This window comes from Dermochelys coriacea, chromosome 1, assembly GCF_009764565.3.
Source record: "Dermochelys coriacea isolate rDerCor1 chromosome 1, rDerCor1.pri.v4, whole genome shotgun sequence".
Taxonomy (NCBI): domain Eukaryota; kingdom Metazoa; phylum Chordata; order Testudines; family Dermochelyidae; genus Dermochelys; species Dermochelys coriacea.
The window spans coordinates 74,500,837-74,572,925 of NC_050068.2; positions in this window are offsets into that span (position 1 = coordinate 74,500,837).

The window sequence follows — 72,089 nt, forward strand, 5'->3', positions numbered from 1 at the left end:
GCCCACTTGGAGTATTTCACAACACTGCAAAGATCAGAATTGTAGTCTTTTTTTTCCTTCTCTGTTTGTACAGCACCTTGCACAATGTGGTTTTCATACATGACTAAGACTTCTACGTGATATGGTAATATAAATAATATTTAAAAAGGCCCTGCCTTATTCAGAACACAGTTTAAATGGCGCACAGTAAATGAAGCAGGGGTCCATAGTTAAAATGCTAAGGAAAAATAATGTAATGTGTAAAACATTACTACATTATTTTTATCCTTAGCAGTCAGACTATGAATATATATTTACAGATAATTGAATAAGATATATTTAAAAATAAGTATAACTGAATGTCTGTAGAAAAGCTAATTTATTAATTGTTGGTTGATAGCAATTCATCTTCAATGCCATTTTTATGTACTAATGATAAGTACAAAACAAGGACATTATGAAATGTTGATTTTTATCTTACAGTAATAACCACCATTTAGAAACTGTTATAGTAAGGTATATAGAGTCAAGAGCTAGTGTCATAAATATAAAGGGAAGTGTAAACACCTTTAAATCCCTCCTGGCCAGAGGAAAAATCCTTTCACCTGTAAAGGGTTAAGAAGCTAAAATAACCTTGCTGCCACCTGACCAATGAGGAAACAAGATACTTTCAAAGCCTGGAGGAGGGGGGGGAAACAAAGGGTTCTCTCAGTTGGTATGATGCTTTTGCCAGGACCAGAGCAAGAATGCAGGTCAGAACTCCTGTAAAGAGTTAGTAAGCAATCTAGTTAGATATGCGTTAGATTCTGTTTTGTTTAAATGGCTGATAAAATAAGTTGTGCAGAATGGAATGTATATTCCTGTTTTTGTGTCTTTATGTAATTTAAGGTTTTGCCTAGAGGGGTTCTCTATGTTTTGAATCTGATTACCCTGTAAGGTATTTACCATCCTGATTTTACAGAGGTGATTCTTTTATTTTTTCTTTAATTAAAATCCTTCTTTTAAGAACCTGATTGCTTTTTCATTGTTCTTAAGATCCAAGGGTTTGGGTCTGTGTTCACCTATGCAAATTGGTGAGGATTTTTATCAAGCCTTCCCCAGGAAAGGGGATGTAGTGCTTGGGGGGATTTTTTTGGGGGGGAGATGTTTCCAAGTGGGCACTTCCCCTGTTCTTTGTGTACCACTTTGGTGGCAGCTTTTAACCTAAGCTGGTAAGAATAAGCTTAGGTAGTCTTTCATACAGGTCCCCACATCTGTACCCTAAAGTTCAGAGTGGGGAAGGAACCTTGACATGGTGGCAGAGGAGTTGGATTAATTTGAAATCATTTTGAGGGGTTTTTTTGAACCAGAAACACAGAAGGATTTTAAAAGATTTTAAAGTGTTTTGTAAAAGGGGACAAAGCAACAAGAAAAACAAAAGGGAGCTTGCTTTTATGAGCTGAGTTTTCTCTACCTAAAGGCAGGGTAGTTAACCTCCTGCAGGGAAATTCACAAATTCTTCACAGACCTGAAGAGGTCGGCTTTTTTTAGCTAAGAGTAACTAGAGGCTTTTTCTGTCTATTTGCCTGGAGACAAAGGTGTTAGGTTTTTTTTGTTTTTTAAAGGATTTTTCTGTAGGCTGGCAATCACTATCAGAGAACATCGGTATCAGGTTACAGCACAAACTATTTTTTTTGACAAGCCAAGTTTTTTTGTTTGTTTTATTTCTAACTCGCGGGTGTAAAGTTAATTAAAAACAGAGAGGCAAACATGACAGAGCCCAAGGCAGAAACAGCCAAAGAGGCTGCCCATAGGAGAGCTATGGAGGCAAGGGAAAAAGAAATGGAGGAGAAGGAAAAAGAGAGGAAGCATGCTGAGGCGGAGAAGGAAAAAGAGAGGAAGCATGAACTGAGTTGGAGAAGGTAAGGGCTGAGTGGAATCTACTGGATAACCCTAACCATCCTTCCCCAACAATCCACAAATGGGATTGACTATGTCCACAGTATGATGAATCCAGTGATACTGCTGAATATTTTCTCACCTTTGAGAGACTGAACACTCCCCATAAAATTCCTGAAGCTCACAAGATGACCACATTGGTCACAAAATTGACTGGAAGAGTTCTGGACATATTCAATAAGATGCCTATTGATGAGGCTTCTGACTATAAGTTGAAGGATTTGGTTTTAAAGCAATTTCAAATTACGTCTGAAACGTACAAAGTAAAATTTTGAACCCTTAAGAGAGGGCCTGGACTAAGTAATGTGGCTTATCTAAACCAGAAGAAGGATCTGTTAGATAAATGGGTCCAAGGAAGGGGTGTCACTAGCTTTGACAGAATGTGTGATTTGATAGCGCAGGAGCAATTCCTGAATATGTCCAAGGAGGAAATAAAACAGTGTTTATGGGATAAGGAAATGGCTTCAGCAGAAAGTCTTGCTTCTTATGCTGATCAATACGAGCAGTCCCAGACCGCCGGAGAGGAGGGGCAAGCCGGAACAAAACAGGTGGAGGGAGGAGAGAGGAACAATCCTAGTCACAGTTGGAGCGGATATCAGAAAGGACACCCTCAGACCACACCCTACTACAGGGGGCAGCCCAAGGCCCCAACAACACACCAAGGAATACTCCAGACAACTTATCGTCCTGCCACACAGTTCTCCAGAAACCCACCTTGCCCCAGTGACCCGTCAGCTGGACAATGGTTTAAATGTAATGAGCCGGGGCATGTGAAGGCCAGCTGCCCCAAGAACCCCAACAGATTGCACCGGAATCACATCAGAGATCCTCAGGCCCAGATACTTCCCAGATACTTTCGGAGTGGAGGGAAACTGTGAGTGTGGGCGGGAAGAAGGTCACCATGTGGAGGGACACCAAAGCACAAGTGTTGGCTATCCATGCTTCCTTAGTGGACCCCAATTTAATCGACCCAGAGAACCAAGTGACAATTCAGCCCTTCAAGTCTAACTCTTTCAATTTGCCTACAGCCAAGTTGCCTGTCCAGTACAAGGGCTGGTCAGAAACATGGACTTTTGCAGTCTGATGATTATCCCATCCCCATGCTGCTGGGGGAAGACTTGGCCAATCATGTGACGCTAGCCAAGAAGGTGGGAATGGTCACCAGCAGCCAGGCTAAGCAAGCTGTCACACCTAGTTCTGTTCCGGAAACTTCTACCAGGACCCGGTCAGAGGTGATGGAACCAGACCCCATGCCAACATCAGCAACAGCAGTAGAGAATCCAGTCTCAGAGACCCAGACAGAGCCAGCCCCAGAACCGGAACCAGTGGAACAACCAGCACCATTGCCAGAACTGAATCCAGTACTTGCAATCCCAACACCAGAGAGCCCCACCGAACCTGAACTGGCAGTAGCCGATAACCCTACACCAGAGGCTCAGCTGGAGCCTGAACCTCAACATAGTGCACCAGCGGAGAGGGGTTCACAATCAGTGGAAACAGCCCCATTGCCTGCATCACTTCCAGAGGGACCAAGCCTAGGTCCACAATCCAATGAGGAACTGATGTCTCCATCATCAAAGGAATAGTTCCAGACTGAACAGGAAGCAGATGGAAAGCCTCCATAGAGCTTGGACGGTGGCACGGAGCAACCCACCGCCTCTCAGCCCTTCTAATCAATCCAGAGAATTAAAGATTTGTCAGTTTATAGCCCAGGGAGGAGATGATGCTGAGTGGCCAGAAGGTGTCTACTACGAAGGGAAAAGTGATGATGGCATGGAAGAGGTGAACCTCTCCATGAACCTTGGGCATAGGCAGCAACAGCAGATCAAGGAGCTGTGCACTAGCTACGCTCCGACGTTCTCAGCCACCCCAGGACTGACTAAATGGGCACACCACTCCATTGACACTGGTAATGCTCACCCAATTAAAGTCCAACTTTACCGGGTGTCTCTTCAAGCTGAAACTGCTATAGAACGGGAGATCCAGGATATGCTACAGATGGGGGTAATCTGCCCCTCTGGCAGTGCATGGGCATCTCCAGTGGTTGTAGTTTCCAAACCAGATGGGGAGATACGATTTTGTGTGGACTACCATAAGCTAAATGCTGTAACTCACCCAGACAACTATCCAATGCCATGCACAGATGAACTATTAGAGAAACTGTGACGGGCCCAGTTCATCTCTACCTTGAACTTAACCAAGGGGTACTGGCAGGTGACGCTTGATGAATCCACCAAGAAAAGGTCAGCCTTCACCACCCACGTTGGGCTGTATGAATTTAATGTACTCCCTTTTGGGCTGCGGAATGCACCTGCCACCTTCCAAAGACTTGTAGATGGTCTCCTAGCAGGACTAGGAGAATATGCAGTCGCCTACCTTGACGATGTGGCCATATTTTCGGATTCCTGGGCAGAACACCTGGATCATCTACAAAAAGTCTTTAAGTGCATAAGGGAGGCAGGATTAACTGTTAAGGCTAAGAAGTGTCAAATAGGCCTAAACAGAGTGCCTTATCTTGGACACCAGGTGGGTCAAGGAACTATCAACCTCCTACAGGCCAAACTGGATGCTATCCAAAAGTGGCCTGTCCCAAAGTCAAAGAAACAGGTCCAATCCTTCTTAGGCTTGGCCAGATATTACAGGTGATTTGTACCGCAATACAGCCAGATCACCGCCCCACTGACAGACCTAACCAAAAAGAAACCGCCAAATGCCGTTCAGTAGACCGAAGAGTGTCAGAAGGCCTTTAACCAGCTTAAAGCAACCCTCATGTCTGACCCTGTGCTAAAGGCCCCAGACTTTGAGAAACCATTCCGAGTAATCACAGATGCATCCGAGTGTGGTGTGGAAGCAGTTTTAATGAAGGAAGGACCAGATCAAGAATTCCATCCTGTAGTGTTTCTAACCAGAAGCTGCCTGAGAGGGAAAGCAACTGGTCAGTCAGTGAAAAAGAATGTTATGCCATTGTCTACGGTCTGGAAAAGCTACGCCCATATATTTGGTGACAGCGTTTCCACCTGCAAACAGACCATGCTGAGCTACAGTGGCTTCATACCGCCATGGGAAATAACAACAAACTTATTCTGTGGAGTTTACCTCTACAAGATTTTGATTTCAACATCCAACACATCTCAGGAGCTTCTAACAAAGTGGCTGAAGCTCTCTCCCTTGGAAGTTTCCCAGAATCAACTGGTTAAAATCGTCCTTGAGATGTGGAAAATATTGTTGGTCTTTATGTACTTGGTAGTATATTTAGAGGTGCATGTGTCTTATTAACTCTGTTTTCTCCTAGAGCTCCAGGAAGAAATCACAGTCAGTGTTTCACCCTATCTGTGATTTGCGGGGCATCATAAATATAAAGGGAAGGGTAAACACCTTTAAATCCCTCCTGGCCAGAGGAAAAACCCTTTCACCTGTAAAGGGTTAAGAAGCTAGGCCAACTTTGCTGGCACCTGACCAAAATGACCAATGAGGAGACAAGATACTTTCAAAGCTGGAGGGGGGGGGGAACAAAGGGCTCTCTCTGTCTGTGTGATGCTTTTGCCGGGACCAGAACAAGAATGCAGGTCAGAACTCCTGTAAAGAGTTAGTAAGCAATCTAGTTAGATATGCGTTAGATTCTGTTTTATTTAAATGGCTGATAAAATGGAATGGAATGTATATTCCCGTTTTTGTGTCTTTTGTAATTTAAGATTTTGCCTAGAGGGATTCTCTATGTTTTGAATCTGATTACCCTGTAAGGTATTTACCATCCTGATTTTACAGAGGTGATTCTTTTACTTTTTCTTTAATTAAAATCCTTCTTTTAAGAACCTGATTGCTTTTTCATTGTTCTTAAGATTCAAGGGTTTGGGTCTGTGTTCACCTATGCATATTGGTGAGGATTTTTATCAAGCCTTCCCCAGAAAAGAGGGTGTAGTCCTTGGGGTTGGGGGATATTTTTGGGGGGAGATGTTTCCAAGTGGGCACTTCCCTGTTCTTTGTGAAACACTTTGGTGGTGGCAGCTTTTAACCTAAGCTGGTAAGAATAAGCTTAGGGGGTCTTTCATGCAGGTCCCCATATCTGTGCCCTAGAGTTCAGAGTGGGGAAGGAACCTTGACAGCTATATATTTAGTCACTGAACAGTTAATGGATAACTGACCAGAGAAACTATAATGGGAAGGAGACAATCTGTTACACACATTGTTCATGTCCTCAAAAAATGAATTCCCCTCTTCATGCAAGGGATAATCCACAAATATACAATGGTAGTACTGAGAAGAACACCTGTGTTCGTCACCAACAAGACGTAGAGAGAAGGTAGGACCACCATTGAGGGGACCGCATGCTTCTTTCTGGTTAGCTGGAGACCTCCACTCTTTGAGTGCTAGGAAGTTCAGCTGGCAGACGGGATGTGGTAGTGGCATTGCAGGTGTGAGGTCTAGTTGGGTTGGGGAACAGAAGGCAAAAAGGCTCACTACTAACTCCAGGATGCCCTAGACAGACCCAAGACCAACATCCTGCCTGACTAGATACTGACACTGGCTTCCTTCCTCCCATGGAGACCCTGAACTCCTGCCTCCTACCAGCTCCCAAACCAAAACTCTGCCCCGAAGACCTAGCAGGAGCTGTTTAATTTATCAACTCTACTGACACTTCAATCTGGGACAGTTCCTTGGATTTGTCACCTAAAAAGAAAGGTTCAGGTGTGGGAATCTTTCTCACATCCTCTGCAGGGAAGACTCATGCAAAGAATTCATTTAGCTTCTTCGCAATGACCTTATCTTTCTTGACTGCTCCTTTAGCATCTTGATCGTCCAGTGACCCCACTAATTGTTTAAGATTTTTTATGCTGTTAGTTCTTGAATTTTTTGCTAGTTGCTCTTCATATTCTTTTGAGGCCTGCCTAATTATACTTTTGCACTTGACTTGCTAGAGTTTATGCTCCTTTTTATTATCCTCAGTGGGATTTAGCTTTATTCTCTCTTATAGACCACTAACATATCCCCCCTCAGTCTCTCTTATGGTGTTTTTTTTTAAAAAGTTTCCATGCAGCCTGCAGCAATTTCATTGTTGAGAGTATACCTTTTAATTTCCATTTAACTAGCTTCCTCATTTTTGTGTAGTTCCCCTTTCTGAAGTTAAATGGTACTGTGGTGGGCTTCTATGGTATTCTCCCTCCCCTCCCAGATAATAAATATAATTATATTGCTGTCACTGTTATTAAGTGGTTCAGCTATATTCAACTCTTGGACCAGATTTTGAGCTCCACTTAAGACTAAATCAAGAATTGCCTCTCCCCTTGTGGGTTCCACAAGGAGTAGCTGCTCCAAGAAGCTGTCATTTATGGTGTCTAGAAATTTTATCTCTGAATCTTATCCCGAGGTGACATATACCCAGTCAATATGGTGACAGCAGAAGCCCCCCATTATTATTGTGTTTTCTATTCTTATAGCCTTTCTAATCTCCCGAACCATTTCACCATCCCAGTCAGGTGGTCAGTAGTATATTCCTACTGCTATCTTCTTCTTATGCAAGATTATATGGTACAGTTTGATTAATTTAAGATTTTGACTATATTTGACTTTATGCTTTCTTTCACATATAGTATCTCTCCCGCACCAGCATGACCTACTCTGTCATTCCTATGTATTTTTAACACTGCTGGTAATGTTATGCTCCGTTGATTATCATTGTTCCCTCAAGCTTCTGTGATGCCTATTATATCAATATCCTCATTGAATACCAGCCACTCAACTTCCCCCATCTTAGTATTTAGACTTCTAGCATTTTTATACAAGCACTTATAAAATTTGTCACTATTTAGCTGTATACCATTATCTGATGTATATTTTTTTCATTTAACTTTGTTTCTCTTCAGTTCCTAACTATATTTTATCAACTTCTATCCTATCCTCTTTACTAGATACAGAAAATGCATGATAATAGATCCTCCCCTAATGGATGTCTCTGGTCAACTGTATGATTCTCTGAACCCTGTCAGCTTTTCTCTAAGCCTTCATTTAAAAGCTCATTTTAAACCTTTTTAAATTTACATGCCAGCATCTGGTTCCATTTTGTTCTAGATGGAGCCCATCCTTCCTCTAGAGTCTCCTCCTTTCCCAAAAAGTTCCCCAGATCCTAATAAACCTTAACCCCTTCTCCCTGCACCATCATCTCATCCACACATTGAGATCCTGCAGTTCTGCATGTCTAAGTGATCCTGTATGTGGAACTGAAAGTGTTTCAGAAAATGCTACCATGAAACATTTATTTAATTTAGTTTTCCATCAGTAATTTGTTTACATGTGGATATACACCCTTCTCATATGGGAGCAAACAAAAAGCACTTGCTTAACTTTAGACATATGAGTAGTCTCATTGACACTGACAGAACTACTCATAAAAAGAAAAGGAATACTTGTGGCACCTTAGAGACTAACAAATTTATTAGAGCATAAGCTTTCGTGAGCTACAGCTCACTTCATCGGATGCAATAAATGCATCCAATGAAGTGAGCTGTAGCTCACGAAAACTTATGCTCTAATAAATTTGTTAGTCTCTAAGGTGCCACAAGTATTCCTTTTCTTTTTGTGAATACAGACTAACACGGCTGCTACTCTGAGAACTACTCATGTTTCTGAAATAAGGAGTGTCATTTCAGAAAAATTCCAAAGTGGGCATCTGGGGAAAGATGTGTCAGACTAAAGAATATTATATGTTGTCATATACTGAAAAGTCTTTGGGAGGCAGAAAGTGGAAGTCATAATGGAGCATATAGACCTATGAAAAGCCTTGGAGGTGGAGCAGGGGGAGAGGCAACTGCCTCATAGCAAATGACAATCATGCTTTAAGTGAATCACATACTTAAATACTCTCCTGGATCAGAGCCAAGTAAGTCAATTGTGATACAAACTGGTGTGAGTGAGAAAGGAATAAGGATCTCTCCACCTTATTTCAAAGGCACCTAAGTGTTAGAAGGATCCTCTAATAAGGGCATACTAACTCTCTAAATTCAAATTCCCAGCCATTTGCTGAAACCAAATGAATAATACCAGACTAACAATTAAAAATGAAGGTTTCCTTTTGCCCCAGACTGACAGTCCTGTATTTTTCTGTGTGTGAATTTCTTTTTTCAAAGTTTTTTTCCCAATTATTTCATTACCAAGGCAATAACTTGCACATGACTTGTTGCACAGATCAGCAGTACCAGCAACAAGCACAACAGACCTTCATTCTTGATTATATCTTCATGATAAAAGTCCTGATTCAGCAACAGACTTAAGTTTGTGCCTAACTTTAAGCAATCCTGTCAAACTTAATGTGACTACTTGGGTACTTCAAATTATGCATGTGCTTAAGTACCTTGCTGAATTGGTGCCATTTTTTTTTCACATGTGTGAGAGAGATTCTTCAAGCATTTTCAGTGACTGGGTCCATGTTGGTTGTATCATAACAGATGACACTCCAAGAAACTCAGGACCACTTCTGATTCAGTAGCAAATGAAAGTGTCCTTTGAATTTCAACCCCAATTTTGCAGAAAAGAACATAGAATCATAGAATATCAGGGTTGGAAGGGACCTCAGGAGAATCCAGTGTCATGTTCTATCTCATTTTTTTCCCCTCTCTATGAAATTTCATCTGACTTGGTCACCATCAGGTGGATAATCTGTCAACAGGAATAATTTAGCTAAATAATATTTGGTCAATATGTATTAAGGCCAGACTCACTAGGTTCTACCCTGCAAGGTGCTGAAAGTACTAAGCTCACTTTGATAACGGTTGAAGAAGAGGGTGCTCAGCATTGAGAAGAAGGGCCTCATTACTTTACAGGACCCGGCACATCAAAGTCAATGGGAGTCAAGGACACCCAATACCTTGCAAGGTCAATTCCAATGCTTGTAGTAAAATGGAGATGTTAAGCAACAAGCCACATGGTGTGAAACACTGTGATGGTAATCAGTTCTCCTTTTCAATAACTTATGCATATCCTTTGAGATGCTGAGTGCCCGCACCTCCCATTAATTTCAGTGAGAGTTGAGACGATTCAGCAAACTCCAAGGCTGGGTCTTGGTTGTTTGGAATTCAGTGGAAAGTATTTTAGTATCTTTTCAATATCATCTTCAGCTTTATTCCCCTCTGGGAGTCCAAGAAGATGCATATTAAGTCTAGGAAAACTTGTCATGATAAATTAGAGAAGTATGACAAAGTCTATCACTGTGACCTTTTTTGTAAAGCAGAATTCCAATTTACTAAATGTTATCCTCACTTTTCTCTATTACTCTAGTATGACCAGATATTTTACTTCAATTCTACTTTAAGGCAGTCTAGCTGGATAGTAATTTTACTCCTCTGACTTTTAAAAATATTTTCTTCTTTAATTGCTTTCAAGGGATAGACTTATTGTGACTATTTTCTCCCAACTTTTAGTTTGTTCAATCTCAGAATTTTCCACCATGCTTGGCTGGAGCATAAATGACAGTAACTCTACCTGACTCTGCTTTTTGTTCACTGTGGACCAGGCAGTTAGCCAGTTTCCGTTCTCTTTTAGAAGGCCCTGTTTCTCTGTTCTTCACTGCAGAAATTTATTTGGTACAGATAGAAAATGGAATAGAGATCACGACTGCCTTCCCTCTATTTTACAGCTGTTTATTCCAATACCGATTAAAGAGTTGGAGAAAGGTGGGGAAAATGTCAGGGTTTTCTTCTCTGTGATGATATTTGCCCTGAAGCTCATTACAGAGAGATGGAATTTCTATTGCTGCCTTCATAATAGTGAAATTTCATTTGTTGCCAAATTCACAAATTCTTGAATAAATGGATTGGACAAATCTGAAGATTATTAGTATTATGGGTAACTGTTTCTATGGTGGCATGTGCTGGTGTCACCTTAAAAATGAATTTTAAGAAAAAGACAAGTCAGTATCTCAAGGAGTTTCTATGTAACCCAAGGGCCTCATCCTGTTCTTATTGGAGATGATGGCAAACCTCTCCCCCTCCTCCCAATGACTTCAGTGGAATCAGAATCCAGCCCTACATGAGGCGAGCATAGGACTGTAAACACAGAGATAAAGCAATAAAGACAAGGGTTACAGAAAGCTCTCTGGATGCTTCTTTATATAAACATCTAGTTGGTTTCTTTATAAAATGAACAATACTTTGTACTTGTTGTTGTTAATGTTATTTACATATAATGACCAAGGGAGCAAAGTCAGGCACGGCCAGGGAAATGGAGTTGAGCACATAAGGCTAATTGAAATGATGGAATCTTGAGGGGTTTGAGGGAGGAAAGGGAGGCGGACTGACATATAGAATCTGGTTTTGTGGTGTGGAGGTTGACATGGAAAAAGACACCAAGGCCCAGTCTTTCAAAGTATTTAGGTGCCTAACTTCCACTGAATTTAATGGGATTTAGGTACCTGAATACCTTTGAGGATCTGAATCCAAGTCACTTGTGGGAGAATAGACTAAGAAAGAATTAAGACATGTCAAGATGGGAGTGTAAGGCACAGGAGGAGATGGAAGATGAGTGGCAAGGGGTTCAGTCCCTGGATGTGATGGAGCAAAGTTCAGTGCAGCTAGGAAGGAAGCAAAGGTGAATCTAATCCACCTTCCACAATCTTAGTATTGGCTGGGAGAGCAAATTGGTGCCAAGCACAGGTAAGAGATGTCTAAGGGCTGCTGTACTCTGCACTGGCTTGTAATGGCATATGATGAACCCTTTCCATCCCTATATATGCAAGTACTCTTGTATTCACAGTACATCACAAAAAGAGTCCTCAGCCATTTTGGGGGTGCTTTAATATTAATGTGTACTGCTCCCCAGTAGCACAAAGTAGTCCTAACACAGGACAAAATTTTGCTCAAGATGTAGCAATCAAAGAATCCATTGAAGGCAAGGATGAAGTCTGTGAATCTGATGCAGAAGAATATTTTAGGCCAATGCAGGAATTCAGAGGGAGGTGGAGACAACACAGTTGGTGAGGAAGAAGATCTTAGCTGCATGTTAGATGGGCTTAAAGGTTGTCTCGTGTGAGACTGTAAGGCTAAACAGCAGGAAGTTGCTATAGTTTGGAAAAAGAAAAGGAGTACTTGTGGCACCTTAGAGACTAACAAATTTATGCTCTAATAAATGTGTTAGTCTCTAAGGTGCCACAAGTACTCCTTTTCTTTTTGCGAATACAGTCTAACACGACTGCTACTCTGAAACCTGTCGCTATAGTTTGGGTTAGAGATAAGTAGGGAATGAACAATGGTTTCTAGCAATTTTAAAGAGCATTCAAGCACTGTAAACTTAGTTTCCTTCAGCTTTATTCCTAGGTTAAAATGTCTTAATGCAGCTCCAGTTGATCTTATGGAAGATACTCAAAGATGAGGATTTATTTTTTAAAGAGACTGATTCCACTGCAGTTATGCTGAGAACAGTTTTGCTTATGTAACATGATGAACATCCATCTGAAGAGTAAGTGACATTTATTGTAAGGTAGATTTGGAGATACATTACAAAAAATCTACACCTTTTAAAAATGCTTTGTACTCATAGAGTAACTAATGAATGGAGCTTTTCAGCAGCACTATAATAGAAATTAAAATGAAAAAGTATAAGCTACTGTATGTTTTATCCTGGAAGAATAATAAAACATACCAAAATATGAGATGGAAAAGACCTAGTCATCCATTTCTTCTCTAATTTCAATGATTGCAGACTATTAGCTGGCTTTGTTCTTTCAGAATGCAGGAGGACTGACTGAAAGGAAATATTTTGTGTCAACATAGATAAGACGAACAATTGTAAATGAAAAGGTCCTTCCTTATAAGATTTAGTCATTCCACATTCCATTTTGCAAGAAAAAAAAATCTAATGCTGATGTAAAAGCCATTTTGCATTCTTTTCTACAGGAAGTATTAATGAGTGTTAATCTATAGTGACCTACATTGAAAATTTAAAGGTGGTTTTGTTTTGTATTTTTTACCATTTTTCATGCTAATGCAGTTTGTTTACTCCTGGTTTAAGGCTGAGGAATTAGCTGTAAAACATTTCTGAATGTGACACATTTATGGAAATCATTCTTATACATATGTAATGGAGGATTCTGTGGTTCATCTTTGCTTATAATGTGTGAACCTGGTTGACATTTGTCATCTAGCCTGATATGGGAACTAATATGGATTAAATCTGCCATGTAAAGTCATAAAATTAGAAGCTTATAGAGATAAGGGACTATGTTAATTCACTGAATGCAAAGCATAATTGTTTTATTTTGATTGTTTTCAAATATTTGGTTTAATCAAACTTGTACCTATTGTGGCCCTGGAAAAAAGATAAAAGATCAGTGTAACTAACAAACCACCACAACCTTCCTGGCAAAGTAAGCAAACTTGTAGTAAAACAACCTAACACTATCTACATTAGAGTTGCCAAAGGTGGCATCTCCTGCAAGAGATTGGTTTGATCCCAAAGTGCTGGCTACCCATTGTCTTTTCCTAATGAAAATATCTATGTTCATCTCATATTGTACTTAGCTTCTTTTCCTGTGAACAAAGTATTCATTGATATTCATTATCTGGCATATACTAATAATGTTGCTTGTCCATGAATATTCATAAACATAGCTTATGTGAAATCATAAATATGCATTATTCAACCATGCATGCATCAGTGTTGAGATGTTGCAGATACTAAAGTATCAAGGAACACAAAACAAGCTCATATTCTTAAACATTACTCAGACTTAGTGAAATGTTTTTTAAAGTTAGATACCAGCTATATGAAATGTTAGGGAAGACCTGACCTAGAAAGAAAATGTTGTCGTCTTTAAGTTTTTTGCTTATGTGTCAGTTGTGTTGCCTAGTAATGGAACTCTTGAAGTCAATGGAAGTTTATCTTGGGACTTCAGTGGGAAAAGGGGTCATATTTACAGTTCATACTCAGGTAAAACTCCCATTGACTTAAAGATTTAGGATGAAATCCTGATACCAATCAGATTAATGACAAAACTTCCAATAATTTCAAGAGAGCCAGGACTATATCTTTAGATCTCAGAGCCAGATTCTGATCTCTATTTATGCATGTTTAATTTGGGAGGAACTGCAAATGGAATGCAGCTTTGTGCTGGTTTAAGTGAGATCAGAATCTGTTCAACAGGTCCAGGATTCAAGAAAATATCCTGATTCAAAAAAGTTATTTAAGCATCTACTTAAATCCTGCTGAAGGCAAGAACAAGTTTAAGTGCTATCCAGAATAGAGACAAAATTTAAGCACACGCTTAAGTACTATTTTGAACTGGCGCATACTCTCTGATTCTTGTATTATACTGTGTTAAACTGCATGTCAACCTGACCCTCTGGCATGACACCAAAAACTTCTAAAAGGGAACAACACGGAAGTGTCTGTTATCTTTGAAGAAAGAACACTGCCAGCTCACAATAAACAATCTGACATTTGTTTTTTCTATTTTACTGTATAATAATACTACATAATAGCATTTGTGATCATATCTTTCTGGAACAAACTATGAACTGTCCCCTTCTCCTAACAGCTTTATCCAATCATTTTTGTTTCTGCCTGTTCTTTGAGGCAGCATGGGTAGTTCTGAAATAATCACAATACGTTACTTGTTTTAGTAGTGATTACAGTGATTTAGTAATGAAAGCATCAAATAAATATTTAGAAATTTCACCCAATATTTACATGTATGTTAAACTGGTTTATAGATAGTAACTTGCATAAAGATTTATTTTTAAAACAAAACTTATTTGAAAAGATTTCCAACAGAGTGCTTGTGGTAAAAGAATAATATTTTAATAATCTAGCTTTTGATCTACAATTTTACCTTATCTGTGGTTAATTTAAGTCTAATTCAAGTAATTTAATTTATTCTCATTATCTCTGTTACTTTCATGCTACTATTAGCATTTTCATTGTAACATAGTGTTTAACATTATTAGGATTTGAATTTCCTTCATGATTTTTCCTATAATATAACTTCTATCCTAAATGTGAATCATTTTGCAATAGCAACTAGAATAAAAGCTCTTAAGGTCTATTTCATTAAATACCCATTCATGCTCATGCATAATTAAAATTACTCACTTTCTTTTTGCATTTCATGTCTGATACATGCATACTCATCCCTTCAGTGCTCAAGTTACCTGAATGGTTCCCTTCGTAAAAACCCTATTTTAATATAAACATATTAAAAAAAACCCAACACCACCCTCTTATGGAATTTAAAAGGTGCTGAGAAAATGATACAGATCAGGCATTTGCTCACTCTTCCCATGTTCACCAAAAAATAATCATGCTTGTTATTGTCCCTTACAAAATCCACTCTTTCCATTTCCTGAGGCAACATTTATACCATAAGAGCACAAACTACCCCAAATGGAAAACTATCAGCTATTTATGTTAATATACATTGCATTTAATGTGAAGTCCAATAGCCCAATCTTGCAAGGTGTGAAGTGCCTCCAAAGAAGTGTTGTGTGCCATCAGCTCCCAATGACTGCTGTGAGAGTTGCTGCTAATTGGGATGGGGGGCGGGAGAGAATCTAACTAATTCGGTATTTCTGGGTTTTTTTTTTTTTTTTTTTATAATTTGATCCTTCCTTTCAGATAACTTAGATCTTCATAACACCCAATAAAGGTTATCAGATCCTCAGCTGGTGTTCAAGCTGAAATAGCTCCTTTTGTTTTCGAGTCAAATGAGCAACATCAGCTTACACGCGCTGTGTCCCTTAAAAATCTCACCTGTAGTTTTCATTATCTGAAGGAGCGAAATAATTTCATATCTCCTTTTTACTTTTAAACCAGTCCTCTTCAGTTCTTGTATCTTTTTATTTAAATATTGTATTTCACCTGTTTTGTTTCTCTTTGCATTACTGATGAAGGGGATTCTGTCAAATATTCACATTCAAATTATAGTATACATTGGACCTTGATTGTTTTCATTTGCTTTGTGTTGTACAATTCCTAACCATTCCCATTTGACTTCAGTTTTCATTTCAGATACATTATCAGGCCTGCTGACAGGAATTCTGGGCCCCAGGGCCAAAGCAGGGCCATCCTGTGGGGGAGAGGCTGGAAGCGACAAATCTGTCACTTCTGGGACCCCCCATCACTTCCAGGACCGACCCTGTGCTGGCCTGTGGGACCCCCAAAGCACAGGGCCCAGCCCCGGAGTGGTTGTGCATGCCAAGTAGCCCTGCGGCCCACCCGGGCAATTTAAAAGGGTCTGGGGTTCCTGGCTGCTAGGCCCTTTTAAATTATCCGGGGCCCTGGGCAATTGTCCCCTTTCCTCACCCCTATCAATGGGCCTGTATGTTAGACATCATTAGAAGTTGCTAAAACAACTAACACTAAGGCTATGTCTACACTAGCACTTTTGTTGGTCAGGAGTGTGAAAAAACACCCCCCCCCCCGACTGATATGGGTTTCACCAACAAAAGTGTTGATGTGACAATTATAGTCAGCAGGAGATGCTCTTTGCTGACATTGCTACTGCCACTTGTTGGGAGTGGTTTAATTATGCCAACAGGCAAGCTGTCTCCCATTGGCATAGAGCAGCTACACAGGAGACCTTACAGCAGGGCAGACGTAGCCTAAGGTTGAAATAAAATCGCATTGATACAGTAAATATGTAAGTTGTGAGAGAGTGAGATATATCTGGGGCAAATTGTGAACTTCAGTTTGATGATATAGTCTCCATTTTGGATTAGGATATCAGTTTTTTTTTATGTGCTGAACTCATGTTTAACCTTGCCCAAGGCAAGCTTATTGAACTGCATTCCAAATGGCCACCCTCCCTTTGGAAGGACTTAACATCTCCTAGAAGGATGATCTCTGAGAAGACCTCAGTCAAGGAGCCATTGACTTTGATTACCTCTCAGCTACTAGCCCATCCTCATGGAACAATGGACTATCTTACACAGGAGTCCCATGGGGCGGAGGGACAAGCATACATGTGGAACACATCCAAAAAGGGACAGAGACTATATTTAAGGGAAGGAGGAATGCTTCTTTGTGAGAGGAGCTGTCCATCACCACCAGCTCGAAGAACTTGTTGGAAAAAGTGAGATAGGGATGGACTCTGCCTATCCTAAAGTGCTGAAGACCTTAGACTCACAGAAGGGGCGATGGCCGACTAGGAGAGGGATCTTCTCAGGGCTCTTGTTATTTGGCAAAAATCTGTAACTTGTAACTCTTGTGTTTAAAAGTAAAGTTTCTGTGGTTAAGAAATTCCTTGGCTAAGCCTATGTTCCTTGCTTCCCTGCCATGTTGTCCTCAAAAATGGTTAAACTAGAGGTCAGAGAGCCCAGAGCTAGTTGAAACTCTGAATGAATATTCAGTTGGTGGCATGGGTGGGATAGAGGTTTGCTGGAGGAAGGCTGAAGCATGGGATCTTGGGTGTCCCAAGCAAGGGATCTGATGAGGTGTCTGAGTCTGGGAATGTGCCCTTAAGAGCCAGAGCTAGGAACAAGGACAAGACTTGGCCCAGTCCCAGTTAATTTGGAAGCATGTGAGTGAACCCAGCTACTGGGTCCTACAACAGACTGTTGTTCATCTGTATGGGACTGATCAGTTTATGATACAAGTATGAAACACACATGCAGTCATCAATCAAGAGTGTACTGCATAGATGTGAATAATATATCTACCATGGCACTGAATTTTTTTTCCCTCCTCTCTTCTTTCTTCCTTTTTCTCTATAAACTAATGACAAAAACAAAAGCAAAAACAAAATTCAAGTTGGGTATACTCTGTAATTTCCATTAAAAAGTTACCTTTCTGTGCACCATCCAGACAATACTGAAGGTTGTAAGTCAGATCAATATGTTGTTTTCTTTTTTAAACTGCAGCCTGCTGTTTGAGGTTCCTGTGGTAACAGACAGCATTAACCTTGGATACAGAATACCCTCAGAAAAATAATTCTTTACACAGCTATAAGGATAGGGCTGTTTTTAAATGAACATGCGAGCTCAAAGGCCTAATCTACATATATAGACAGTCAATAAATCAATCTGTCTTGTTCTGGGCTCTGACTATTAAATTAATATCTTTGCTGATTATCTTCTGCCAGGAATTCTTTGATTTTTCTTTGGCCAACCATTAATTAGACAGGTCACAGCAGCAAATAATTTCTTTTAATTGACCAGCAAAAAAATCCATTGGAGTAATTTGACAATTAGATTTCTGTTCTCTTGTCAGCTGGACTTATCTCCTTTTCACTCTAGGTAAGCACCACTTGCTTGTTTGTGAGCATCCATTTGTAATGCTTACAAAATGAGCTCCTGTCAGCCCGTATCAAAAGATATTACTTTTTTCCCCAAAATGTAGCCCTGTACACAAAGCACAGGCCATTTGATAAATGACATTTGTCACTGCAAAAGCTTGAGCATTCTTTTAATAAAGCATACAGGTGAACAATCTTAATGAGAGTAAGTTATTTTCTCCCAGATAAATGTTGCAGAGAAAAGACAGCACATTTAAAAGGACACACATGCCATCATGGCCCAGCAAAAATATCTTTGAGTTAAATATGTAGAGAGAAATTCTATCCTTTTAGAGAAGAAGATTCATAAGTTTCAGTTTATGCATTGACCTCAGCATGAGGCAGGGAAGAACTTATAGATCCTGTCCTCTCTTTCTTGAAGAACTGGGCTAAGTTTGCTATTTAGACACAGGGGAATGCAAAGCCATATCATCCCAAGGGGGGTCTGTATGAAGGATTCTGCTTTAAGAATGGTGTTGACTTTTCTGTAATTCAGATTTGATGTCCATTTAAAAATATATATGTTCCAGCTCAATTATAAGATATGGATGAGCTTTATGGCAGAATTTCTAGGTGAAATTCTCTGGACTATATTATGGAAGAGGTCAGACTATGTGATCAAAATGTTCTCTTCTGACCTTAAAATCTAATAATCTATAAATGCAGAGGATCCTGTAATATGACCCAATGGAATATGGGTTCTCTGGATTGGAAGGTGCATGGTGAGAATAGGAGGCAGCAAGTCTGGGGGAAACCATCTGATGTTTGTGAATGCTACCCCTTATTTAGTAGTTAGTATTACAGTTAATGTTACTCTAACCCCCAATAACTCTTGGACCACTACTGAACCTCAGAAGAGAGAGGAGGGCCTTTGTTCAGACATAGGGCAGGAAGGCAAATTAAAGCCAATACCAACAAGAAGTGGTGAGAGTACCACTGAGCAAAGTAACTCCATGAATAGAGGACATGGAAGCCGGAAGATTTGCCTACAGATTGGAAATAATGTTGGGTTTATAGGCCTTACCCCAGGCTTCTTCCATGGGGTCTCCCCAGAAAAGAACATGCAGCAAAACTCAGTAGGGCAGATTCACCGTTGCGGGGACAGAGGTGAGATAGCTTGACCTCCACTTGGCAGGAGCATCCAGGGACCAGTGCAGTCCCCAACACAGACTAGAGAGCCCTCAAGTTGCATGTTTGCTCCAATGGCTGTGGTAGGGCTTTGCAAGGGTACAGAATCTCTGACAAGGATAGCTGCAAAGGGACACTCAGGCAATGATGAATTGGGACCAGTGAGTTTAACTTTAATTTAATGGAGGCTTCTGAGGATCCCCTCTTTCACCCTTCCCTGCTAAGATTTTTCTTCAGAAAGGCCTAATACCTCTGTTTCCACACATGCTCTGCCATTATGTGCATTGTTCCCACCCCTAAAGTCAGAATGGGCTTACAGTTCAATTCCAAACTACAAAACATTTATATATAACTATACCAGCTCCTTATCTGTGCTCTTGTGACATACCTTGTTGCTTGCCCCAGATGAAGCTGATGGCTAAACACAAACAACCTCAGAGTATTAATTAATAGTACAAAAGCATGTCACTTAAAGGGCATACATCATGTACATCTCATCCAGCTTTCTTTGTAATAGAAAGTGTTGTCAGGTCAAGTAGATAAAGTATAATATGGTGTCACCTGGACATAGATTCTAAGCACAACAATGTGTGAAGTTCAATTATGTGCCAATTCCTGAAATGATGTAGCTCATCTGTGAGAGACAAGGTGGGCGAGGTAATATCTTTTACTGGACCAACTTCTCTTGGTGAGAGAGACAAGCTTTTGAGTTTACACAGAAAGCTTGTCTCTCTCACCAGCAGAAGTTGGTCCAGTAAAAGATATTACCTTGCCCACCTTGTCTCTCTAATATACTGGGACGGACATGGCTACAACACGGGCATAGTCCATCTGCAACAATTAAAAAGAGAGAGACTAATCTCCCAATAATCAGGAAGCCTTACTCTGGTTTCATTTGTTTTTACTTTTCCTCCTCTGCTTAGGGTAGAAAGAGTAGTTAGGGTCCCAGATCCACACACAAAAAAGGACTTAGGCATTTTGATGCTCAGGGTATGTCTTTATACAAGCACTACAGTAGCCCAGCAGGGACACTGTCGCTATGCAGCTGGAGTATAGACACTTGCTGCAATGACAAAAGGGGGTTTTCTGGGCAGCAGTGAGTGGTGGGGCACAGACTAGCTTCCCCAATTAAATATACACATGGGATTCAGGTGGGTTTGTACTTGAAGCATCTAGCTGCCTCCTCTGCGGCTGCCCATACTACTGCAGCTGCATTACTATTTTTAGCCTGCTAGCTAAGATGACAGCTAACATGAGTATGTTTATGGGAGCTTGGAATCACACTCCAACCCCGTCGTGTAGATAAAGGCCAAGGCAGCTGATCACCTGTCTTTCATCCGGTTTGTGGATCACTCTGGAGCTTAGGTACATGAAAAGTGCCCAGGACCCTAAAATGAGGCAGTAGTGTGCATATTCAGAGTCAGAAATATAGGCATCTAGGGAATGTTTACTGCACAAACTTAGGCACCAAACAAGTTCAGGCTACTCAAAGGTTAGGTAGCAGCTGGGCAGGAGTTTTGTGGGTTGCAGTGGTGCCTAAAATCGGGGCATAGGTGCCTAATTAACTCTGTAGGTCTCACCCATTCTCTCTCTCCAGCTGGAGAAAGAGAGAGAGTTTATTAATCACTTCCCAATAACTGGCTGCATTCTAGTTTTTTAATCAAAATTTTGTGTGCTATTTACAGAAATCAAAGTATATTATGTCAACACTGTCACCTTCTGAGACTCTAAATTATCAATTTATATTCCTAAAGTGGAAGTTAGAAGCCTAAATCCCTTTATGAGTCCAAACAGCCAAAGAAAGAGAGATGAAAAATTTTCTTGTCCCTGTCTTTATATCCTTTTTCCAGAATTTAAGCTGATGGAACAAGTCCTTTTGACCACAGCTTGTTCATGGGTGTACAGTGCAATTAGCAAAGTATTTGTATTATGATGTCTCACAATAGCCCATTTAGTCTTGAGAGGCCTTTTTGATTATTAGAAGATGATCCCTCCTGTCTGGGTTCAGAGTTTCAGACAAACATTTTAACAGTCATAAAGTAAAAAAAAAACCCAAATATTACCTTTTAGCATGTGATAAAGATATTATAAGTGAGATTAATGCATTTGGCAACTTATAAGCATTTCATAAAGGCTAAACACATTGTTATAAATTCAATACTCATCTTAACCATACTAACACACAGGGGAGCTGGACTAGTTTCCAGCAATGAATTTGTCAGTGCTCGACTGAGGTCTAAAGCCTTGGCAAGAGCTGGCACCTGGTTTGCCAGCATCACAGTTATCAACAATAGAGCAGTAATTTAAAATACAAAGAGAAAAAACACCTTCCTTCCATCGACTTCCAATAACTCTAAAGCACAGTGAACAAACCGAGAAGATCCAACAGCCTAGTGCAGCCTAGATATAATTCCACAAGCTTCTCCATTCCATTTGAAGACAATTGATGTAATTACTGTTATTTTTCCGATTATCATCACCATTCATATAGTAAAGAGCTTAATTACAGTAAATATGGCTTTTGAGGTAAACCCAGAAATTACTTAAAAGACATCATTAGGATGTGTTGTTATATTGTATATCAACAGTACAATTCTTTGTAAATTAATGACTCATGTCTTATAAAAATATGTGATTAAATGCAAAGCCAAAATTGAGCACATGCAGTAAACAATTTTGAAATTCTAGTGACTCTCTCAAAACATAATATTTCTTTGTTCAAGGCAAATGTGAGAGCTGAATTGTACTGCTAATGCATCTAAAAATATCTAATGGAGGAATCTAATGAGGACAGAAGGAAACACAAGATAGTGGTGATATGCTAACAAAAGGGTTTTTATTCTAAAGTTTTCTGTATCAGTCAGCAATACATGCCCTTTTTGATGGTGGGTTGGAGAATTGGTCCTGAGGTGGGCAAAGCTCTACTAACTGCTCTCAACTTCCCCAAGCGAGCATGAAGGATTTGGGAGGGCGCAGGGCTCCAGGTTCCTTCCAAGTACCAGCCCTTCAAACTGAACAAAAACTAGGGAGGCAGGGGCAAAAGTGAGCTACAACAGCTGCAGGACTTCCACGCCATGCAGCAACATTTTGTCTCCATTTGATCTCCTCCTCCTCATGCAGTATTAGAACTACCAGCCTGGGATGATCCTCGAGGAGGACTCCATGCCACATCCTCCAGAGTGGCAATGGTGAAAGAGACAGTTGGGGAGTTTCCCTTGTAGCAGCAGCTGTAGTCAAGTCATTGGTAAGTGCAGAGAGGGTACAACAGCTCTCTGAGTCAGCAGCACCTTGCTCAGTTCCAGCCCCACAGAAGGCTGCACATTTTAACAATAGAATGCGGCCCAGTGGGAACAATATTTAGCTGCTGCACCTCAGTGTAACCAATTTGTGAGTGCCACGGTCGGAGGTCAGACCAGTGTGGGTAGGGCTGGCTTGAAGATTTCAAGGGTATGTTCACAACGAGTTTCTTAATGTGCATTCTATATTTCCCTGAATTGCTTTACATGAAAAGTGTGTGTTTGTGTGATGTTTAGGGTCCCCCCTTAGCCTCCTGCTGAAGAAGTGGAGGCCAGCTGCTTGCTCCTTTCCACCCTCAAGACTGTTTAAAACTCTCAAGTTTATCGTCACAAGGAAATGTACTAGAGATTTCCTTTAAAAAAAAAAATGAAGATTGAGATTCTCCTTCAAGAGGCTCAAGGGCTATGTGTATTACCAAAAGACTCACATGAACCTCCCTGCAGGGAATAGTTTTCTTGTAGATAGTTTTCAAAATTAAGATTCCTAATTATATTAATTTCAATTGCTTTAAATACATTAGTCATTCTGTCTAGGTTCACCTACTGCACCCATTGCAATGGTATTTGGGCACTTCCACCCACATGCAGCCACATAAAATAAGAAGAATCAAATTATTCCAACATGCAGGGGTTGGAGGTATAACACAGGGTGGCCCAGGTTTGAGTAACATAGGACACATGGATCTGTCACCAACTGGATCCAACTGCCATTAAGCATGCTATAGAAAAGGCCTGCAGGATCTACAGGATGTATCCCTGATAGTACAATAAATGGGACTGAGATGGGGCGCTCCAGTCCAAAGCTCACTTACTCTCACTGTGTGCTGGAAACAGGATTTTGGCCTTTAAATGCTAATCCTCCTTCACCAAGATATAAACAATACATAGACGACTTTAACAAGCACAGCAGCTACTAACAAATGTATTTAATCACTGTGGGCCATATTGACTGCAAGACTCTTACTCTCACTAATCTGTGGTTACTCACATAACTAGTTCCAATGAATTTCGGTGAGTAACTGCACATCAATATGAATTAGGGGCTCATAATCTGGCTTTATGGTTGCAAAACCAAATAACCACTCTGCTAAATGAGGTTGCCAAGAATAAAAGAATCAAGATAAATGACCTGATTCCTGCATTAGCTTAACAGCTGAAAAATTTAAGGACGTATGGATAAAAATAGGATGAACTGATCAAAACCTCATTGATATAATATTTATAACTAGCATTGTGTATACTTTCTGTAGCTCATAATATATACCACTTTAACTCTGCTATATTCCCTTATCTTTAATAACTGATACCCTCCCTTTTATAGTTAATCTAAGAAAAAGTCTGTCAGGTAATATGGATACTTATATGTTCAATTTGTTAGCATCTTTGCCCTCACTCCCAGTGGGTCTGTTGTCCAGTCTCTATCTCATATCCTCCTGTCTATGTCCCCTCATTGACAGAGAGAAGTCACATAGCCCTTGACCTCCCCCGCAGAAAGATGCCCCATTGGCCCCGTCTGAACCTTCCTGTTGCTGCCACCACTACTTGTCACCCAAACCAGACCCTGGCCTGTCAGGCTGCCCCAATGTTCTGTCACCATCCACTCCCATGGTCCTAGCAGAGGGGTTCCTCTCAGTCTCAGTGTGATTCCCCTCGAAAGTCAATCCCATTCTCCTGTACAGCACATTTTATAACAAAAACTAATTTAATCTCATTTCCTTCTGTTCTCCAAAATGTGCCTGCAATCTTACTTGTGGCCTCCATCTTTTTTTTTCCCTATAAATCTCTCCTCCCCCACTTTCACATTGCAGTTAAATTTTGTTGCACACACATTTTGGAACCTGTCATCCTTTCTCACTAATAATCATTAAAGTCAGTGGGTACCTGCTGTGGCCTAGAACATCTCCTGCAGAAGATACTAGAGGGATGGTTGCCTCTGTGTACATGCCCTCGGGTTATGCTGGTGTCAGTCCTCATGGGGAGCCATTGGTCATGGCTCTTCTGACTTCTCTGACTTCTCTGATGCTAGATGGTAGTTGTTGTCATCGTCTTCCTCTTCCCCCTTGTCTGTCTGTAGTTAAAGGTATTCAGTTTCAGTTAAAGATATTCCACTCTGCGTCACAATGTTATGCAATGTGCAGCAGGACAGGAATATCTTAGGGGCAGTTTTGGGGCTGTATTGTAGTGTACCACTGAAGGCATGGAGACACCTTCATCACAGCTTTAGGATGCTGAAGGCTCTCTCAATCACTGATTAGGTGGCTTTACGGACACAGCATACCGCTCGTCTGTTGCACTAGTCATGTTGATGATGGGGGTGAGGAGCCATGGGCAAAGGGGGTATCCTCTGTAACGTGTGCAGGGGACTAGCATATGACTGGTAAGATACTTGTCCCCCTGGTAGGATTGCCTATGGTGAGTGGGCAGTGGTGACCAGGACTGTGTATGACTTGATCACTGGCAAGTAGGAGTATGTTGTGTCTGAACATGAGCGAGGGAGACGAAGTTGTCTGATGTTTACCTAGCAGCCACCCATGGGGGAACTGTCCCTAAGTTAGTAGTTCATTCATAGCAGACTGTACATATATACATGGCATGAGCCTGTGTCCTTGTCCACAACGTCTGTTAAGATTATCTTTGAATTACAGATGACCATCACGTTCGTGGCATAGGTTCTCTGCCTATGGCCATAGATGTGCATATCATGCTGGGGTTTTCTGATATTAACATAAATGATTATGATAGGAGTCATGGGGGGAGGGATAGCTCAGTGGTTTGAGCATTGGCCTGCTAAACCTAGGGTTGTGAGTTCAATCCTTGAGAGGCCCATTTAGGGTTCTGGGGAAAAACTTGAAGATTGATCCTACTTTGGGGGTTGGACTAGATGACCTTCTGAGAACCAGATATTCTATGATTCTATGATATTAACATAAATCCTGTCTACAGTTCCTAGCACACATGGGAAGGTTGCAATGTGGTAGACATCTACCATGTTTTGCCTCTAGCTGGCTTGGTCAGAAACAAATACTCACAAACAAACAAATACAAATTGCTTCTGAAACAAATACTCACCAGCAACCACACACCACACAACAGAACCACTAACCCAGGAACCTATCCTTGCAACAAAGTCCGTTGCCAACTCTGCCCACATATCTATTCAGGGGACACCATCAGAGGGCCTAATCACATCAGCCACACTATCAGAGGCTCGTTCACGTGTGCATCTACCAATGTGATATATGCCATCATGTGCCAGCAATGCCCCTCTGCCATGTACATTGGTCAAACTGGACAGTCTCTACGTAAAAGAATAAATGGACACAAATCAGACGTCAAGAATTATAACATTCAAAAACCAGTCGGAGAACACTTCAATCTCTTTGGTCACTCAATTACAGACCTAAAAGTGGCAAATCTTCAAGAAAAAAAATTTCAAAAACAGACTCCAACGAGAGACTGCTGAATTGGAATTAATTTGCAAACTGGATACAATTAACTTAGGCTTGAATAGAGACTGGGAATGGATGAGTCATTACACAAAGTAAAACTATTTCCCCATGGTATTTCTCCCCCCCACCCCACCCCCCACTGTTCCTCAGATGTTCTTGTTAACTGCTGGAAAGAGCCTACCTTGCTTGTCACCATGAAAGGTTTTCCTCCCTCCCCCCTGCTGCTGGTGATGGCTCATCTTAAGTGATCACTCTCCTTACAGCATGTATGATAAAACCCATTGTTTCATGTTCTCTGTGTGTATATATCAATCTCCCCTCTGTATTTTCCACCAAATGCATCCGATGAAGTGAGCTGTAGCTCACGAAAGCTTATGCTCAAATAAATTTGTTAGTCTCTAAGGTGCCACAAGTACTCCTTTTCTTTTTAGGTGCTTTGTGTCTCACTCAAGTGAGAGATAGGAATCCACACACATGGAGTGAGGCAACAGTGTGCAAGCCCACAGGCAGAAATGTAGGCACTTGGAGAAATTTACATAGAAATTTAGGGAACAGCTACCCTGAAAAGTTAGGTGCCTATGGGATTAGGTGGGGGATTTTATGCATTGCAGTAGTGCCAAAACCAGGGTGATACCTAAAGTAGGTACTTAGGTATCTACTGCCTTTTTGTGCTTTTAGGCCATGGTGCTTATGAGACCTGAGTTAAATATGTATAAACTGTTACTATAGAAACTTTGAGGAAACTGCTATCCTCATTTTATTCTTGTATGATCAATCATCTTTTTCCAAACGCAGTTTCATCTTCTTTTTATTATTTTAGGAAAACCTTAAAAAGAATTAAAAGAGAGGAAGAGACTCTGTAGAGGGGGAGAATGGGGAGAGCAGGTAGTATTGATCAGGTCTGTTGGAGTTGCCATGATATCTGTATTTTTCAGGCTGCCAGCGTATGTATTTTGATATATCTCCAGAAGCTTTGCTCTCTCTTTTTTTTTTTAATTTGGTCACAACATTGTACAGCTTCATATCCAAGCCTTCTTCAAGGTCCTGGTACATTGTTTATTGTAGGCTGCAGAGAGAATCCTCTCACATCTTGGGGTGGAGAGGAGGAGCAAAAAACTATGCTACAACAATGCAGGGTTAGGGTTAAGAGTTACTTTTACTTCAAAGTGTGTAGCAGGTGGCTGGTTAACACACATGGAGGTTAGAAATTAGAAAAAGCATAGTGACTCATGTCTCTCTCTTTAAATATAAAAGGCAGCTCCTAGTTCTTAATTTTCTTGAATATGTTTTGTTTATGAGGTCTTATAGTCTTTGAGAGCTTATTTCTGTAACTCATTAAAATAGTTTCTTGATTCATATGTGCAGTATGTGGATTTTTTTTTATTTTGCACCATTTTAGCTCTCATTGTGCTGCCTCCTATATTTCCCTTTGAGTCAACCTTGTACACTCATTTTTGTTGACATTTGCTTCTCATATTCAAATAATATTATGTGTCCATACTCCTACCATAAAACAATGTAACATTAAAAAACAAAACAAAACAAAAAAATCCTGAATCTAAAGTTCTACTTTATTTAGGTTAAATGTTGCTGTGTTTTCTACAGTACATGAGGCAAAAATTAGAAATTAATATTTATGGGGTTTTTGCCTACATAAGGCTCACACTTCAGTGAATTCATATCTATTTTTGTTATTCTTTTTGCAATTTATGAAAGTCAAAAGTGACCCCAAGAGATCATGGGTACTTGTATCGAAATAGAATTAAAGCTTTACTCAAGTTTGTCGGTGTGTTTTGTTTGCTTTTTAAAAAAGCTAGAAAGGGGGTCACTGTTGTCTGACATTCAACCCTCCTGCAAAGGTAGGAAGTGTTTCATACTAGTATCCGACCAATTGTTCATATTTTCTTGTTTGGATTACCCAATTATTGCTCCACTCAGGCACTTCTTAAAATATTTTGCCCTTAATCCTGGGCTGCTCTCCAGCCCCTTTGTTTCTTTCCCACAATGAATAGTGATCCTACACCTATTGGATCCAGTCCCAGGGGAGCTCCCTGTGTAGCAGGAACCTTGGATAGTGCAAAGCTGCTGTAGCAGCTCCTTACACTCCACCTGCCCACTGTGGCCAGCACCTGAGGCACAGCTGAAGGAAAGGTCAACAGCCAAGACATTTCTGCACTCCATGTGAGAAAAATACTTGTGGTGTCAGTGTTTACAGTACTGGGCCATAGAGATGAAGAAGAACCAGAATGTTTAATCTGAATGACTTAAACTATTTGGGAGTTTAGGTGCTGTTCACCCTTGCAATGAAGGAAACCACACATGGGAGTAAAGTTATGCACCTTTCTAAGTGTCTGCAATTCTTTATTTTATTATTATTTATATGTATTTAGTTCCTGGAGTGCCAGACTGAACTTCTAGGTGGTCCTATCCAAGGGACTACAACCTAATGGCTACCAGATCACTCTAAGACTATTTCCCAGTATACATTGAGTCAGAGTGAGGATCAAATAGACTACAAACTCCTGCTGAGGCCAAGAGGGAGACTTCTGCATGGAATGACCCGGACAAGCAGTTTGCTGGGCCACTGATGAGCCAGAGCTGTTCACCACCTCAGTGGGAGGGGACAGCCTGACTCAGGCTATTTCTACATTAATGGTGGCACATAGAGTACAGGCACTACGCACATAGCTACATGCCCCCATGAAAGGCAAGCTGCATCCACACCAGTCATTCAGGTGTGTAGCTGCATGTGGCAGTGAAAAGCTCTGGCAGCAGGGGAAGGCTCTGGCAGCAGGGAGGCATTACTTGGGCATGCAGAGAACTATGTAGGATACATAACCTGAGGGTTCAGGCATGCAGGGCACTGTACCCTACTCACCTAAGCCATACCTCACCATCTACACTGCTATTTGTGCCCATGCTAGTTGGGTGTGCCATGTCTGTACTCCTCATGTGTCTGTAAGTGTAGACGTACCCATAGGCTGTCTGTGTACTGCTAGCATATGTACCCTGCACTTCCACTGAGTGTCTATAAATGCTGTGCTAGCAATGTGTTTATGATGTGCAAAGGCATAAACCTGCATCCACACTTTCCTTTTTCAATGTGCAATAGTAGCACTACTCTTTCAGGGACAGTATCCCAGAGTCTTTTTCATCACAGGAGACACTCTGGGAAGTGACCTTGCTGTGTGTTGTTGGTACTGTACATTACCTTCGCATATTTGGTGACAGCAGATCCCACCGATCTCACCCTTCTGCCAAACTGTGTTGAATACAGTGAGGAAGTCCATGACAATGTGCTTCTGCTTTTCCTATCGGATCAGCTCATACAGTCCAGTATCACATTCTGGACTGAATGGGTCCAGAAAAAAATCAGACACTGAAGACGGCTGACTGAGAGGGTGAATGCAAATCCACTGCGGGCCCATGGGACAGATATTTTGAATGCCAAGATCACAATGGTATTCCCAGGAGAACCACATGGTGTGGTGGAACCACATCATCTTGGAAACCTGGGATGATGACCCAATGAGGAAGCAGACTTTTATCAAGTTGTGCAAGCGGCTTGCACCAGCCCTCCAGCACCAATTGTTTTTGGAAACCTATAGTAGTACAGAAGTGGTAGATATTTCCCTTTAGAAGCTGGCAACATCTGACAGCTACTGGTCAGTTGCAAATCAGTTTGTGGATGGAAAGTCAACTATTGGAGTGGTGACCGTACAGGTTTGCCATACTATCAATACTGTCATCTGCCCCCAGGTGGTTGCCATAACTGAAGTCCCTTAAATTATAGCAGAATTTCAGAGGATGGGGTTTCTGAACTGTATAGAAGCCATCAAGAGAACACACTTCCTAAAAGGATCCACTGAATACATGAACCAAAAACACTACTCTTCACCTGTTCTCCTGATTAGACCACAGGGATTAGTTCATGAACACCAACGTTGGACACATGGGAAAGGTCCATGATGCTAGGGTGCTCAGCAGGTCAGAATTGTATTGGGGAGGGGGGGAAGGAGGGAAATTTATTCCCCAGAAATGAAATGGTTCTGTACACTGTTTCTGTGCCCATAGTTATTTTGGGAGATCCCGCATATCCACTTCTACCATGGCTCATGAAGCTGTACCCTGATTTTGCCAACCTGAACAAAAGAGAATTCAACTTTAGACTGAGTAGACACAGAATGGTAGTGGAGTGCTTTGGGTGTCAGAAAGCTTGTCAGAGAAGCCAGCAGACACATCTGGATGTCAAAGTAGCCAATGCAGTTCATGTTACCATGGTGTGCTGTGCTTTGCACAACATGTATGAGAATAAAGAGGTTACTAGTTGCCTATTTCTTCTTTAAGCCTGGCCATCATTAGGAGAACATAGCAGTGTTCGAGGTGCTGGAATGGAAAAATGAAGTGACTTTCCTGTTCTGTGGCAGAAACTCAACCAGAGAGACATTTCTGCTCATGGTCAGCCCTCTTCATCTTTCTGAGTGGAGGTTTTTGGTAAGCTATGAATGTGGATCCAGTACATTTGCCCTGCTGTTAAACCTGAAAAACCAGCTTGAATTTTGACTACACCAAAAATTTGCTGAAATTATGCTTACAGAACTGAGGGCAATTCCAAAAGGAAACTGACTGTATTGTATGCTCGCACATAGTGTTCCCATGGAAGAGGAACAGAGAACCATAGAAAATGTCAACCCACTCCCTGCTCCCCCCGCCTCCGCCTTGCCAGAAAATCCAGCCTCTGTGTCCAGAACACAGCAAGGGACAGGGAAACAGAGAGTCACATCACAAGTGTATTGTCTTTCCTGAACTTTTGGATTCACATCACAAGTCAGTTACCTCTCCATTGCCAAGGACTATAGCAGTGTGTTTAAACAAGCTCCAGAGTAGATTCTTTACCAGCCCCAACTTCTCTCAGCTTCTGTAGAGTGGTTGAGTGCAGGGAGACACCAGAGACTAGGGACTGGGAACAGTACTAAACTTTTGAAATAATCACAGGGAGAATGGACTGCTATGTGTTCCTAGGAAACCAAATGCTTCCGCTGCCCTTCCCAGACCTAGGTGAACCTGCACACAGGCAACCAAGTCTGCCCCCCACCCCTTCCATGTGGCTACAATTCAGAAGGGGAAGGAAAGAAGGCAGGAGGGGGAGAGGGATAGTTTTGAGTCTTTCTGCAGAAAAGGACCTAGGAGTTACAGTGGACGAGAAGCTGTATATGAGTCAACAGTGTGCCCTTGTTGCCAAGAAGGCTAACAGCATTTTGGGCTGTATAAGTAGGGGCATTGCCAGCAGATCGAGGGACATGATCATTCCCCTCTTTTCGACATTGGTGAGGCCTCATCTGGAGTACTGTGTCCAGTTTTGGGCCCCACACTACAAGAAGGATGTGGAAAAATTGAAAAGAGTCCAGTGGGGGCTGGATCACATGACTTATGAGGAGAGGCTGAGGGAACTGGGATTGTTTAGTCTGCAGAAGAGAAGAATGAGGGGGGATTTGATAGCTGCTTTCAATTACCTGAAAGGGGGGTTCCAGAGAGGATGGATCTAGACTGTTCTCAGTGGTACCAGATGACAGAACAAGGAGTAATGGTCTCAAGTTGCAGTGGGGGAAGTTTAGGTTGGATGTTAGGAAAAACTTTTTCATTAGGAGGATGGTGAAGCACTGGAATGGGTTACCTAGGAATGTGGTAGAATCTCCTTCCTTAGAGGTTTTGAAGGTCAGGCTTGACAAAGCCCTGGCTGGGACGATTTAGTTGGGGATTGGTCCTGCTTTGAGCAGGGGTTTGGACGAGATGACGTCCTGAGGTCCCTTCCAACCCTAATATTCTATGATTCTTTGTACTCGCATCATAAAATTGTTCTTTTCAGCCATGACCTTTTCAGAACCTGCACCCTCCCATCTCTCCCTGCACCTCCCTCTCCCTACCAGTTTGCCTGTCCCAGAGACTATCACTGCCAGAGTCCTGGCTGAGAAGTGCACAGAAACAGGGGCAGGGTGACTGCTTGTTAGCAATTTGTTACAGCTTCTGTTAAATGCTTTATGATGGTTCATGAGATTTTCATACATTTTCAATTGTGTCCTGCTTGGGGACCAAGTCAGGATGCAGCAGGGTTGGTGGGTGGCCAGGGGGAGGATGGGACTTCAGGCATGTATTATCAGAGCAAGTGGGGATACTTCTGTGGGGTGCGGGGGCGTACTGTAACTTACCAGCCTTGGATTCTGATTCCTGCAGCAGCTTGGTATCTTCCTCAGGATCCTCGATGTGTGTGGGCAGGAGCAGGGAGCGGGACATCCGCAACCAGTTCTGCTGGGTAAAGGTGCCAATCACATGCTCCTTTTCCTTCAGGTCTCTGAGACCTTCTTCTGGGACTTCCTCTGAGATCCCTGCTGCCTCCTCACCCTGCCCCTCATTGACATCCATCATAGGGTGAGGCTGGGGGGGAGGGGTTGAGAAGGGGAGTTGTAAGTCACTTCAGGCTCTACACTTGCAGCCATGTAGAGCACCCAGTCCAGCTCATCGTAGCATAGACATGTGCTAAGTCCCTTCCTGGAGCAATTATTAGAAGCTGGTACAGGCACCTGAGGTGCTTTGTGCACTCCTTGGCACAGGGATAGCATTGGGTGAATGCTCACCTCCTCCAGCTTCTGTAAAATGTAATGGAACAAAATATGTTCTTGTCAATCTGCGCAAAGTCGTGGAGGATGGTGCACTCTGATCACATGTTGATCAGCACCTGGGTATGCTCCAAAGACCAGACAGCAGCTCTTGGAATTTGATTCATAATCATCTGTGCTGATCAAGAAAGTTCACAGGAGAACTGATCTGAGGTGCACAGAGCCGGTCACTATTACTTCTGGCAATGAGTGGTCAGGAACTTTTACACCTTTTGGGTAAGGGTCAGGCAGCAAAGAGATCAATGCATTGTGAAAATGGCCTTGGAGGATTATTCATACCCATGACCTGGTACACACTCTGTGCCCCCATTCACATTGCACTGAATAGGTGTGAGGCCATACCACAGCAGAGGTGTGGGCTAGCCTTTAGGAATGTGCTTCAGGGCTTCAGATATGGACAGGATGGGGGATATGGTATGTGTAGACATAGCCATAGAGACAAAGAGACTAGTTTTCATTTCCATTCTGAATTTGGGAGCTGGGAGAGAAGCAGAGCAGCTCAGGAGTCTCTGATTAACTCCCCTCCCTACAAAGGGAGTCTTTGAATTGCTGTGGGATCTAGTGCATGGGTGAGGCAGTTCCAGCCCTGCACCTTTCGGGGTGTTCCATTCCATGGCCTCTGTTCCTGGTGCTCTTTGTGTCAGTCCAAACCGACTTGCTGTGGTCTTCTCCGTTTCCCAAAACATCCAAAAACAGCAGGTAGCAGCTGCCTTGGGCCAAAGTCAGCTTCTTATCTTTGGACTGAGCTTGCTAGCTGCAGTGTTGAGTTAACAGGTTCTCTGCTCTCTTCCTTCTCTCCCCACCCTCGGCCTCTCATACCTGCAAAGGAAACTTCCACTCCCCACTCACACACCTCTGACCCTACCCAAAATGCTTTTTGATGCTTGCAGCAGAGTTAGTTAGAGTTAGTGCTGATTTGCTTTCCCAAGGGACTCCCTAAGAGGAGGGGGCCATTGGATTGTGACACCTGTGTTGGTGCCAGAGAGGGTGCTGGGTATTGGGAATAGTTGTACGTCTTGGAAGGTGGGGAATTGGCTTATGTATTAATGTTGAATAGTTACTAGTTAACTTTAACCCTTTCCTTCCCCAGATGCTATTTTTCTGTTCCAGTAAAGTCCCCCTTTGTTATACTTTCAGCTGTGTTATTTCTTTACTGGGGTTTTAGATCAGGCAATAGAAGGCATTTAGATCCCAAGGTCCAAACTTTGATTTCTGCTGCTGGCAACCCATCCAGGGGCATGAGCATTACACATGTATTGCAGTATCTGAACTTTTCAGAAATATTATGGCAAAAAGGTCTGATTCTTCCATGCAGTACATTCCCATTCAAATAAATATCTAAGGAATCTGCCTAATAATAAAATAGTTTGGTTACTTTGGTTGTTGTTTTTTATTATTTATTTAGTAACCTAAAAGACTATCACAATTGTGTCAGTGTTGGTGGACATTCATTAAAGTTTCCCATGTTGTGAACAGACATGTGCAGTCTTGCTTTCAATTATGGGACCAAGTTACATAAGGATTATTTACTCATGCCTTGTTAAACAGAGAAGAATATGCATTATGCCATTTCTGTAGACTTTACTAGTCTGATTTTCATTGTTTGAAACGTTTGCCTTTCAATTATTGAAAATAGAAGTGATAGCCACAGTCCAACATTGACATAACTGTAAAAATACATTTTTGGCTGTGGAAACAAATAGTTTTATATTTATGACATTGTGTACGACACATTTTTGCTCTTTGAAAAACAATAAGATTTATTAGCTCATTTTTCCTCTCCTGACAATGCTTTATATATGGTTAACATACAGATAAAAGAAACTGTGCATACCAATGTAAGGCAAAATCCAATAAATAAAACAAAAGCTCCACCAAGAGTATGATTGCAGCAGTAAAGAGATTCAAAAAGAATCTATAACAATAACAGATTGATTAAGTTTCATTAAAGGTATGTCACACGATAATAAGTCATAGAATCACTGACAAGAGTTCAGGTAAAGAGAAGATAGCTATAAATTGCAACAAACACAGTAGTTCAATATGAAAGCACCTTTTGAAGCAAATGAAGTGGCGAATAACATGCAGAATAATGAATATGAAATAGCACTAAACAAAAACAATTCACAGCAAAGCTAAAGATGTACACACTCCTGAAAAGCTTACTGTCATGTAATCCAGGATTTATATATCCAACTTGGTGAGGTAACACCAATATATATATATATATATATATATATTATATATATATATGCAACAATATCTATTTAAAAAAGAGAGAAAGAGCTTGGAGTTTCTTATCAGAAGAAATTACCCCATTATGAATACCAGGTTAAGTACCAGGTGTCCTCTCATCTGCATATATCACCATATCTAAAGGATGAAACCAGTGGAGGGCAGGGTGGGAGAGATGGGAGTAACACACAAAAAGGAATAGCAAAAAAGAATGACTGATTATTATCCATGCTAGATTTGCCACAGAATGAGTGTTATGTTTTTGGGTCAGCTTCATCAACATACACGCAGTCTGGAATCTTAAAACTACCTGACTTTCAGAAAGCGAGCTTGCAGGCGGACTGCTGAGGAGCCAGTAACCTAGGAAGCCAAGAAGCCTCAGCTCCACTACAGACTGTCAGGTCGGAGAGCTTGGGAGCCTGAGAGTCTGCTTGATAGCTCACTGGCTAGCAGGCAAGTTGACTAGTCAGCCTACCTGCCTGATTTCCCTCCAAAGTTTGCATGGAATCAATGCATTCCCACTGTACATTTTGGTTCCATCAAATCAGCAATTTCTGATGGCAAAATGTTCTATTGGAAATTTCTCAACCATCTCTACTTATGATCTCCAATTCCAGAGGGCAAAAGGTGCAGGTGAGTCACTAACAGAAATGGGTGAATAGGGGATGAGGCAGAAAGTCTTGCAGGGAAAACCTTAGAACCTTCCAGGTCAAGGGGAGGCTCAAGTTAAAGTTTATGTTTGTTGTTCTTAATTTAAGAATAAAGGAAAACTCCAGGAGGGGAGAGGTGAGTTCTGTACACTTACACAATGTATCTGTGTGAGCATGCACTGTAGATCAAGGACTCAACTTCTCAGTTAGTGTTGTTGAAAATTTAGCCCACAGTGCACACTACTGAGCTTACAGAGGTAAGCTCTAAGGCTAAACCACATACAGCAAGCAGAGAGCTCTAAGACTATATACATACAGCGGGGGTTCTGATGAGATCATGATAACCATGACAAAAAAATTCAGAGCCTTACAAGGTATATGCAGTGTTCTTCACTTTTTTCCAATGTAGCAATTATTATATTAGTTGGCTCACACAGAATTTGTTTGTTTGTTTTACACAGACACAGGGCTCCTTCCTCTTTGAAGAGTCTTCTTTAAGGAAGTTTTGTTTGTTTGTTTTTGTTTTTTTATGAGAGGAAAATCAAATACATTTTGAATTATTTACAGTTTGATTTCAGGACAGGTTAATATATGATTTATCACTGAGTGTGTGTATGGGGTTGGGATATGATAGAAAGAAGATAATATTTAATAAATGCAAAACTGACTGTCATTTACATAGAATACTATTTTCTCTTTGAGTATATTGTTAAATTACTTACAGTTTACCACATAATTCAGAATAACTTTTGTGGTAAGCTTTCAGAAGGGATGTAGATTAAAAACTTTTTTCAGACACAATTTGCATCCACGTTATTTTTGTTTGAAAAATGACTGTCAAGTATTTGCTTCTCCAAATAGCTGGCTTGCATTTGCAATCAGGTAGTTTGGGGGCCAGTTCTGCACAACGTATGGCAATGGAAGCAGGATAGAGGCCTAAATATGCAAACATTGAGCTATGCACCTGAAATGTAAAGTTTGTTGTCCTTTCCTTCACTCTGTCTTTCTGTCAGTTGTATATTTCATGGTATCTTTTTATTCTCCTTCTTCTGTTTCCACCTGCAACATTTTTGTAGAGTGTTTAATTTGTCATTCCTTTCTTCTCTTCCTCCATTATAATATTTCTGTTCAGCTATGTTACATTCATACTGCACAGCACATTGGTATGGAAATGCACCACTCCCCTTCCTCCCTTATTTTTATGATATGTGCTGCTTCCATCTCAGTCTTCCTCTTCAGGTCTCCCTCTTATATCTTTCTTATCCCTCCATTTCTTTTCACAGCTCCCCAATCACTCCATCACCTACACCCAATGCCTGCACACACAAAACCCATCATTCAAATTTCCTCCGGGTACACACTGCCTCCTTTCCTCTTGCAGACACCCTTTCCCTTATATAGACACACACTGCCAACTGAATTCATTTCAATAGCAGGGTATTGACATGACAAAGCGCACAGGTGTTCCCAGCTGTGAATATGATAGAACACCTCGGGTCTCTGGCACAGATAGAGTAAATATGTTAAGCATCTCCTCAGGATAGTGTGTTTGGGGTTTTATCTTTTGTGTCCATGTGTTATTCATGCTCATTGCTGATTTTGTGGCAGACTGCTGCATAGCACTGGTGCTAGCTTAGTAGCCTCTTTCTCTTTACACAGGGTTATGCATAGTTTTTCCTCCACTGCTTTGTGATGGAAAGTGTGGGATCGTTTCTGATACTATGAGAAAAGTCCTTTATATTTTGGACCCTGCAATAGGAAAGCTTTTTCTATTTTAGTCCCTGCTCTGTCACATTGGCCTCCCAGCATTTTTCTCTCAATTTGCATTGTGCTTTGCATCTGCCGGTTTTCACTTCTACTTTGTGTTCATTGATTGTGTATTTGGCTAACTGCTTGGAAGCAGAAGAGGGGGAAATGTGAAGATGAGCAGAAGGAAGCAGATTCGAAAAAGGGAGTGAGCTAAAGCTCAGAGACGGTTTGGGATTTTTTTTTTGCCTTGCTTTCTCTCCTTTTTTTCCCTACCCTGTCAGTCTTTGTGCCATCGAGATCAAGGGCTAGCCCTGTATAGCAAATACTGTCTGTATTTCTGCCTGTGTAGCCTTATTTTCAGTGTGCTGCACTTCTTTGCCTTTGCCAATATCTCGGTGCCTGTTTCATTCTACATCTTCTCTTGGGCACTGCAGCTATTCTGCTCTTCGATCTTGTTACCTGGCTTTCTTTCAACCTAAAGCTCCTGGTAACTTTTATTCTGTGTGAGGCAGTGTCAGGGAATAAATCAGGGGAGACACGGCCGTCCGACCGATAGATGGCTGGCACAAACTGGACAACACAAGTTTCAGAGTAGCAACCGTGTTAATCTGTATTCGCAAAAAGAAAAGGAGTACTTGTGACACCTTAGAGACTAACAAATTTATTTGAGCATAAGCTTTTGTGAGCTACAGCTACAGATCACGAAAACTTTTGTGAGCTACAGCTACAGATCACGAAAACTTATGCTCAAATAAATTTGTTAGTCTCTAAGGTGCCACAAGTACTCCTTTTCTTTTTGGACAACACAAGAGTGCTTTCACTTAAAGCTAAACTTTACTTAGTCTCAAGCACTTACACACGTCCAGAACAGGTTAGTAAACCCTCCTCCCCCGACCCTCAATAATAACTGAAGCTGGGTTTGGCTCTCAAGTGGCTCAGCGACCGCTTTCCGATAGCCAATATTCCGTCTGTTGGTGGGGAGCACAAGGTGCGTCCAGAGGGAGAGTCCCTGTAGATTCTCTCCCGAAGAGTCCAACTACCTCAAACTTCCCCAAGGTACAAACTTTGCCTTGTCCTTGAACCCTATGCTGCCACCACCAAGTATGTTTCCCTCCCTTCCCGATTTGAAAGTATCTTGTCTCCTCATTGGTCATTTTGGTCAGGTGCAAGCAAGGTTATCTTAGCTTCTTAACCCTTTACAGGTGAAAAGCTTTTGCCTCTGGCCAGGAGGGATTTTATAGCCCTGTATATAGAAAGGTGGTTACCCTTCCCTTCCCTTTATTTTTATGACAGGAGTCGCAAGGTTATTTTAGGCAGGTCACGGTATTTCCACCCTTACTTCTGTGCTGCTCTTAAGAGCTGGGCAGCTGGATAGTGGTGGCTGCTGACTGAGGGCCAAGATGTGCAGGCAGCAGCACAGAAATAAGGGTGGCAATACCATCCCATGCCATCCTTACTGCTGCACTGCTTCTGGAGGCCACTGTGCCTTCAGAGCTGGGCTCCCAGCCAGCTGCCACCGCTCTCCAGCTGCCCAGTTCCAATGTCAGCACAGCAGCCATCAGCAGCACGGAAGTAAGGGTAGCGGTATCGCAACCCCCCCCCCCCAGCAAACACACACTCCTTTTTGGATCAGGATCCCTACTATTACAACACCATGACATTTCAGATTTAAATAGCTGAAGTCATGAAATTTATGATTTTTAAAATCCTATGACTGTGAAATTGACCAAAATGGACTGTGAATTTGGTAGTGCCCTACCTATGTGTCCTGAGTACCTAAAATACCCCTACCTCTTTTCTTTAATTTACCCCACAGTTGAGATTTATTTGCATGCTTGAGCTCACTGTCCTCAATATATACATCAGAGCAGATTGGAATTGTCAATGGAGTGCCCTCAATCCTGGAAATCACTTTCCCAGTACAGCCTAAGTTTGCTGACCTCCGGGGTATGTTGTAAGTTCTTTTCTTTATTTATTCAGGCATTTTAGAGGACATCTAGAGGAGGTTTCAGTTTATTGATTTTGTTTTATTTTGTTTATGTAGTGGTTATGATTTGGAAGAGATTTTAATGATTCCCCCGCCCTCTGTATAATAGCAGTTTTTATGGCCTATATGTCCATCTATTGTCAGGTACACCTCTGCTAAACTGGTATAAAATTATGGCATTCTGAGTTGGTAGCAATTTGTGCTCACTTCGCATAATTATAAATGATGACACAAGGTGTAAGGCAGTGGAAAATCAGATTCTTAGTTTTCACATGTGCCTAGAAATTGTGATTGGCACTTATATAAATTGAAATAAATAGTCAACAAGAATGAAAAAGGAACTTGGAAAATGATAACAATAAAGTTTTTAATTCATATAAACTGAATCTATAAAAAGAATGGGAGAAAATTAGATTAAGTTTTATAGATTGAGAGACGATGATGGAAATAAAGGAGCTAAATGTCACAGAAACAATAAGATGCAATAAGTTCAAAATCAAGATGGGCATAGCATCTTAAGGTAGGGAAGGGACAAGACCTTAAGGGAGTTTGGGAAAGACTATTTAGGCAGAAGGTAATTAATGAGTGGAATGGACTACAAACACAAATAGAATTTCCTACTGCGCACATATTTATCATAGAGTTAGACAAGCCTTTACGGGGGAAAAAAATTACAAGTTACAAACATTAGACAGACTTAGATGAGCCACTTTGCTGCCTTTCATTCTGATACGTTATTGTAGGAATGGGAAATATTTTCCCACTGAAACCAAATTAAGCCACTAGTATTTAATTTATTTTCAAGCAAGATTTTCAAAAGTAAAACTACCTAATGCTCAATATACTACAGTTTTTTTATACAGTTAATAAAAAATCCAAATTTTCTTTACTTTTTTTCCAGCATCATCCACATGTTCCCTGCTCAAAACTCTGACAATCAACCTGACAACGCAGTTAAACAAATTCAATTCTACAGCCCTTTCCTAGGTAACCAATCACAGAAATAAATTCTACACAGTGGGGGAAGAAATGAAAAAAATCGGCATCATTTCCACATTTCTAGTACTTTCCGAGGGGCCAGATATTGCCATTTTTACTCATGCTGAATAACACTTTTTCTGTGACTAGTCCCATTAATGGGCAGTAAAATCTGGCCCTTAGATTGTACAGCCTTTGAGTTTAGGGACCATGTCATCCTATGTGTAAGTGGAGAACATAGTAGGCACGGGGTACCACTCAGAGCTGGGGCTTCTCAGTGCTACAAACACAGAAACAGTATTACTAACTTGTTTATTGGAGGGGAAAATGCTAAGGTATTAACACACATAATGCAGGGAAGTGGAATATAACTTTTGTCTTCTTTGTCTCACACCTGAGGGGACAGAGTGCTTTGCATAACAACTTTGGTGAATTGTTTTGTTAGACAAGGTTGCATTTCTAGGTATATTCATATGACCTTGGCTTGATACCTACAAAGTCACTCTTGCAGTTAATTAATGATGGGACTCTGCAAAAGAGTCACATGCAATCCTGAACACTCACTGAGATCCACATGTTTGTCAGACCTGGGCTGTTGCTTTTTATACTTATCAGCTAGCTAACTGTCATGTCCACACTCATCTTTAGCAGCCCTAACCCTAGGCACACCTACCCTATTTCTGTCTTGCATTCATGTGTAGAGTCTTTCCCTGCTTCCTCTTGGAGCTTAGACTTCAGAAGGTGCCGAGTGCCCATTATCCTAACAGCTGGGTTTTTGAGTCATCTGTCAAGTATGGGCCACAATCCCCCAGTCCAACATGTCCTCCCATCTTGGCTATCCTCTCCTTCTGCACAGTGAACAACAGAAATACAGAAACACTCCTGCCCCTTCTGCCAGTGATTAAACGTGTGGCTGAAGAGGCATAGACATCCCTAGCTTGGTATATAGAACCACTGGGAAAATCCATAACAGATGCCTGGGAAAAACTTGGAGTGTATCTAATGATTCTACAGCTTGTGTGGCACCTGTACCCCGTTTTCTGTGTAGTAGGTATTGGCAGCAGGAGCATTAGCTATTATCAAAGGTCTTGCTGCAGGGATGATGGCCACTTGGTGATTGGGGAAGAAGACAAGAAGCAGTGGGCCTCCCCAACAACAAAGTTGGGGTGAGTAGTGTGTGGGGGTGTCTTTGCCTTGGAGACAAAAATCTCAGGAGTGGGTCCATTGCCAATCATTGAAAATAGATATTTTAGGGATCAGCTTTTCCTAATTAATGCCCACCTCCATTGTGGCCCAATGGGCTAGAGAGTATGGGGTGCACAAATACATACACCATTCTTCTAGCCAACCCTAGCTTTTTATAGGGGATCAGAAGAGAGGCACACATTGCCTCTTCTACTAAACATATATTGGGTGGATTTGTACCAATTTTAAGTTGGCCATGTCTAGCTATAATTTTAATCCATCTACTTCGGAAATAAGAATGTCTATATTTTTTCCTTTCTTTGTGTTTATGATACTCCTTTTCCAAGTACTAGAAATATGCAGTATCTGCTTCTGGTGGGTTTAAAACATACTAATTATTGACACAAATTCAAGTTTGTTTGCCAAGTGAATCAATCACTCAACAACAATAGCCCTGGGATTGTCACAAAGAAATAGCATAGTATGTTGGCAGAGAACATTTACAAATCAAACATCAGTTTGCTGGGTATTTAGCAAAATATTCTTCTGTTATTTTTAATCTAATTAATCGTACTGCTTTTGATTCAGCAGAATAAATTGTTCCAGAGTGTTTAGAAAGTTAATTGGAGAGTTTATGTATGGTTTGAAGCTTCTGACTTGTGCTTAGTGTCTATTTTATTTATAGGCTTTTGCACATCTCTTTGTATGTATATTTTATGTATTAGATATTTCTGAAACACAAATGATAAAAAATGGAATTAAATTGTAAAATATTCTCCAAGCCTGATTTCGTTTGGCATCTTAATGTAGGGATGTTTTATACTGTACCAATTTGCTAGTGCTTCCTCACTAACTCTCAATTTCATTATTGTAGTAAGCAGATTTCTGACAGCCATCTGCTTAGACCTTACTACTTTATCCTAATCAACCCATTTGAAATTAAAATAATGATAAAAGCAAGGAAGTTAAGATGAGAATTATTAAACAGTTGAAGCTATAATTCTGTTGTTTCCTGTTTGGTTTGCTGCTGTGTTTGCTGATACTGCAGGAAGACATTATAGTACAATGCAGAACTGCTGCAAAATGTGGGCATAGCTTGCTATATGAACGGAGAATTTACAAAAAGAAAAGGAGTACTTGTGGCACCTTAGAGACTAACAAATTTATTAGAGCATAAGCTTTCATGAGCTACAGCTCACTTCTTCGGGTTGCAAGGTGGAGAATTTACAGAGGCCTCTCGTATATATCCCCTTATAATTAGTACACAAGTATTTTCAATTTGTATATCTTTAAAAATACTGAATATATTTACTGTAGAAACACAGTATATATTCACCTATAGATAGAATAATTTATTTGGTGAAAAAATATTCTATCAAATCTTGTGGAATTAAGTAAAATATGGGTTAAAAATCTTTGAGCAATTGATCTCTCTAGACCCTGCCACATTTTTGAAACTGTAATTTTTTGCAAACACAACACATGAAAAATAGTTAGTTTTTAGTAAATGGAAATATGTAGAGATTAAATTGTCTCAGGCTGTCAGAGTGTAAGGATGCTGGATGGTTAGTGACCCATAACTACACAGTGCATTCTCATTTATGTGATTCCGTGAACTCCGTTTGTTTATGAGTGACTGATTTGCATAATCACTGTGTGCTTAATTCTGTATGTGCGTCAGTGCCATGTGACCAGAAACAAGCATTCACAGGACAGAAGCAGGATGCATCCATTACTCCTACAAACATGTCTGAAATATACAATGGCTGTGTTTAATGAAGGCAACACACACATGGAGGGGTCCCACTCAAAAAGTTTGTTCCATTTGGAAAGATTCTACCAGCTGGAGAGCTGTTGACTCTACTGAAAACGTAGAATACCAATAGAACAGATCTTTCTCAAACTACCAGAACCTTCCAGTGAACCCACTGCATGTAGAGAAGCAGTTCTGACAAACTGATTACTGCTAGTGCTAGATTTTCCTAGGTGCATTCTCCAAATGCCAGTTCCAGCATACTGAGATTAGTAAAAAGAAAAGGAGTACTTGTGGCACCTTAGAGACTAACAAATTTATTTGAGCATAAGCTTTCGTGAGCTACAGCTCACTTCATCGGATGAATTTGGTGGAAAAAACAGAGGAGAGATTTATATACACACACAGAGAACATGAAACAATGGGTTTATCATACACACTGTAAGGAGAGTGATCACTTAAGATAAGCCATCACCAGCAGCGGGGGGGGGGGGGAAAGGAGGAAAACCTTTCATGGTGACAAGCAAGGTAGGCTAATTCCAGCAGTTATTTTCTTTGCTGGGCCTGTCCATATTCTTGTTAACTGCTGGAATTAGCCTACCTTGCTTGTCACCATGAAAGGTTTTCCTCCTTTCCCCCCCCTGCTGCTGGTGATGGCTTATCTTAAGTGATCACTCTCCTTACAGTGTGTATGATAAACCCATTGTTTCATGTTCTCTGTGTGTGTATATAAATCTCTCCTCTGTTTTTTCCACCAAATGCATCCGATGAAGTGAGCTGTAGCTCATGAAAGCTTATGCTCTAATAAATTTGTTAGTCTCTAAGGTGCCACAAGTACTCCTTTTCTTTTTGCGAATACAGACTAACACGGCTGCTACTCTGAAACCTGTCATTATGCAATGCACTGAATTTAGCCGTATAGAGTGGAAATCTATCAACTTCATGAAAAAACTCGCACAGATACAGACAGTCATCTTCCTCTCCAAATGCAAACAGATGGACATCATACCAAAAGGACTGAAGGTAAAAAATCCATTACAATCTACATACCACACAGACTATGCTGACAGCTTGTGCCACACACTCTCAAAGAAACTGCGGAACCACCTGATCAACATCCTTTACAGCAAACAGGGAAAGATTAAGAATGAGCTCTCAAAACTGGATACTCTCATAAAGAACCAACCTTCCACACAAACTTCCTCGTGGCTGGACTTTACAAAAACTAGACAAGCCATTTACAACACACACTTTGCTTCTCTACAAAAGAAAAAGGACACTAAGCTATCTAAACTACTATATGCCACAAGGGCCACAACAATGGTTCCTGTAACCCACCCAACTATACTCTTAGCCCAGCAGAAGAATCTGTCCTATCTCGGGGCCTCTCGTTTTGCCCCTCCACCCCCACGAACATGATACAATTCTGTGGTGACCTAGAATCCTATTTTCGACGTCTCAGACTCAAGGAATATTTCCAACACACCTCTGACCAACATATTAACCCACAGAAACCTTCCTGCCAACACTACAAAAAGAAGGATTCTGGGTGGACTCCTCCTGAAGGTCGAAACAGCAGCCTTGATTTCTACATAGAGTGCTTCCGCCGACATGCACGAGCTGAAATTGTGGAAAAGCAGCATCGCTTACCCCATAACTTCAGCCATGCAGAACACAGTGCCATTCACAGCCTCAGAAACAACTCTGACATCATAATCAAAAAGGCTGACAAAGGAGGTGCTGTCGTCATCATGAATAGGTCGGAGTATGAACAAGAGGCTACTAGGCAGCTCTCCAACACCACTTTCTACAAGCCATTACCCTCTCATCCCACTGAGGGTTACCAAAAGAAACTACAGCATTTGCTCAAGAAACTCCCTGAAAAAGCACAAGAACAAATCCGCACAGACACACCCCTAGAACCCTGACCTGGGGTATTCTATCTGCTACCCAAGATCCATAAACCTGGAAATCCTGGACGCCCCATCATCTCAGGCATTCGCACCCTGCCAGCAGGATTGTCTGGCTATGTAGACTCCCTCCTCAGGCCCTTCGTTACCAGCACTCCCAGCTATCTTCGAGACACCACTGACTTCCTGAGGAATCTACAGTCCATTGGTGATCTTCCTAAAAACACCATCCTAGCCACTATGGATGTAGAAGCCCTCTACACCAACATTCCACACAAAGATGGACTACAAGCCATCAGGAACAGTATCCCCGATACTGTCACGGCTAACCAGGTGGCTAAACTTTGTGACTTTGTCCTCACCCATAACTATTTCACATTTGGTGACAATGTATACCTTCAAATCAGCGGCACTGCGATGGGTACCCGCATGGCCTCATAGTATGCCAACATTTTTATGGCTGACTTAGAACAACGCTTCCTCAGCTCTCGTCCCCTAATGCCCCTACTCTACTTGCGCTACATTGATGACATCTTCATCATTTGGACCCATGGAAAAGAAGCCCTTGAGGAATTCCACCATGATTTCAACAATTTCCATCCCACCATCAACCTCAGCCTGGACTAGTCCACACAAGAGATCCACTTCCTGGACACTACGGTGCTAATAAGCGATGGTCACATAAACACCACCCTATATCGGAAACCTACTGACCGCTATTCCTACCTACATGCCTCAAGCTTTCATCCAGATCATACCACTCGATCCATTGTCTACAGCCAAGCTCTACGATATAACCGCATTTGCTCCAACCCCTCAGACAGAGACAAACACCTACAAGATCTCTATCATGCATTCCTACAACTACAATACCCACCTGCTGAAGTGAAGAAACAGATTGACAGAGCCAGAAGAGTACCCAGAAGTCACCTACTACAGGACAGGAACAACAAAGAAAATAACAGAACGCCACTAGCCATCACCTTCAGCCCCCAACTAAAACCTCTCCAACGCATCATCAAGGATCTACAACCTATCCTGAAGGACGACCCATCACTCTCACAGATCTTGGGAGACAGGCCAGTCCTTGCTTACAGACAGCCCCCCAATCTGAAGCAAATACTCACCAGCAACCACACACCACACAACAGAACCACTAACCCAGGAACCCATCCTTGCAACAAAGCCCGTTGCCAACTCTGTCCACATATCTATTCAGGGGATACCATCATAGGGCCTAATCACATCAGCCACACTATCAGAGGCTCGTTCACCTGCGCATCTACCAATGTGATATATGCCATCATGTGCCAGCAATGCCCCTCTGCCATGTACATTGGCCAAACTGGACAGTCTCTACGTAAAAGAATGAATGGACACAAATCAGACGTCAAGAATTATAACATTCAAAAACCAGTTGGAGAACACTTCAATCTCTCTGGTCACTCGATTACAGACCTAAGAGTGGCTATCCTTCAACAAAAAAGCTTCAAAAACAGACTCCAACGAGAGACTGCTGAATTGGAATTAATTTGCAAACTGGATACAATTAATTTAGGCTTGAATAGAGACTGGGAGTGGATGAGTCATTACACAAAGTAAAACTATTTCCCCATGGTATTTCTCCCCCCCACCCCACCCCCCACTGTTCCTCTGATATTCTTGTTAACTGCTGGAATTAGCCTACCTTCCTTGTCACCATGAAAGATTTTCCTCCTTTCCCCCCACTGCTGCTGGTGATGGCTTAGCTTAAGTGATCACTCTCCTTACAGTGTGTATGATAAACCCATTGTTTCATGTTCTCTGTGTGTGTATATAAATCTCTCCTCTGTTTTTTCCACCAAATTCATCCGATGAAGTGAGCTGTAGCTCACGAAAGCTTATGCTCTGATAAATTTGTTAGTCTCTAAGGTGCCACAAGTACTCCTTTTCTTTTTGCGAATACAGACTAACACGGCTGCTACTCTGAAACCTGAGATTAGTACTCTTACCCTCTTTCTCTTTTTCTTTTTTTCTGTTCCATCCTAAAGATAACCCAGTCCAATGTTTTTCAAGCAAAAGGCAGCATGTGTATTTTTGAAAAAGAAGAGATCACTGTCAGGTTTTCTCCCTGGAACACATTAATGCTTGAAGAGGCCACTTGCTTCCCTCCTCCACAGCCTCTATTCAACATTTTATTTGTCCTTGCTGCAAATAATGAAATTATCTGGCATCTGATAATTGCATAGGAAAAGGTGATGTAATGAAAGCCAGCATATTCTGGCTGTGAGCAGTCAGGCATGCTGTTGATGGATATTGCACTTACCATGCTAAAAATCTTCTCAGAGTAAATACTTGAGTGGGGACAGGTTGGATGTTGCACAACTACATGGAACAGGGCTGGCCACAGATCCTTCATGAACTGAAAATATAGCAAAGGGTTTGTACCAACAAACACAACACTGGTACTGCTGATATCCATCCACCATCTGCTCAACCCTAGCTTCAGCTGAATACTCTAGGCCCTGATGGGTGACTTTGACAAGTTCAAGGTCCTCCAAGCTGTTCTATAGGGAACTCCCACACTCTGATCTTCAACTGTCAGACTGTTGCTTTCCTCTTTGCTGAGTAGCATGATGTGATCTGGCATTTGAATCAAAACCTGCCTGACTTCACTCTACCACTCTGTCACTTAGGTTTAGTATCATTTGTTTGTGTACTCTTTCTAGACACCAGTCATGACTGCTACTTGGAGCAGCTAGTCCTGAAACCCACAAGGGGAGAAGAGGCAATTCCGATCTATTCCTAAGTGGCGCGCAGGGTCCAGTCTAAGAGGTGAATACAGCTGAACTGCTCCATAATACAACCATAATGTAAATGTGGGACTACTGGACGATCAAGGTGCTAAAGGAACACTCGAGGAAGATAAGGTCACTGTGGAGGAGCTCGATGAATTTCTGCATCAGTTTTCACTACAGAGGATGTGATGAAGATTTTCACACCTGAGCCATTCTTTTTAGATGACAAATCTGAGGAATTGTCTCACATTGAGGTGTCAGTAGAGGAGGTTTTGGAACAAAATGATAAACTAACACGTCACCAGGACCAGATTATGTTCACTCACTAATTCTACAGGAATTCAAATATGAAATTGCAGAACTTCTAACTGTGACATGTAACATATCATTAAATCAGCCTCTCTACCAGGAATTTTTCTACATCTCATCTGGGGGGTGTACAGTTCCCCTGGATTTCCCCAACATTCCCCCCTGCCCTGCCCCCCCAGTTCTCAACAAGTTATATGCAGTATGGCCAATTTAGTCATTGGCTGGAAATTTCAATTGAAATCAAAACATTAATACACACTTTAAAAGCACATACACTATATGATAAAATACTTTTACCTGAAAAAGCATAATAGGTTTGAAAAGTATGAACAAAGATTAGCTTCCTCACACAGCTACATTTTTTGACAATGTTGACAGTGGAGTGAACGGTGGCATGATAAACAACAGCAGCCAGAGTGAGCGACCAGAGTGAGTTGCAAGCAGCTGAAGGAATGAGCAAGGTGTTTTTCCCCACCTCGCCAGATGGGAGGTGAACTCAGGACAAAGCAGCTCTGAAGTCTGGGTCTTCACTGACCAAGAACAACAACTATGAGTGGGTTGTGGTGGCGAGAGCAGGGAGGGGCACGTAAAAGGAAACTTTGTTTGTTGGACTAAATTTTAGTGACTGTGATCCAGAATGCTAGATTTGTGTCTGGGAAACTTATATACATTCACACTTCCTAGTCGGCCAAGATTTTTAAAATGTATTATTTGCCAAGGTTATCTCACAATATCTCCGTCCTGGAGAGTTTCTGTGCTAAACCTTTTTATTATTCTATTAAACTTAATTTTTACATAAGAACATAAGAATGGCCATACTAGATCAAATCAATAGTCCATCTAGCCCAGGATCCTGTCTTCCGACTGTGGCCAATGCCAGGTGCCTCAAAGGGAATGAACAGAACAGGCAATGAATGAGTGACCCTGTCATGCACTCCCAGCTTCTGGTGAACAGAGGCTAAGGACATTCAGAACATGAGGCTGCTTCCCTGCTCATCCTGGCTAATTGCCATTGATGGTCCAATCCTCCATTAACTTATCTACTTCTGGTTTGACCCCGTTATATGTTTGGCCTTCACAACATCCCCTGGCAAAAAGTTCCAAAGGTTGTGTGAAAAATACTTCCTTTTGTTTGTTTTAAACCTGCTACCTCCTTATCTACTTTCTCCATACCAATCAAGATTTTGTAGACCTCTATCATATCCCCTCTTAGTCATCTCTTTTCCAAGCTGAAAAGTCCAAATCTTTTTAACCTCTTCTTATATGGAATCTGTTCCATACCCCTAATCATTTCAGTTGCTCTTCTCTGTACCTTTTCCAATGCCAATATATCCTTTTTGAGATTGGGTGACCAGAACTGTCCATAGTATGAAAGATGTGAGCATATATAGTAAAAGTGCCATGGATTTATGTACAATGGAGCTTGCTTTGCTAGACCTATTAGCAAAGCCAATGCTGACAACCTACATTAAAAGACTTTAAAACCCCAAGCCCTTGAACTGCATCGACATGCAGAAAGCTATATAAGCCAGTCAACACAAAAGCCAATTTTAAAAGTATTTAATGAGACTGTTGAGAATTCTGGATACACAAACACAGTTTACATGAACAAAAATGGCTGTCGCATCATGCTTTCTATTTAAGCAAGAGATATCACACACTACAAACTAGAGGCCAACGTTAAATCCATTGTCACTTTTAATCCCAAAGCTGGACACTGGTTCCAAACAAGACTGGAAAATGCTCACTATCTTTCTGCAAGAAGCTCAGCTGACTGGTAAGAAGCATGTGGTGCAAAAATAAAAGACTCAACAGTTGAAAAAGTGAAAAACTCTGTCACCATATTCAAAAAATGTGCATATATGTCTGATGAATGCACTGAGGCAAATGGGCATCAAGTATATTAGGTTATTGTGGTTATCTTCATGTCAGAGGTAGGCCTGTAGATGCATTTCTAGATGTTCAAGTTATAGAAGACACATTGGCTGCATCTGTGACAACCCACATCTCACAAGAGTTAAATGCTTGTAAATTGAACCCCACACAGATGACTGCTTGTGCAATTGATAGAGCTACAAACTTCTCTGGAAGACATAGTGGAATACAAGTTTGCTCAGAGAAAAATGTAACTCTAATCTCTCCTGTACATGCTGCAAAGGCCATTTATTCCAACTAGTACCACTACAAGCTGCAGAAACTTCAAAAGACTTTAAAAAAGCCATAAATGTAACACCTTCTTTATACTCTTTTTTTTTCAGCAAGAGTCCAAAAGAACTGAATGTCTTAGGAAAAATAGAAGATACACTGGGACTGAAGTTCAAATTAGTCCAACCTGGGAAAACCCGCTGGCTTTCTCCCGAGCGATCCTTGGCTGTTGTCTTAAAATTATTGTAACTGTAATTACTGACTTTGGAAAGTATCTACAGAGATGGGATGGATCTAAGTAGTGAGGCTGGTGGACTACTTTCGCTACTAAGTTCAAAGAAGACTATTGCCATTCTCTCTCTTGTAAGTCTACTGATGAAACCACTTGGGTCATTAAACAATGCCATCCAGACATCTCCTCCAACGGTAGTAGATCTTTGTACAGCAATTGAAGCTACACTTGGATCAATTAGAGAGAGATCCATTCAAAACTTAGTGGAAGAACCAAAGACTTCAGTCCAGAAGTTGACTAATGAAGTCAGTATGTTGAATCCTTAAGTGAAGAGGACAAGAAGTATTTGTTAAACCAGCTGAAAAAGTACACAGATTTGATTCTTACAAATCTGCAACAGTGACTTCTGCATTCTACTCAACTTCTAGGTAGGTTTTATTGATGCCTGTCTTACAAAACACTGAGCATTGAGTGGAGTGAGGCACTATCAGCAATGGGGCTGCCATCTGATCAGGGCAGACTGGAGAACTTGAACAAAGAGTGGAATGTTATATGGTGAATGAACAAAGATTTTACTTCAACTTTTTCTTTATCATCACTAGTGGTTTGACACAAACTTTGTGCTATGTTTCCTGGGATGAAAGAAGTAGGAATACATCTCTCGCTAGTCCCAGTCACAACAGCTACAGTTGAGTGTTCTTTTTCCTCATTGAATAGAATTTTGTGTTCTGAAAGAAGTTGCCTTCTGCCTGATCATGAGCATACCATGAAGGACTGGAAGTACTAGATACATGAGAAGCCACCAAAGATGAACACACTGCATTTAAGAAGTATATTAAGAGAGTTATGCAAAATTACAACAAGAAACTAAGAAGGATGTAGATATAGTGCTTCTTAGTAGGCTTGAGTAGCCAACTTTAATTTGTGTGATGATTTTAAAACACGAGTTAAATCTAATAAAATGGTCATGAAACACTTTTTAATTTTTACTGTGGTACCATATAGACCACCTTCATCCTCACAGTCTCACCCTTTGTTGGCTCTCATCTCCCTGTAAATTAGAACACCCCATGGGGAAAACACTGTTCTGTATCAGACGATCAGAGGATAACTTATGTAAGGCTGATTTTTAATAAAAGGCTTCAGACATGATCCTGGAAATTACTGGTCAGAAAACTACCAGGCAAATTAGTTGAAACTACAGTAAAGAACAGAATTTTCAGACACATAAATGAACATAATATGCTGGAAGTCAACATGGCTTTTGTAAAGGGAAATCATGTCTCACCAATCTATTAGAATTCTTTTAGGGTGTCAAGAAACATGTGAACAAGGGTGATCCAGTGGTTGGAGTATACTTGGATCCTTTGACAAGGTCCCTCAACAAAGGCTCTTAAGCAAAGTAAGCCATCATGAGATAAGAAGGAAAGTTCTCTCATGGATCAGTAACTGATTACAAGATAGAAAACAAATGATAGGAATAAATGGTCAGTTTTCACTTTGGAGAGAGGGAAATAGCTGTTCAACATGTTCATAAATTAGCTGGAAAAAGAGATAAACAGTGAGGTGGCAAAGTTTGGAGATGATACAAAATTACTGAAGATAGTTAAGTCCAAAGCTGACCGTGAAGAGTTACAAAGGGATCTCACAAAACTGGGTCACTGGGCCATAAAATGGCAGACAAAATTCAGTGTTGATATATGTAAAATGATATATACATTGGAAAATAATCCCAATTATACATACAAAATGATGAGTCTAAAGTAGCTGTTACCACTTGAGAAAGATTTTGGAGTCATCATGGAAAGTTCTCTGAAAACATCTGCTCAATGTACAGTGACAGTCAAAAAGGCTAACAAAGATAGCAACCATTATGAAAGGGAAAAGCAATGAAACAGAAAATATCATAATGCCGCTTTATAATCCATGATATGTCCACATCTTGAATACTGCATGCAGTTCCGGTCATTCCATTTCAAAAATTGGAAAAACAACAGAGAAGGGCAAAATATGATTAGGATTATAAAACAGCTTCAGTCAATGGAGCTATGACAATTTACTCCAGCTGAGGATCTGCTTGTTAAGAGTGACAAGTCTGCTGATGTGCAAAGAGTAATCTATTTCTCTTCTGGGTCTGGATGGAACTGTGAAAGTAGAAAATAATAACAGATTGTGTCTGCTTCATTTGGTAGCAGGGAAGTTGACCCCTTCACAGATCCTCCTGGATATAATTTCTGCATACTATAAGAAGGGCTGAAGTGGGTGTAGATCAATCTGGCAGTGTAAGGAATGTGATTCACTTGGACAAAGTAATATCCCACTAGATTGAGGCACTGTTTTAGAAGTGGCCATCATGCACTGTCTCAAATTTTGCCTGGGGCTTGAGGCCAGAAACAAAGGGAAGAGAATGGAGTTTATACCCCACTCCATAGGAAAATGCAGCTTACTCATGCAATTAAGGTACGTCAGCACAGAGTTCAATTGTAAATGAAAAGACCTAATAGAATACACTGAACTACATTTTATTTTATTTTTTAATATTTTTTCTATAGAGTCATTTCTGAGGCTTTTCTTTTGCCATTGTATTTTTATTACTAAGGACATTTGCTTACACACCTGATCTCTCGATTTGGAGTTAACCTTTCCCTGCCATTTATTCTTCACTTGAAGTAGCAGGGTTAAATTTTCAAAAACACCTAAGTGTATTTGGAGTTAAAGTCCCATTTTCAACAGTAACAAACACTTAGGAGTATAAGACTCATTGATAGTCGATGTGACTTTGACTGTCTAAGTCACATTTTAAAATGATACTTTGGCTGTCCCATTCAAGCTGTTCCATTTTATGAAGTAAGTATAGAATCACTGGGCCAGAGAGACCATGCGAGTGGCTCTATAGCCTGGTAATTAGGATACTCACCTGGGAGACCCATATTCCACTCCCACCTCCAATGACTATTTCACTATCTTGTAACAAGTGGATCAGTTTCAACAAGAGATGGAGAAAAATCCACTCTAGGATATCCCATAGCCCAGTTGTTAGGGCAGATATTTGGGTTCAAGGCCTTGCCTAACATCAGACAGAGTGGGGATTTAAACCTAGGTGTTCTACTTCCTGGGTGAGTGCTCTAACCTCTGGACTATTAAGTGAAAAGAGGGTGGGGATGACTCCTCTTCAGATGTTTTTTTTTTCCTCTGAGAAAGGGTTAACCTGGCTTAGGTGCCGAAGGAGGAGGGGAGGGAACTGCCTCCTGTGAGGCAGCTTAATGCCCTTTGAAGGTCTAATCTTAAGTTCCTCAGCATTTCCCATTGGATAGCTTAGGCAGCTCCCTGCTTAGTATACAGGTATTTGTGACTCCCAGCCTCAAGTGGCCTGTCTCCCTATCCATTGTAGAGGGAGCTTGTGTGCCTAGCTCACTGTGCATTCAACTAACATCAGGCCACCTCATTGCAACACTGAGTCTGAGTCTCCTTTGTAGATGTAATGCTTAGCTGATTCTGAAACTTTTACTGAGAATCTTCGTTTTGTGACACCAGCAGCATCTTCACAGAACTAATTGTGATGTCATCATCCTAAGATTATGAATCCAAACAAGCACTAAGCAGCCAAAACAAATGAATGCCCATGCAATGAGAATCCTATTTTCATGCAATTATCTCCAGTCATAAAAATCCAGCACATGAGAAATACAGAAAATATAGGCTATGTCAGCAGAACAGTCTGTAAATACAAAGTTTTTTCCCAATGTTTACCATGATTACATTAGAGAATTTTTAAGTCTGCTCCAGCATGAGGCACTAATGGCAAGTTTGTTAGGCTGGCAAGTAAAACAAGAAAATTTACCATCCGCCTCTTGATATAGTAGAGTGGTTACTCCTTCCCCATGATATTCCAGCTATCCATTTTGGAGCAATTTGTACAGTGGATTCGAAGGCAAGTTTAAAACCATTTCCAATTCATAATCCATTGAAATAAAATGGGCTTACTGCTGATTTTCAGCAGTTCAGAATTTGTTAATTTAGGTTCTTACTCCACTGAAAAGCAGCTGTGTTTGCTACGTCGTGAGCACTGATAATGTGTCCTCCCAGAGCCATGTAAAAAACTCATACAGAAAGCAAAAATAGCCAAATATGCACATTTTGTATTTTGCTGTGATATGCTGTGTATCATGCTGTTATATTCTGCAACTCAGCAAGAAAGGGTATCACATTCTAGGAAGGAAAAATGAAAAAAAAATCTATAAAGTAGTGTTCAAGCACTGGAGACACAAAAGAGAATTTTGTTATAATCAATATATGTTAGTGTGAGGAGCAAAGCTGGAACAGAAAGAAGCAGGAAGCTAACCCAGGATTTTGGTTAATATCCAGGTGGCCTCAGAATTGGTTTTATAGTAATTTGCAAGCTATGCTAGAAATGTCTGTACATATAGATGTCTCATGAATGTATAATAATTAAATGCTTACACTTTATGACAAGTGTTCTCTTTCTGTCTTGTTTTAAATTATTTTTGGTTAAAGTTATCATAAGCCTTTAAAGAGAAGAAACACATTTGTGGAGGGAGGGAGATACAAGGTTACTACTCAAATGTCAGAAAAATACTACATAATTCCTAATATTAAATAGTTTAACAAAATCAAACAACAAAACAAAACAAGTAAATAAATAAATAAATATTAAAATAAAAAGAGGCTCTGGTATGAGAAAATTATACCAAAAGGCAATTCTTTATTATAAATACCAGTCATTTGTACAATGACTGGACCGGTGCTATCCCACTGAAAACACCCTGACTGCTCTTAATTATTTAGTAACTTAGTTATTATTAGTTACTTACAGGGCACCATAGATGCAAACAGCAATATACAAAACAAATAAAGATAGAATCCTAGCTTTAGCTCTTAGGAGTTCATACTATAAGGCTCTGCTCCCACTGAAGTCACAGGCAAAAGTCCCATTTTTGTGCTGTGAGAGAAGATTCAGAGTAGAGCAAGTAATTGCGAGTAGAATTTGCCCACTGTTTTAATCTACTTCTGATCAAAACAATGTCAAGGATTAACACTTTAACGTTAAATGTTAAAACTCATTTAATTCCGAAGAATTAGTCAGGAAAACAATATCTTGGCCACCTTTCTTGTCTGGAGACAGCCCATGAGCCCAAAATGTCAATCTTCACACTAATACTCCTAGAATAAAATTTGTTTTTTTTCTATACAGTACAGCTTCTTGAAATTACTTTGAATGGGATTCATTTAAATGTGGTGTGTCTAAGGCTCTCTTTCTAGCATGGAGCCATAGTCTAGCCTCACTCTTTGAGCAGTACTCCCTTTGATGTTAGTTATCAGTGTTTGTGGCTTACAAAAGGTATGGGCATGTCAAAACAAGTGAAAGTGTCAGAATTTAGATAAGAGAAATTATTTTGTTAACAAAAATAAATCACATTAGTATTTAGCTGACATTGCATGCCTTAGTCCCCCACCACAGACATATTCAGGTGAATTCCTTCCACAAAAGGCCACATAAAAGCTAGCTGTGGTCTCACCCTAAGTAATTGACAAGGCAAAGAATAATGAGACATAGTTATTTTTCAGGATATTCAGACCTATGACAGAATCCCACAAGAGCAATTCATAAAGTCAATAAACTTTATGACATATGGTTGAAAGACTGAAATTATTTTTTCCCTCAATAAGTCCAGTGTTTTTTAGCATATGTGATATGTGATTTCCAGGTTACAGTTCATGACTGGCAAAACTGACTAGTCATCATTTCTAGTATTGTATGTGTTAATGGATTTGAGCTAATAGAACACCTTCTACTATGAAATATAATTATAGGTTTAGCAGCAGAACAAATAATGCTGGTGACATTCTTAATACTAACATTGGGCAGAAAATGGTTTTCCTATCCCACAAGAATTTTTTGAAGTTCCAGAAAAAATTCCTGTCCAAAATTAGTTTAAAAAATCAAAATCTCAAAAATTTTCATGAAAAAAAAACCACAGATCAAGTCAATCAAAACATTTCATTAATTTCAGAATGCTTCATTTGAATTTTGACCTTTTAATTTTTTTTATATTTTTAACTATAATGTAATTGCTTTTTTTTTAAAAGTTGTTTTGATGCAAAAATTGAACTTTTTGTTTTGAAAATTGAAACTTTTTTTCTGATATTTTTTTCAAAATAGTAAATTCATCAAAACTACCTCCTTCCCGAGAATAATTTTAGTTATGATGAATCATCATTTTTTCATGAAATAACGTTTTTAAACAAAATTCCCCATCAGTGCTACTCAATTAACAATAAACCATGACATCAATTTGAGAAGGATGGGGCTAGGAAAAATGAAGAGACTGATTGTCTACAATAGGAACTTTGTAAAAATAAAACTGAGAGAAAATATAATGCTCTGGTCAATGTGTGTTTTATAGTTTCCAGCTATGAAGAACTTGGCTTTTAAACTCATCTGTACAAACTCATGCTTTCTGTAAAAAGTTATCTTTTAACCTCTGGAAGCAACCTGAAAATGAAACAAAATATTTGGTTCACCAAAAAAAAAAAGTTTTGGGTAAACGCCCCAATTTTTAATTTTGTTTTATTTTTCAGTTCAGCTAACAAAGTGAAAAACCACTTATTCGCAATCTCTAGCAAATAGTAAGCAAAATAATTTATGAACACGTTAGTGAGGTCTAAACAAAATTTTGCTTCAGGTGTATTCATGGCCCTTTTTTTTCACTTTTTCCATATTCATGCAAACATTTGCTTGTGTGAGTGTTCACAGAATGCAAATTATAGCCCATGTCCAAGATTTACACAATCACAAAGAATAACATTTTTACTACCTGAATGGCTTGCCTTAAATGTCATTTTCACTAGATTTTTAAAGTTATTTGATTTCAATAGGAATTAGGCACCCAATTATATTTTCAAGGGCCATTTATGCACCTATCTGGCTCTTTAGGAGCCAAAATACCTTTTAAAAATCTAGCCTTTAGGAAGAAGGGCCAGTCCACAAAAATTCTTAGGCTCTGCAGTGCTCAGAGTTGCAATACCTAATACCTAGCCAACCCAGCACCTCAGGAATTTTCAGCCCTGTATTAGGTGCCCAGGTTCCCCATATAATGCATGGGGAGACTTAGGAACCTAAGGAAAAAAAATGCAGAAGCCCTCAAACCAAATTAAATATATATTAATTAGGTCAGGCAGAAACAGTCTTAAAAGCCCAGTGGTTAGGGCACTCACCTGGAATGTGGCAGAATCAGGTTTAAGTCCCTGTTCCAATAAATAATTATGTATACAATACAGAAAAGATCCAATAGAAGAGCTTGAGAGATGCACTCCAGAACAGCCTAGTAACCACTATCTGGCACAGGGGTTCAAGCCTCTGCTTTAAATCAAGCAGAGTAGCCACTGTGCTATTGCTGTATTATGGGGCCAGGCTCTTGCTCTCTCTCCTTCCCCACCACTGTGCTATTGACTGTTCAGGCATTAGGGTCTCTCTCTCTGATTTTTCATGACAAAGGGATGTCCTAACTTAGGCACATAACTCCAGGAGAAGGGCACACATCTGTGTATCCTAACTGGAGGGATGCAGCTCCTTCTAACCCAGATCAAGGGGAATTAGTCACCTAAAACCTTTGAAGATCTGGACCTAAGCTTGGTTCATTTCCGCTGCTTTTCCAATTGGTTAATTTAGGCAGCTCCTTGTTCAGATCACTGGTTCCTGAGAATCCATTCCTTAGGTACCTACACCTCCCCATGCATAGTATGAAGAACCTGGGCACATAAGTCAGGACTGAGAATTCCACTAGGCACCTAGGAGATTAGTGGTGTAATGCCAACAGTACCCTTGGAAATCTGCCTCTAAGTGCCTCACTTTTGAAAATGGGAGGTAGGTTCCCAAATCACACTGGTGCTTTTGAAAATGCTACCAAAATTAATTTTATTTTGTTCAGAATGAAAATAATTGATAAATATTTAGGAAGTCAACCAGCAAAGCCAGTCCCAAGTTAACAGAAAACCTCACATCAAAGAATTAACAAGAAATCCGCAAGCTGACATTTGTTCATGTTACACATCCAAACATCTTTAAATACTGAACTAATTTGTAAAACTCACACTCTGAGGGCGACCAATTTGTGAACATCAAATTTGCCAAACTGATTGTATGTTGTTAATTGTTAACTTTTGCCTCATTTAGAAGGTAACACTGACTTTGAACTGTAGCACTAAATAGAAGTTAGTGATTGAAACAAGTATTTTTGTAACCAACCCACTAAAAAAGCCAAAGTTGGTGGCTAAACTGGACAACCAACCAAATTCTGCAGGCAATCAAATTAACTTTGCAAACATTTTGAAAATCATCTGTGTGTGTGCCAGTTATGGCATATTATACAAAAATGGAATTGCGCTAGCCAATCAGAGCAAAGAGAAGATGTATAGCTATTGATGCATAACCATTTATTTTCCCCTTAGCTAAGCAATTCTCTGCACACTGGTTAGTTGTGGTTATCTGATTTGTATAATCACTGTACAGTTATTTCTCAATAGTTCAAGATGTTCAAGCTGTTTACCAGCAACAAAGATACACTTTCAGCTTCTCATTCTCTTCAACTGATATAGACACATTCTAAAACTTAAAAAAAACCCAAACAAACAAAGAAAATGGTGCTAACACCTGAAAAATAGTTAAATCCCTGGACTTAAATCCATCCCCACAAGCATAAAAACACCCCCACCCTTCCCCATCTTCTTCTTTCCAATATATATTGACAAGGGTCTTGTCCTCACAACAGCTGTTATATTTCTGTTTCCACTCCTGTTTGCACATTGGGAGAATCCTAACCCAGTTTTGAGAGAGAATACAAACAACTCAATTATTCTGGAGAGCAGAGAAGGGCCTTGCTGATGGATGGGGAGGCAGAAAGTGGACCTGAGGAGGTGGTGGGGAACATGAATGAGATGAGGATTCAGAAACACTCAAATGATAGAAGTAGGTGGGCAGCAAGGGCCAGAAAGCTACCTAGTCACCCTGTTGCATTTGGATACAATAATAAAATATGTATCCACTACCATCAATTAGGCTCTGAGTTCATCTTAATCCTTTAGGTTCACATTGCTGCTTTCAGATGTCTCCAACTTCGCTGCTTGGTAGGGGCTAAAGTATTTTAGTGAGACGTTGTTTTCCCATTTAATTATATGCTTCTGATTAATCTCTCCCCTCCATTTTGGAAACGTAGGCCTAGATTTTGACTGCCCCATATGGGTGCACAACAGAGAGGGAGAGGCCCAAGGTGTCCATTTCCCCCACTTGCAGATCAGTGCAGAAGCCAGTTAGAATGCTAGTGCTTGTAATATCAGACTCAAGGCAGGAATATACTACACCCTAACAATGAAGCTGGATGGTGTGAGGGTGAGTCCTCACCAATTCACTGCTTAGTTGTCAAAAGCCAATTCTTGTGGGAAGTGCCCAAATCACCTGCAATAAGAAAACATAAAAACCCTTACTGGGCAAATTCCTCATCAGCACGACTGGAGGCACTGTGTTTGCCTTAACAATCCATATGCAAAATTCCTCTGTCATTGATGCTCAGGGTCTGCATATCTACACTTTCTTAGCCTTAGCATTTTTATGGCTGCAAACCCTAGAACAGACCCCTTAATGTTAACTGAGTAGAATACTTTCATTTTGTGATTGGTTATTATATCTTGGAAGGTATCCATATACTCTGATGATTGATTTCATTTTGAGAATTTAAAGACAGCTAGCTGATCGTGAAAACACTTTTTAGATTTCTCAACTACACTGTGTTTCTATTGACCCTTTATCCTTTTCCCCTTTACCCAAATATTAAGAGAACTGTTCCCTAGAGGATCCAGACATATGGCTAAATCCCATAAAATTGACAGTCCATAAAAGCAACAGAAGTGGTGTTTTTGCAAACCAGAATGGATGTTCGTCTTTAAAAAACCAAAGAAACAAACCCGGATTTGCAAGCACAGACACTGTTCTAGTACTTGCCTTGCCATTGCCTCTCAATAGAATATTAACTCTTCCTTCTTTGATGCAGCAGGTACTTACTGTCATGTTGACTTTATGAAAGTGTTGGCTTGCCCTCATTTGTTTTTCAACAATACACAATGTCGACTGACATTTAAAATTAATTTATTGTTTTGATCTACAAAATAATACTTTGTGGACTATTTTAGAGGGGATATTGAACATATTTTCAGATACACTGCTGAGTAGCTCTTTTTCCCTCATTTTTATTTGCCCTGTCAATTACTTAATTAACATCTTTGTCCTGTACCACAATTTTAGTGCCTTTAATCTTTTTTCTTTCTGTTTTAGAAACTATATGCAGCAGATGTATTGTATGTGGGTTTTATTCTCTTTTTCACAAAATAATTCAAACTGTTTTGGAGGGAAACACTGTCATGGATTTTTTTATTTGTTTGTTTTTTTGTATTCTGTGTTGTTTTGTATCAAACCATAGAATTCCTTATGTGTTTCTACCTTTAATATTATAGCATGGCAGCGGCCATCTACAGTCTGTGTTCTCTTTTTTTTTCCAAAGATAATATAGAAAATGTGTGTTGCTCACCTTCAGCAGGTAACTTTTCACAGATTCACAGGATAATCAGTCTAAATTTCCCCACTCTTAGTTTCATCCCAGTACTCTAATATCTAAGATTCTATTTGTTATTATTAAATATTTATACTTCAGTAGCCCACAGAGATCCTAATCAGGGTTGAAGTTCCATTGTGCTAGGCTCTGTACAATTACATACAAAGGCAAACCCTTGCCTCTCAAGACCTTACAAACTAGGATTCTATCCTATTTATGATATCAAAACCTTTCTTCATTTCTCTGCTTGTTTTAAACACAGAGGTGGAGAGGGACATCAGAAAGTCGGTAAACTTATCTGACACTCAAATGAACAAACAAATGAACACCCAGAACCAATTTATAGAAACATTGGAAATAAGGACCATACTCTATCAATAAATATAGGGTGAGCAAATCTTATACTGTACCCTGATTAGTTTCCATGCATTATAGTTTCTGATTGTTTGGTCTTTCAGAAAGGACATTTTTTTCCCCTGGCTTCCTCATCTTATGCACTTTTCAGCAGTTCATATTCTATTCTTTCTTTTTTAATATTGGCTCTTGTTTAATTCACAGATTTGATTTGTTTATGGCTCTCTAACTCATAATCATGATTTTCTTTTCAAGATCCATGCTATTTATTTCCTCTTGTGAGTTTCTGCTATTCTATTTTAATACTTCAACTAGTTTGTGACTTTTAACTTCCTATGGTCACATCTAATATTTACACAGGGGAATTTAGACATGCACTATAAGATATGCACTTTTTATTTATTATATTCTCCATGAAGATTTGGGAGCTTCTTCATGTCCAGTTCCTTGATTTTTTTTAAATGAAGAACATACTCTTTGTTTTTAACAAATTCCAGAAACTTCCCTTTTTTTTATCATACTACTCTGTAATTAACTATTCCATCAATGTTTTGTTCTTTTGCTGTTTTTTGACCACACAGATGCTAAACTGTACTCTTCTTTTGTTTGTAAATCAATCTAGACTTCTATGCAGAATGCTGATTTCTTTATTAGGTAATTAGTAGTTGAGCACTAAACTTGGATGATCCTTTTGTTTTGGCTTTATAAAATCATCTGGGTTAAATTAAGCAATTATTTACTGTGTTACTTTGAAACACATGATGTATCTTGCCAGTGACTTGCATCATTTTTGGTCCTACTTTTGGATAACCTATGCTTATATTAGGGGCTAGATTCACAGTGGAACTTAGGTGTGGGGACACCTTGCATTTTGGCACTTAGAAAATCACCGGGATTCATAAAGCCTGAGTAAAGTGCATAGGCTCCCTATACAAAGAATGGGGAGAGATAGGTGCCTCAGAATGGATTCACAAAAGCTATCATAGTACGTAGCTCCCCCTCTAAACTAGCCAACTGGAGTTACCAACTCAAGGGGTGTATCCTGAATCCTGCTCCTCTCAGAGAGTTCCGTGCCTAAATCCAGGGTGAGATTATTCTTGCAAAGAATATATTCTAAACTATTTGAGATTATTCACTGCAAATTTCTCTTGGTGTTAGGCACCAGTGCCATACTTGCAAGAAGCCAGAGGTGAAGAAGAGTGACTGCTTCTTCGTAACTTTTAACCCTGTGGTTAGGGTGCTCACCTGTGATGTGGAGAAGTCCCCAGTTCAAGTCGCTTCTCTGTTTGAGGGGGGGAAAGGGATTGGAATTGAGCTCTGCCATGTCTCAGGCGAGTGCCCTAACTTTTGAGCTATAGGATAGTCCCAGCTGCAGAACTCTCAGTCTCTCCTGTTAAAGCTGCTTCACTATGGATCACTAAAGAAAAAGCTTTGGGCCAGAGAGTAAAAGGGAGCATGAGAATGACTCTGTAGCCTGGTGGTTCAAGCACACACCTAGGAGATCAAGCATCTAGTCCTCCTACACCAATGACTTTTAAAACTGTTTATCCAAAGTGGAACAGCTTAGCAGGAGAGACTGTGAAGCTCTCACATCTTCACCTGAAGGGGAGAAGGACGTGAACCAGGGGCCTCCCACATCCAAAGTGAGTACCCTAACCAGTGGATTAAAAGTTATAAAGAGGTCCTCCTTCTCCCCGCAAACATTTTCTGTGAGCTCACTTATGGGGGCCTGATCCAGTAGATGATCGCAGCGTACACTTACTGGATTGAGCCCTGCCGGCAAATTAAGTAGCCTATCTTCCCCCCAGTTGTGAATTGCACTAGTGCTTAACCGGGAGATAGGCATCCAGTTTAGAGTGATACAGCAGTGTGCATGTGCAGAAGCAGAAACAGAGGCACCTCAAGAAATTTTGCTGCAAATATTAAGATAATAGCTTGTTTAGGCACCTACAGTGTTCAGCAGCAGCTGAATGTGAGAGAGGGAATTGTGAATCCCAGTGGGCCCTGATGGTAGGATTTAGGCATCTGCAGTCGGAGTTAGGTGCCTAAGTCTTTTTGTGAATCCAGCTCTAAGCATCTTTATGCACATCATCTTTATTTTTTCTAGTTAATTAACCCCTCCACTTGATGCCCTATGTTTCTTTCTGTAGTTTACTTGTTATTATTTATTATTATTAATGTAACCCTTCTGCTAGGTGTTGTCAGTACAGCAGCAAAAAGGGCAATGTTCAATTTTCTAGGGGGTTCCTTCTGAAACTAAACACCAGCTCAAGCATGAAAACCAGAAACCTGTAGAAGTATATATACTTCCGACATACTTGAGAGGTAATATTTCCCCTCCTGCAAGTGCTGAGTCCAGGCATTTAAAACAAAGAGAACTATCTTGGGTGTGTGTGGGGGGGAGATGGGGTGTTAAGGGAGGACAATAGAATAAACTTGAGAAAGCCAGAAGTTAATAGATGAACAATATTTGATAAGACACACCTCTCCCCAGGGTGTCTTAGTAACAGTCCCAACCTCACTGCTCCTTTGCATTTGTGAGTGGCTAATGCATTCTAGCCACTTTCTTCCTCTCCAGCTCCCCCACTCATATCTCCTAAGAGAAGTGCTGCCTGGTGCCTCTGCCACCTGAGGTTATTTCAGCTTTGATTGCTTGGTATGAGGACCCACATCAGAATCCCTTGGGTAGACTGCTGCTCTCTGCAGTTTCAGCCAAGACCCCAGTAGTGTAGCTGAGGATAAACACAGGAAAACTTCTCATCAGGGGAATATGGAGTTTTCTTTAGGTTAGTTTATCTCCCCCTCCCACTCCCCCATTTTAACACTATACCACTGCTAAACACCTCAGTGCCACCTTTGTACTGTCTACTGCCTCAGCTCTGTTCGCCAACTTGAATCCATCCACTATCTTGGAGTTTTCTCTGTTCTGAGTCTTCAGAGAGGGATCAATGGCCTATAGGACTCCTAACATAGTTCTTACCACTAGGCAGGCCCTCACAATGGAAGGCAGAACCAGGCTCTCCACTGTGTACTTACTGATGTTTGTTCAGGCACCACTATTCGACTGTGCCTGACTGCAGTCTCAGGGTAATCCTTAGCCCCAGGCACATTTGGTGAACCTCTTTCATCTTCCATTTCTCAACAGGGATATCATTTTATTACTCCCAAACTCAAAACATAAATATATTTTTTTTTAAAAAAATGCCCCAAACTGTCATAACTGAAATGCAAGTGAGACCTGGCCCATTTCATCTGGCTCACCTACATATACCAGGAGCTATCTTTCTCCTATGGTGTCTCTTTCCACCTGGCATTCTCAAGCAGTTCTTCTCCCTGTTCACCAGCTGTGACCAGGGTGACTGGCAGGGCCACACTGAAAATGCCACACTCAGGGCAAACTGAAAGGAATCAGGCAGACAATCCCCCAAACTGGTGGTTTATTCTATAATTATTCACCAAGCCAATAACAAAACAGCTCCTGTAATACCACACTGGTTAACAAAAAGCCAAATACAGACTCCTTTAAGCCTTCCAGCCCTTGACTCCAATCTAGACAACCAAGTCTAATATAGTGAAAGGTTCCTGAAAACCTGATTCACCATATGTGAGGTCCACCAATTCCAAAGAACCAGACATTTACCCCCAGGTCAATATGAGTCTCAGTTCTTACCCACTAAACACATTGATGCTAATCCTTTAGTAACAAAAACTAAAGGTTTTAATAATAAAAGGAAAATAAAGAAAAGAGTTGCAAAAGGTTAAAAGATCAATATACACACAAATATGTGAAAAGTTCTTAGGTCAGTTTAACAGGAGAGATGGTGAGGCTGCACATTTGTTAAAAAATATTTATGGAATCAATTTAAAAGGTTATCATCTAATAGGCAGACCAGGTGTAGAGTCTGTTCAAATTCTCCCATGGGAATTCCAGAGTAATCCAGTAATCCACGATTATGACATACAGAGGCATCACTGGGAACCCCCAGATGAGTGGATCCTGACTGGCCATGGGGTGAAATTTGTCTGTATATTGGAAGTGGAGAGCATAAGAGAGTTTCTTGGTATATGTATTCTGTGTGTGTTGCTCATAAATAGATGTTTAGAGTACAATTGTGTAAGGCTCTTTCACTGGGAAATGGTTTTGCAAACCCATAGAACCCTGAGCCCGAAGGAAAGGGTGGGTAATTAAATTGACCAGATTTCTTCCTGAACCCTGTGAGTAAAGACAGGTGCCTTACACCCTGAGCACTTGGAAGGGAAAGGGGGATGCCTAAATTGATTAGGTCACGCCTTGAGCCCTCGGTAGGGTATAGGCGGGGTGTCCTAAATTGATTGGGTCATGCATTGATCCCTCAGTAGGGTATATATAGATGGGGTGCCCTAAATTGAACGGGTAACAGGTGTAACTGTGTAATGTTTAGTAAGAACTCAGGAGGCAGGTTAATTGGAGACAAGATATTTTTTAACAGACTGAGTTTGTGCAGGCTCCTCAAAACTTCTAATTCTGCACTGGGTATATTCAGAAGCTCAGTGCAGGCATTAGCATAGTCATTTTAATCCTACCATTACATCATCTCATTAGCACAGTCACTCCAAGACTTGTAATTTGATATGCACACTTAAGGTTAAACCCGCTGATACATTTATCACTTTATTCCTCATTAGACTCCAGACTTCAGTTCAGCTAAGAGAACGGGAATGTCTGTGGAATGGGGGAAGATTATTTTGAATCTCTTATACACCTCCCCTACAGACAAAAAGGGTCTGTTTATTAACAGCTAGTCATTCTGACATGTCATAATATGGATAAACGAACCAGATTTCAGGTTTTTCAGTTTTTTGATCGAGGTCTGCTAAAATACATCTTTAAGTCCTGCCACCCCCACCAAAAAAAAACACTATTTGAGTTTAGTTTTGTACAGCAAGCTAAAGAAAGCTTTAAAAATGTTTGTTAAAAGTAAAAGTAAATATTCATTTTTCACATCCAGTTACTCTTTCAAGTAGAGATAGTAGCAAACCTACTGCATTGTGGTCCAGTTTCTCATTAAGCTTTCTTAGCCTCAAGAAGAAAGACCAATGCAAAAGGCAACTAAGCTGCACAAGACATAAAAATAAAACACATCTCCCCTTAAAAAAATTCAATGGAATCAAAGTACCCACATTAAGCATTAATCTTCTTCACACTATTCAGGCTTTGCAAGCACATTGTTAGAAAACTGGGTCATGTTGCTTAAAAATAAAATTGTATATTGCAACTGGAAGAGATGTAGAACATTATAGCCAGAAAATATATCAGTCAGCTGCGAGAATGTAGGACAATTATAGTTAGTTTCTAGTCCTGATTAAAATGCTTATAAACCCTACAAGTCAAGAATTAGCTATTAGCCAGCATACAAATCTTTGGAGCACATCCCTATCTCAGGCATGTGCTGAATCAAGAATTTCAAAGCTTCTAAAAATTAGTAACTGGCTTTGCTGGATTTAAAAGAACAATTCCTCTCAAACCTCTCTGCCTTTTTTATTTTTATTTTTTTTACAGAACTCTAAAGTGTTTATTTACTCACAGATCCGGAAGAGTCTATATCAACAAAAAAAAATTATCCTCATGAAGAATGGCTCTACCAAATTGCTTTGAGCATGGATGGTGTTTCTAAATCTGCAGTTTGCATGTTGGGAGCATTGTTCTTAGGATCAAAATTCTGTTTCCCAATATTACAAATAGATATTTTGCCATCATGTTTTCAGAATTACCCAGTTGCAGATTTTCTCGCTAACCAACATTTCAAGCAGTTTGAATAGAGCACAGTTCAAAATAATTTACATTCTCTTTCTCCCCTCACCCCACTTATAACACGATTTCATAACCTGAATCATAGTATTTTGTTGTAACTTTCCTATGAATCATTATTAAATTATAGGTCACTGGTACACATTTCAGTAGTAAGACAAACCTCTTTTTGAAGGCTTGTCAGCTAAAATCTCTACATACACTTAAAGAATGAGGAAAACTCAGAAAAAGCATCCCTGATATAACTCAATGGATTCATAAATGTGGCCCATTATGTATTTTACAGTATGTATAACTGGCAATTCAATATTTTAATTTATTGCACACAGTTTCATTTTTGGTGGGAATGGGGATGAGGCGTGGATTAATTATATTCATTTCTCTCAGTTTTCACATTAGCACCCATCAGCACAACAGCTGAGTGTCTGTTCTATTGTTTTTATGTAATTTCTATTCGTAAGGTGGTGGAACACATCAAAAAGTCACTGACTGATAAATACATCATTGCATGATAAAATGAGAGGAAAGAAATAAAAGAAATCTGACAGATATAGAGATAATAGAAAAAAGGAAATTACATTAGTATATACGACACAAATATCAGTCAAAACTATTGTTTTCTTTTAAGATAGCACAACAATTTCTTAAATTAAAAACTGCCATTTAAAGAAGTACTGTACTTAAATAAAACTTCTGTCTGAAAAGTGTTCATCTACTTTTGTTACAAACAACTCTGGAAGTCTCAGCTCTGCAGACACAAAATGGTTAGCTTAAGTATGTTAGTAGTCCAAGTGAATTTTTTTCTTTTATTTTTAAATGGGCAAGTCCCCTGTAAGGGTTAGGTCCTCAGCTGATATACATTGGCATAGCTTCACTGCACAACACAAAACACATTTTTACAAAATAAATATGGTTCCTCACAGGCATGTAATCCTTCATCCATTCACTCTCACTTTGGATGATTTATACCGCCCACCAAACATCAACATTCCCAGTTTTGTTTAATTAAAATATTCTGCTAGATAGTCATTGTGTTTGCAAAACTTTCAGCCAATCAGTAATCAAGAAAGTAACAAAAGCATGTATCTGATTTTGCCTTGAAAGATTTATCAAAATCAAGCTTTTAAAGGTTCTAAAATTATGAAGAATACTATGGTGAACATCATTTTGGATTCTCACAAGAGATCATCCAAGTATGTGTTCTATAACATTTATTTCATTTTTTAGAATAGCAATGTTAATAAAAAGCAAGATTTAACTGTAACAATTGTTTACAGCAGCTTAAAAAATAAATGTCTTGGATACCAGAGTTATGGGTGCCCAAAAAATACCTATATATTTAGATTTATCTGTTAGCATACCAATATTGACCACAAATTCTGTTAATGTTCTTCAATGTCATATGTGAGTTGCCAAATAAGATGGAGAGTCATAGAAAGAGAGGAAATGTAAATACAGTTCAAGTATGTTAATATCGTGAGCACCATGATTGAAAAAAAGACAGTATTTTAAAGACTTTGCTTTATATAGACTTGAACTAACTTCTAAAGGAAAATGACAGCAATGTTAATTATTTGTTTTCCAACATTTAAAAGTAAAAACTAGTAAATATATGTGTGCCATTCACAAACATAGTGATTTGTATATACCTTTTCATAAAGCCTCACTTCTTTACATGTGCCTCAGCACCTATAATATGGATGAAAAATTTGCATTAGAGAACTCCTAAATTTGGGCTTGACACTTTTTTTTTTGGATGGCTGTGAAGTGTATTTAATAAGAAATAAATGATGGAATATTAGATTTAGGGTATCTGAATAATGGTTCATTCATACATAGTTTCCATTTTATAAGTTTGCTGACTGGTTGAATAGCAGTTCTCTGCATAGCAAATCTTGTGGAAAGAAGTACTTTAATTAAAAAAAAACATTGTCAAGTACCAAATCTCTATTGGGAAACTGAAATATTTGCAATGGAAAATCCCAATAGCACATATCTGAGCCCCACAAATTTAATTAATTTCTATTATCCAAATAGAATAAATGAATTAGAAAATCTATATCTGGATGAAAACTGCAGGGGCAACCCCAGTACACATATGATGAAAAACAGGTATAATATTTTTCACATCAAATAATGCCAGGGTTGCTTGATTGGATGATGCATCCCTGCTTCAATAAAGCCATTAAGCTGACCTATCAAACTCCAGAAAATATAGGAAGTTTTTGTTCCTCCCTTTTTATCAGGTCTAAACTCCACTGGGTTGAGAGAAATCCATACTTGGTATGTAAGAGTCTCACCACCTGCTTTCATGAAATGTAAAACCCCATTTCATAGAGTACTATGAAAAATTAAAACAGTGAAAGAAAGACTTAAAAATGATAGTACGAAAGAATATAAAAGGCAGCACAGCTGGTGACTGAGGGCACTGTTGCCCTCTGGGGAATTTCCTGACAACTATTGAGACAAAGCTGGTAATGGCCAACATTAATGATATAAAGAAGTTTTATAGGGACCAATCCTGTAAGGAGCAGAGCACCTTCAACTCCTACTGGTTTCAGTGGGAGTTGAGAACACACAGCTCTTGGACCCGTTACTATTAAATTACTAGTACTATAAAGTACTGCTAATGGAATAACACAATATTCTTTCCTGACACACAGCAAGCCAACAGTACTATTTGAGGATCATATTTTAATAGCTGTATTTTTCTGGGTATCTTACGCCATGGGTAGCCCTATTTATTTAAATGGACATACTCACAGAACAAGGTACCACTCAATGTGAGCAAATGCATTAAAATCTGCCCACATGCGTGATTCTTTATCACCATGATTTTCTTATTTAGTGTCTTCACTTCATTAGGACAGTGGTGGTAAAACTTTACTTTCCTTGACTACCTTGGCAGTAAGTATTGCAATGTCATAGTAATTTTATGGACACCGGTAGTGTGGCAGCAATAGATCATTGATAAGTAGGCCTCAATAGGAATTACACCAATATGTTTATTGCCTACATCACCTGGGATATCTTTCAGTGCCGAAACATTAAAGAATTAGGGGAAAGAATTATGTCACCATATGACTTTGCTCATTCAAGATCAAACAACTTTATTAATGTTCAGAAAACAGCCAAAGAAGTTGCTAAAAATTCTCCTGTGATCGACATTATAGTGTCTTTAAAACAAGACTGGAGAATTAAAGGCAAATATTTTTAAACCTGGGAGGCTAAAATTAGGCTCCTAATTCCATATTCAGACAAATGTAAGTGGCCTAATTTGCATAAATGCTGAGCACACACTAATTCCACTGAAAGCAATGGAAACTGAAGGGTCTCAGAACCTTTGAAAGTCAAAACAAGGGGTGCTTGGAAAATGTGAAGATATATAAATCAGCTGGTCCAAATGATATGCATCCTGTGCGAATTAATGGAATTTGCAAATGAACTTACTGTTACAGTGACATGGTTTATTTTATTTCATTATCTTGGAAAACTGGAGAGGCACCAAAGTCTGAGAAAAAATATCTAGACCTGGAAAATCAGCATGCAGAAGAACCCACATTATTCACAGTGTCTTCCCAGAATAATGCAAGAGCAGTTCACCAATAGCAAGTCCAATTATCACTACTAGTTTATAACTATTTCCAAATGATACACTGGCATCTGGGTATCATTTGCTATTGCAACCTGAGACAGCATGTTGTGCCAGCTCAGGAAACAAAGTGTAGCACAGTTTCTCAGTATTTCATGAGTGAATGTCATTTCATTATAGCAGGGGTAGGCAAAATAGGGCCTGCAGGCTGGAACCGGCCCATCTAAAATTTCTGTGCAGCCAGGCTCTTTGGCTGCCCCCTCATGATCTCCGGGCTGCTAAAAGTCCCACGGTGCAGCGGGGAGCTCAGGCAGGCTACCTGACATGCCTGTCATGACACCACACTGCTCCTAGAAACAGCTGGCTGCTGCTGGCATGTCTCCGCACACCTGGCAGGTGGGAAGGTGGTTCTGCATGCTGCCCCCGCCCCCAGGACCACCCTCACAGCTCCCATTGACTGGAAACCGGCCAATGGGAACTGTGGGGGCGGTTCTTTTGGACTCGGGCAGCGCATGAAGATGGGCAGTTTTCCCTTCCCTCCAAGGGGAGTGCAGAGATGTGCCAGCAGCAACTGGCCGCAGCCACTTCAGGAAGCATGTGGGGCCATGGCATGCAGGCAGCCTGCCTGAGCTCCCTGCTGTGCCACCAGCCGGGAGCCACCTGTGGTAAGTGCCTCCTGGCCAGAGCCTGAACCATGCACCCCTTCCCACACCCCAACCCCATGCCCCAGGTCAGAAACCTCTCCTAAACCCAAACCCCTGCCCCAGCCCAGAGCCCCCTCCTGCACCCTAACTCCTTCCCAGACCTTGCACCGTCTCCATTAATATAATAGAAATGTGTGGCCCATGATGACTTACCAAAATTTGTATAGTGGCCCTCCTGTGAAAATTATTGCTCACCCCTGCATAATACAGTGATACCTTAAACCAGTGATATTCAGACTGAGGATCACGAGCTGCAAGTGGTGTTTTAATGTGTCTTCTGTGGCTCTTTGCAGCACATGATATACAACACTCTGTGATTTAATTATTAACCAAGTAGGATGTTTTTACTATGTTATTAACCAATTATAGCTGAAAAATAAAAATACTTGGTCAGTCATTTTTC